Source organism: Sorex fumeus, unplaced genomic scaffold, assembly GCF_029834395.1.
Source record: "Sorex fumeus unplaced genomic scaffold, SorFum_2.1 ptg000028l, whole genome shotgun sequence".
NCBI classification, from domain to species: domain Eukaryota; kingdom Metazoa; phylum Chordata; class Mammalia; order Eulipotyphla; family Soricidae; genus Sorex; species Sorex fumeus.
The window spans coordinates 15,589,145-15,661,233 of NW_026606085.1; the positions used below are offsets into that span (position 1 = coordinate 15,589,145).

General features: G+C 40.7%; 6 protein-coding genes and 1 pseudogene across 7 annotated transcripts in view; 4 read left to right on the forward strand and 3 right to left on the reverse strand.

Moving 5' to 3' along the window:
* The window catches only part of LOC130024293 (olfactory receptor 151-like), a 3,421-nt gene extending 2,065 nt beyond the window's left edge, over positions 1 to 1,356 (forward strand). Inside the window, exon 2 of one of the 2 annotated variants that reach the window (XM_056114997.1) lies at positions 441 to 1,356. In XM_056114997.1, the coding sequence (XP_055970972.1) occupies positions 441 to 1,356 (916 nt within the window). Of the gene's footprint in view, positions 1 to 426 lie in introns of those variants that run through there. The other variant, XM_056114998.1, reaches the window with a different exon arrangement.
* Positions 1,357 to 7,971: 6,615 nt separating this feature from the next.
* Positions 7,972 to 8,898, forward strand: LOC130024348 (olfactory receptor 151-like; annotated as a pseudogene).
* Positions 8,899 to 15,579: 6,681 nt separating this feature from the next.
* On the forward strand, positions 15,580 to 17,579 carry LOC130024289 (olfactory receptor 151-like). Its single transcript, XM_056114992.1, has 2 exons — positions 15,580 to 15,636; positions 16,629 to 17,579. The coding sequence occupies exons 1-2, from the start codon at positions 15,634 to 15,636 to the stop codon at positions 17,577 to 17,579; spliced, it is 954 nt and encodes a 317-aa protein (XP_055970967.1). The 5' UTR covers positions 15,580 to 15,633.
* A 7,814-nt stretch (positions 17,580 to 25,393) lies between these two features.
* On the forward strand, positions 25,394 to 26,320 carry LOC130024336 (olfactory receptor 151-like). The gene has a single exon (XM_056115052.1). The coding sequence runs from the start codon at positions 25,397 to 25,399 to the stop codon at positions 26,318 to 26,320; it is 924 nt and encodes a 307-aa protein (XP_055971027.1). The 5' UTR covers positions 25,394 to 25,396.
* A 10,626-nt stretch (positions 26,321 to 36,946) lies between these two features.
* Positions 36,947 to 37,894, reverse strand: LOC130024187 (olfactory receptor 151-like). Its single transcript, XM_056114825.1, has one exon. It carries the CDS (start codon positions 37,892 to 37,894, stop codon positions 36,947 to 36,949), a length of 948 nt encoding a protein of 315 aa, XP_055970800.1.
* A 7,143-nt stretch (positions 37,895 to 45,037) lies between these two features.
* LOC130024189 (olfactory receptor 8D1-like) lies at positions 45,038 to 45,979 on the reverse strand. Its single transcript, XM_056114826.1, has one exon. The coding sequence runs from the start codon at positions 45,977 to 45,979 to the stop codon at positions 45,038 to 45,040; it is 942 nt and encodes a 313-aa protein (XP_055970801.1).
* A 6,785-nt stretch (positions 45,980 to 52,764) lies between these two features.
* Positions 52,765 to 53,736, reverse strand: LOC130024297 (putative olfactory receptor 8G3). Its single transcript, XM_056115002.1, has one exon. The coding sequence runs from the start codon at positions 53,734 to 53,736 to the stop codon at positions 52,765 to 52,767; it is 972 nt and encodes a 323-aa protein (XP_055970977.1).
* Between the last annotated feature and the right edge of the window lie 18,353 nt (positions 53,737 to 72,089).

Genomic DNA, 72,089 nt, shown 5'->3' on the forward strand with positions numbered 1-72,089 from the left:
TTGTAATAAATCTTTGATGACATGAACAGCGATGTGTCAACAGAATAAGGTGTCAACCTAGACAGTTTTAATTGTTGAGTATCTACTATTTCCCATACCAAAGTAGTCTTTGAGGGCACCCAAACGCCAGCTCTTGTTTGTCAGATATTTTTGGAGAACGTTGGAAATATTGCATTGAGTATTTTTTACTCCTTTGTGTGTCTTTAGATACATGTAGATAATTTAATTGCTGAAGTGAAATATATAACAGAGTTGAATTTGTATTACTTATAATTAAGAAAAATTTAGGTACTGTAAAATACGTTACAACTGCATGGAAATTTTCGTTTTTCTCACAATACTAAATATCATCATCAGTCTTATGAATGTCCCTTTATTAGTTTATATGGTTTCTCTTTTTCCTAGTCACACATCCCCTGTCTCCTGAAGGAAATGGCCAGGTGCAATCACTCCACCGTGACTGAGTTTGTCCTGGAAGGATTAACACACCAGCCAGAACTCCAGCTGCCTCTCTTCTTTCTGTTTCTAGGCATCTATGGGGTCACTGTAGTGGGAAACCTAGGCATGGTCCTCCTGATCGCTTTCAACTCTAAGCTCCAATCTCCCATGTACTTTTTCCTCGGTAACTTGTCATTTTTAGATCTTTTCTATTCCTCAGTAGTTACCCCAAAGCTCCTGGGAAACTTTATTTGGGAGAAAAATGTTATTTCTTATCCTGGATGTATGACTCAGCTCTTTTTCTTTTGTGTTTTTGCTATAGGAGAATGTTTTATGTTAACGGCAATGGCATATGACAGATATGTAGCTATCTGCAATCCTCTGCTATACAGTGTCACCATGTCCCCAAAGGTGTGCAATATGTTGGTGATTGGGGTCTATACCATGGGGCTATGGGGTGCTTTAGCCCACACAATTGCCATGACTAGGGTCTCCTTCTGTGGGGACAATGTCATCCACCATTACTTCTGTGACATTCTCCCTCTCCTAAAGCTTTCCTGCTCCAGCACCCTTGTCAATGAGCTTCTGGTGGTCTATGTGGGTGGATTCAACGTGCTGACTTCAACCTCGACCATTATCATCTCTTATGCTTTCATTATTGCTAGTATTCTTCGGATCTCTTCCGCTGAAGGCAGGTCCAAGGCCTTTGGCACCTGCGGCTCTCACCTGACAGCAGTTGGGGTCTTTTATGGCTCTGTCATCTTTATGTATTTTAAGCCATCCTCCAGCAATATGTCCCAGGAGCAGGTGGCCTCTCTGTTCTATACCACAGTGATCCCCATGCTGAATCCCCTGATCTACAGCTTGAGAAATAAAGATGTAAAGAATGTACTGAGAAACACCTTAGGGAAAAGGTAAAGCCTCACCCACTTTGGCTGCAGTTCAGAACCACTTTGGGTTATGGGGATATTGTGATTATGCTTTGTTTTTTTTTTGAATACATAAAACTAGAATCTCTTACAAATATTTTCTCCCATAGTTTGTTACCTGTATAACATATATCATTTCTATTTAATTGATATGGATTTCACAACAGCTCATACATGTTAGTAAAGCAAGCATTTACCTTTTATTATGATTTTGTGGTCATTGTTTATGTTTAATGGGTTTATTTGAAAATATTTTTCCAAGAACAATTAGGCTGGACCATATTCCATTCCTTTGAGGAAGCTATGGATCAAATTATGTCAGTCCTTGACTGTAGAATCTAAAATTGTTTATCCATTGGTGATTTGATGGTCCTTTCCCAGGCCCTACTTTCCACCTGCATTTACATTTTTTGTACAATAAGCCTTCTTCCCAGAGTATGAAAAAATCACAATTTTTAAAAAATCTTAATATCTTACAGACGGTAAGCCATTAACTCATTTTGTCAGAAATGAAGCCCGTTTCCAGCAAAGCTGGAGGTAGCAGTGAGTTCTGCCTTTTCAGTTTAGCTTTGTAAGTGATAGTTTTTCTTCAGAAACATGGTTATTGTGAACAAGAACATGTTTCTAAGGACAGCCCCAGAATTCCCTGCTATTCCCTTCTCACTCCTGTTTCACTGTATCCAGGGTTTCCCAGAAACCCTTTCCACATGCACCCTGGCTAGGGATGTGGTAGAATCTGTGTTCTTTCCTTACCTCTGACTGTGCCTGCAATATTTTTCTCTCTGTTCATTCTCTGACTTTAACTCTGAGGAGGGCATACCTGTAAGTGGCGCCAAGCATGGAACCCTGTACTCCCGGATGGAAAGCCTCTGCCCTCAGTCTTTGAGACACTGCTCTTGGTCCTGACATTCTTTTGACCTTCTTCCTCAGTTGGCGCAAAAGACAGTGAGCTTTTTTCTTAGTTTATTTCCGTGTTATTCTGGTCCCAAAGATACTCCTTTACTAACACATGGACAGGGATTGAATTTCATGTTCAGCGTAAAGATTGCCTCTCTTGGATCCTTCAGTGTGGCTCTGGTTTGCCTGGATACATAAAATAATCTTTCAGATCATGGGGAGGCACTCTACTCTACAAACAGAGATAAATGTCTTGACAGCTTCACTACTCCTTGGAGGATGCAGTTTTTCACATCTCCATTCTGAAGAAAAGGGAGTAAAACTATGATATGATTTGACAGGCAGAGATATTGGGAGATATTTATTTTACATTTTGCATGTTTCACATTTTGCTTAGAAATGAATTTATGGTTTTATGCTTCTAAAGTATACCTATTAGAGGGATTCCAGAATCTCATCTGAAATTGATGTTTTAGGCTCAACCACATACATTGTATTCAAAAATTCCTTTTTCTGCTCCATATTCTGCATGTCCCCTGAAGTACAGAGAGACCCCTGTACATGTTTTTCCACTGGGCTCGCACAAAAACATCGATAGCAGCAACATCACCTACCAGTAAGAATAAGGGCAGCAAACTTTAACACCTCTCTTGGAAATCACACAAGTTATGTTAGAATTTCTCTTGATTAAGACAGTCTTTATTATTATTATTATTATTGTTGTTGTTGTTATTTTTATTATCATTTGCTTTTGGGTCACACCCGGATATGTACAGGAGTTACTACTGGTTCTGCACTCAGGAATTACTCCTGATGGTGCTCAGGGGACTATATGGGATGCTGGAAATTGAAACTGGGTCTGCCATGTGCAAGGAAAATGCCCAACCTGATGTGCTATCTTTCAGCCCTAGCTGAAATCTCGAATAGCTAGACAGTTTATATGAAAGGGGCATATTTCGATGACTATAAAATAAACATATGTCAAGGTACAGTTTTCCTCAATGGTTCTTATCTGTTTTTTCATTCTTCCACCCACCCACAATCAGGAAATATCTACTATATTCAACTGAGTGGGTGTCTCAGGAAACCCTCTACTTTTTCTCATTTGCTTGTAATATCTCTACCCACTACACCACTGTGTTTGCTGTCACTGGCTATTATTTTCACTTCTACAGATTCCTGCAAATCCAGTGATACATAATGTGTTAGTTTGTGTGGGTTTATTTTCCCCAATGTAATCATTTTGATTTTCATGCATGTCATGTATCATTAGACCATTCTCTTTTCCCCCTTATGTAGTATTCCCATGTACCTATGTACGAATAAACCATAATATGTTTATTTACTGTGTCTGGCATATCGGATACTCTCGGGAGCTTGCCGGGCTGTCCGAGAGGGGCGGAGGAATCGAACTCTGGTCGGCCATGTTGGCTGCGTGCAAGGCAGATGCCCTACCCGCTGTGCTATCGCTCCAGCCCATTTATGCTGTGATCGACATTGGATTATTTCTAGTATGGGTCTATATAAAATACAGTATGAGTGATGTATGCAAGTCTTTTTGTGTAGGTTTGCTCATTTGTTTTAGTTTTTGATTTGCACTTTGCAGTGTTCAGGGGTTACTTCTGTCTCTGCACTCGGGATTACTCCTGGAGGTTTTTGTGGGGAACATATGAGATGCTGGGGATTCAACCTAGGTTGGCAGTATGCAGGCAAATGGCCAACCTGCTATCCTATTGCTCCACTCTCCTTTTGTGGTTTTGTGCATTTATACTTTTATTTCATTTCATATATTCACCTGAGTCAGTATGCGGGTAGTGCTTTTACCTTGCACGTGACCAACCTGTGCGACCCGGGTTTGATTCCTCCACCCCCCTCAGGGATCCGGCAAGTTACCGAGAGTATCTCGCCCTCATGGCAATGCCTGGCAAGCTACTCGTGATGTATTTAATACGCCAAACATAGTAACAAGTCTCACAATTGTGAATTACTGGGCCCGCACGAGAAAATAGATGAACAACGGGAGGGCAGTGCTACAGTGCTACTGTATATAAGAATGGAATTTCTGAATCTTATTTCAGGTATAAATTTATGTTCCTTCAAACTAAAATTATGTGGCCACCCAATTTTACTTTCAGCATACCATTTAAGAGATTGAAATTTCTGTATTGCTTTAGAAGCTTTTGTTTTGATCACTTTTTCTATTTTTAAAAATCATAAAAATTTGATTTAACACACTGTATATTTTAAGAGTAAAACTACATGCATCTTCATATTTCTGATAGCACACCACACACACATCACCAACATTTTAAGTCTGTACTTTTGTTGTATTGTGAGTTAGTGTGATATTAAAAATGTAATCAATGAAATTATATAAATGTATGACGTTTATATGTAACAAATAATAAACTCAATATTCTTAAGGACCTTTTTCACGTTGGTCTATAATCATATGAGTATCTTTGATGAAGAAACTTTTCAACTATGGTTCTCATAATTTGTTGCTGATCAATTTTGAGAATTATTTTTTCTCTTTTGGGTCACACCTGGCAGTATTCAGGGGCCAATCCTAGCTCTGCACTCGGGAATTACCTCAGGTGGTTCACAGGGTACCATATGGGATGTTATGGATCAAAACAAGGTCTACCACATGCAAGGCAAGTTCCCTCTCTGTTGTACTGTTGCTCTGGTTCCATTATTTTTTGTTTGCTTGATCAATTTTGAAAATTCTTTCTATATTCTGGGTATATAATTTCCTAATAGTATGCCAGTGATTCAAAATACCTGATGTGGAAGTATTTTTCCCATGGCAGTATATCATTTAAAAATTTTACGGGGCTGGAGAGATAGCACAGCAGGTAAGGTATTTGCCTTGCATGCAGCTGACCTGAGTTCGATTCTCAGCATCCCATATGGTCTCTCTGAGCACCGCCAGGAGTAATTCCTGAGTGCAGAGCCAGGAGTAACCCCTGTGCATCTTCAGGTGTGACCCAAAAAGCAAATAAATAAACACATAAATAAATACACAAATAAATAAATAATTTTGGGGCTGGAGTGACAGTACAGCGGGTAGGATGTTTGCCTTGCACACAGTCAACCCAGGTTCAATTCCCGGCATCCCATATGATCCCCTGAGCACCGCCAGGAGTAATTTCTGAGTGCAAATTCAGGAGTAGTCCCTGTGCATCGCCAGGTGTGACCAATTAAAAAGGTCCCCAATTTTTTAACATATTTTTTAAGAGCTAGGATTGTTAAATTTTTTGTGAAGTCAATTTATTCAATATATACTAGCGTTATCAGGATACAATGACTATATGACATCACTAAATGTAATGATTTTATATGTATATTGTTAAACATTTACTGTTATTATTTTAACACAATTTTACTTCACATTATTACCACTTTTGGGGGTCATGGTGAGAACATTAAGACTCTCTTCATAATCCAGTGTAGATGCAATAATTTTAAAAAAGTTGAAAATTATGAGGGGAAAAGTCTTTTATTTTAAACCAACTAGAATTGATCTGGAGAATTGTTTTTAGTTTAGAGTCTGTTTTGAAATTTTTTTTTAATAATCTAAATGTCTTCAAAAAACCAAAGCAAAACGGAAAAGCAAACAAACTGCACAAAAGAAGTGGACAGACCTAAAAGCATCTCTTCTCTTTTAGGAGACAGTAGGTCTCAGCAGGTCTCTCCTCTACTTAGCACAGAGCTGACAGTAGGTCCAGCTGACCTCCTCTGTATCACACTGGAAACTCATCTGAAACTTAGCAAGTTCTTCAATTTAAATTTGAGTCATTTTGCTTCTCATGAATATTCTTTTTTGTTTATGAAGGCTTCCTTATGACCCTTCAAATGAAATCATGTCTATCCAAAACCTGTGTTTTTATGTGTTTATTTGACTGTCTCTATATGTGACTGTGTGTTTACATGTGTTTATATGGATGGTGAGATGACTTTCATAATTCTTCATTCAACTTTTTTCTTTTTAAATGTTTTTGTAACCAGCATAAATTAAAAAGTTAAATGACTCTAAGCGGTAGAGTTTTGATGGATAGAGTAAGGCACAGGGCACAGAACAGTCACTGAATCCAGAATCTGCCAGGAGAGGCAGAGAATAGGCAGGTCTCTGTGCTCACCACTGTGGGCTCCTGCAGTTAAATGCCACCACACATGTTGTTTGATGAGATATCTGTTCATGTAGTTCATCATTTTTGTTATATTTAGTTATTGAATCACTGGGTTGGCTGCATTGATTCAATAACTAAATATAACAAAAAATGATGAACTACATGAATAGATATCTCATCAAACAACATGTGTGGTGGCATTTAACTTCCAACTTGGGACAGTATAAAGCAACAAGATTTGCAATGAAGAAGTCTGAGTTTTTGACTAAATCCCAAAATTAACAAATCTTAGATATTTCATGGGTCCAATAATTTGAAGTATCTCAAGGTATTTTATTATACATATACACACAAATATACATACATATATATCCCATAAACGTATATGTATCCCATATTTTAATTTATATTATATATGTGTGTGAATTCTTGTCTTATTAGCTACATAGCATTATTTGTAATAGTTTCTTTTCTCCATTCTTCCACCAGCAGAGACTATTTTTAAGGTATAGTACAAGTACCATGTCTTTAAGAATCCTTTCCTTAATTCTTTCTCCTTTCCTGGAAAAAGGAGATTAATATACTTTTTGCATTCCGCACAAGGGACGGGAGCGATAGCACAGCGGTAGGGCGTTTGCCTTGCACGCAGCCAACATGGCCGGCCCGAGTTCGATTCCACTGCCCCTCTCAGAGAGCCCAGCAAGCTACCGAGAGTATCTCGCCCGATCGGCAGTCCCTTTATTAACAGCGCTCAACCTTGTTGGTTGACCATATTGTCACAAAGCCACAGAAATTGAAGAACTGAGGTTTCAGTTTCCTGTCTGTTGGCAGAGTGGAGCTAAGGAGAAAGCTACCTTTTTCTCATTCTTTGTGGCTTCATCAGATAAAATCACATACAGAATACAGTTAAAGTTCCATCTGAAGAGAAATAGATATAGCCAGCTATTCCCAAGAATCCATGAACTCAGAATGAAGTGAAGAGCACTTAAACTTAGAGTTCGTTATGGCCCGAATTTCCCTGGATATCATCCTTGTCCTGTATATGTGAGTTCCTTGGTCACTTGCTGCTGGAGGAAATGTCCTTGATGACTGGGAACCCGTGTACAGAAACGTCCTATGAAGCCACAGAATTACTTTTTTTGTTGTAATAAATCTTCGATGACGTGAACAGTAATGTGCAAACAGAATAAGATGTCATCCTAGACAGTTTTAATTGTTGAGTACCTACTAGTTCCCATACCAAAGTAATCTTTGAGGGCACCCAAATACCAGCTCTTGTTTGTCAGGTAGTTTTGGAGAATGTTGGAAATATTGCATTGAGTATTTTCTTTATTCCTTTGTGTGTCTTTAGACTCATGTAAATAATTTAATTGTTGATTTGAAAAATATAACAAGTTGAAGTTTTGCATTACTTATAATTAAAATAAATTAAGGTTATATAAAATACATTATAACCGCATGGTAATTTTCATTTCTCTCACAATAAAAAATATCCTCATCAGTCTTATGAATGTCCCTTTTTTAATTTATATGGTTTCTCTTTTTCCTAGTCACACATCCCCTGTCTCCTAAAGGAAATGACCAGGTGCAATCACTCCACCGTGACTGAGTTTGTCCTGGAAGGATTAACACACCGGCCAGAACTCCAGCTGCCTCTCTTCTTCCTATTTCTAGGGATCTATGGGGTCACTGTAGTGGGGAACCTGGGGATGATCTTCCTGATCGCTTTCAACTCTAAGCTCCAATCTCCCATGTACTTTTTCCTCGGAAATTTGTCATTTTTAGATCTCATTTATTCCTCCGTCGTTACTCCCAAACTCCTGGGAAACTTTATTTGAGAGAAAAATATTATTTCCTACTCTGGGTGCATGACCCAGCTCTTTTTCTTTTGTGGTTTTGCTATAGGAGAATGTATTATGTTAACGGCAATGGCATGTGACAGATACATAGCTATCTGCAATCCTCTGCTCTACAGTGTCACCATGTCCCAAAAGGTGTGCAATATGTTGGTGATTGGGGTCTATACCTTGGGGTTATGGGGTGCTTTAGCCAACACAATTGACATGATTAGGGTCTCCTTCTGTGGGGACAATGTCATCCACCATTACTTCTGTGACATTCTCCCTCTCCTAAAGCTTTCCTGCTCCAGCACTCTTGTCAATGAGTGTCTGGTGATCTATGTGGGTGGATTCAACGTGCTGACATCAGCCTCGACCATTATCATCTCTTATGTTTTTATTATTGCTAACATTCTTCGGATGTCTTCCGCTGAGGACAGGTCCAAGGCCTTTGGTACCTGCGGCTCTCACCTGACAGCAGTCGGGGTCTTTTATGGCTCTGTCATCTTTATGTATTTTAAGCCATCCTCTAGCAATATGGCCCAGGAGCAGGTGGCCTCTGTGTTCTATACCACAGTGATCCCTATGCTGAATCCCCTGATCTACAGCTTGAGAAATAAGGATGTAAAGAATGTACTGAAAAACACCTTCGGAAAAAGGTAAAGCTTCACCCCCTTCTGCTGCAGTTCAGTACCCCTTTGGGTTATGGGGATATTGCGATTATACTTTCTTTTTTATTTTTAATACATAAAAGTAGAACCTCTTTCAAGGGTTTGCTCTCTAGTTTTGTTCCTTGTAAAATATATATTAGATCTTAGTAATTGATATGGATTTCACATCTCATACCTGTTAGTAGAGGAAGAATTTACATTGTATTATGATTCTTTAGTCATTGATTATGCTAACTGAAAAATTTTTCCAAGAAAAATTTTTGAAAATTTTTATTTGAAATTCATTTGAAAAATTTTAAGAATTTTTGCAAGAAAAATTAGCGTGGACCATATTCCATTGGAGATTTAATTGAAAAATTTGAAGAAATTTTGCTAGAAAAATTAGCGTGGATCATATTACATTCCCTCTGAGGAAGCTATGGATCGAATTATGCCAGCCCTTTACTATAGGTTCTAAAATAGTTAGTCCCTTGGTGAGTTGATTGTCCTTTCCCAGGTCCTACTTTCCCCTGCAATTAAATTTTTTGTACAATACAGCTTCTCCCAAGTGTATGAAAAGAAATCACAGAGTTTTGAAAATCTTAATATCTAACACAAGGTAAGCCATTAACACATTTTTGTCATAAATGAAGCCCTTTTCCAGCAAAGCTGAGGTAGCAGTGAGGTCTTCCTTTCCAGAGTTTAGCTTTGTAAGTGGTAGTTTTTTCTCAGAAACATAGTTACTGTGAACATGAACATGTTCCTAAGGACAGCCCCATAATTTCCTTCTGGGAAGTCAAGTCACTTCTCCCTCCTGTTTCACTGAAAATGGGGTTTCCCAGAAACCCTTTCCACAGGCACCCTGGTTAGGGATGTGGTAGACTCTTTGTTCTTTCCCCACCTCTGACTGTGCCAGCAATATTTTTCTCTCTGTTCATTCTCTGACTGAAAGTTCACAGTCCTGAGACCAATTCACTCAGAGGAGGACACAGCTGCAAGGGGTGCCATGCATAGTACCCTGTGCACGTGCATGCAAAGCCTCTGCCCTCAGCCTTGGAGACACTGCTCTTGGTCTGACGTCCTTTTGACCTTCTTTCTCAGTTGACACAAAAGAGAGTGAACGTTTTTCCTAGTTTATCTCCATGTTATTCCAGTAAAGGATATACTCCTTTACTAACACATGGACAGGGATTGAATTTCATGTTCAGTTTAAGGATTGTGTCTCTTGGATCCCTCAGTGTACCCTGGTTTGCCTGGATACATAAAATAACCTTCAGACCATGGAGAGGCACTCTACTCTACAAAGAGAGATAAATGTCTTGATAGTTTCACTACTCCTTGGAGGATGCTGTTTTTCACATCTCCATTCAGCAGAAAAGGGAGTAATACTATGTTGTCATTTGAAAGACAGGGATATTGGGAGATATTGCTTTCACGTTTTGCATGTTTCACATTTTGCATAGTAATGGATTTATGGTTTTATGCTTCTAAAGTCTACCTATGAGATGTACTTCTTCAAGGATTCCAGAGTCTCATTTGAAATTGGTGTTTTAGGCTCAACCACATACTTGTATTCAAAAAAATCATTTTTCTGCCTCATATCCTGCATGTCCCCTGAAGCACAGAGAGATCCCTGTACATGTTTTTCCACTGGACTTGACACAAAAACATCGATAGCAGCAACATCACCAACCAGTAGGAATAAGGGCAGCAAACTTTAACATCTCTCTTGGAAATCACAGTTATGTTAGAGTTTTTCTTCGGTAAGACAGTCTTTATATTTTATTTCTTTTTATTTGCTTTTTGGGTCACACCGAGAAATGCACAGAGGTTAGTCCTGGAGGTGCTCAGGGGACTATATGGGATTCTGGGGATTGAACCTGGGTCTGCCGTGTGCACGGAAAATGCCCTACCTGATGTGCTATCTTTCAGCCCTGACAATCTTAAATAGCTCAACAAGCAGTTTATAAGAAAGGGGGATATTTAGATGACTATAAAATAAACATATGTCAAGGTGCAGTTTTCCCCAATGATGTTTCTCATCTGTTTTTCCATTCTTCCACCCACCCAAAATCAGGAAATATCTAAGATATTTCCTGAGTGTCTCAGGAAATAGACAGAGTGAGTGTCTCAGGAAACCCTCTACTTTTCCTCATTTGCTTGTATTAGCTTTTCCGACTACATCACTGTGTTTGCTGTCACTGTCTATTATTTTCACTTCTACAAATTCCTGCAAGTCCAGTGATACATAAGGTGTTACTTTGTGTGAGTTTATTTTCCCCAATGTAATCATTTGATTTTCATGCATGTCATGTATCAGTAGGCATTTCCCCCCCCCCCCCGAGGTAGTATTCCTATGTAGATAAAATAAACCATGAACAAATAAACCATGAACAAATAAACCCATGAACAAATAAACCATGATATATTTGTTTATGCTGTGGTGAACATTGGATTATTTCTAGTATGGGGCTATATAAAATACAATATGAGTGTCTGTGTGCAAGTCTTTTTGTGTAGGTTTGTTCATTTGTTTTAGTTTTTGATTTACACTTGGCAGTGTTCAGGGGTTACTTCTAGCTCTGCACTCGGGATTACTCCTGGAGGTTTTTGTGGGGACCACATGAGATGTTGGGGATCCAACCTAGGTTGGCGGTATGCAAGGTAAATAGCCAACCTGCTATCCTATCGCTCCACCCTCCATTTGTTTTTTTTTTTGTGTGAATTTATGCTTTTATTTTATTTCATGTATTCACCTGAGTCAGTATATAAGAATGGAATTTCTGAATCCTGTTGCAGGTATGAATATAGATTCCTTCAGACTAAAATTATGTGGTCACCCAATTTTACTTTCAGCCTACCATTTAAGTAATTGACATTTCTTCATTGCTTTAAAATCTTTTGTTCTGATCACTTTTTCCATTTTTAAAAATCTTAAAAATTCAATTTAACACACTGTATATTTTAAGAGTAAAACTACATGCATCTTCATTTTTCTGATAGCACACCACACACACACCACCAACGTTTTAAGTCTGTACCTTTGTTGTATTGTGAGTTAATGTGATATTAAAATGTAATCAATGAAATTATATAAACGTATGAAATTTATATGTAACAAATAATATACTCAATATTCTTTTTTTCCCTTTATTTTATTTTATTTTTTTTAAAGTTGTAGATTTACAATTTTTTGTGCTTTAGTTTCAATTATACAATGATCAGATACCCATCCCTCCACCAGTGCCCATTTTCCACCACCATGGATAATATCCCTCCCACCCGCATCCCCCCATCCCCCCTGTCTCTGTGGCAGGGCAATCCCCTGTGTTCTCTCTCTCCTTTTGGGTGTTGTGGTCTGCAAAAGAGGCATTGAGTGGCAAACATGTTCAGTCCATAGTCTACTTTTGACATGCATCTCCCATCCTGGGAGGATCCTCCAAACATCCTTTATTTGGTGCTCCCTTCTCTATCTGAAGAGCCCTTTCCTCTAGGATACCCGGCTGGCCTCTAAGTTATGGAGTAATCCTCCTGGTGCTGATCTCAGCTATTCTTGGGTATTAATCTCATACTTTGTTACTTTATATCCCCCAGATGAATGCAATCTTTCTATGTGTATCCCTCTCTTTCTGACTCATTTCGCTTAGCATGATACTTTCCATATTGTACCACTTGTATGTAAATTTCATGACTTCATCTTTTCTAAGAGCTACATAGTACTCCATTGTGTAGATGTACCAAAGTTTCTTTAACCAGTCATCTGTTCTTGGGCATTCAGGTTTCTTCCAGTTTCTGGCTATTGTAAAGAGTGCTGCAATGAACAAACAAGTGCAGATGTCACTTCGACTATACATTTTTGCCTCTCTGGGATATATTCCCAGGAGTGGTATTGCTGGGTCAAATGGGAGCTCAATTTCTAATTTTTTGAGAATCGTCCATACTGTTTTCCAGAAGGGCTGAACCAGTCGACATTCCCACCAACAGTGAAGGAGTGTCCCTTTCTCGCCACATCCATGCCAGCATCGGTTGCTTTTGTTCTTTTGAATGTGGTCCAGTCTCTGAGGTGTGAGATGGTATCTCATTGTGGTTTTGATCTGCATCTCCCTGATGATTAATGATGTAGAGCATTTTCTCATGTGCTTTTTTGCCATTCGGATTTCTTCTTTGAGAAAGTTTCTGTTCATTTCATTGCCCCATTTTTGGATGGGGTTGGATGTTTTCTTCTTGTGGAGTTTAACCAGTATTTTGTATATCCTGGATATCAACCCCTTGTCAGATGTGTATTCGGCGAATATCCTTTCCCATTCTGTAGACTGTCTTTGTATTTTGGTCACTGTTTCTTTGGAGGTGCAGAAGCTTCTTAGTTTAAGATAGTCCCATTTATCTATCTCTGTTTTCACTTAAACTCAATATTCTTAAGGACCTTTTCCAACTGGGTCTATAATCATAAGTGTATCTTTGATGAAGAATCGTTTCAACTATGGTTCTCATAATTTATTACTGATTAATTTTGAGAAGTTTTTTTCTCTTCTGGGCCACACCTGCCAGCACTCAGAAGTTAGTCTTGGCTCTGCACTCGGGAATTACTCCTGGTGGTGTACAGGGAACCATATGGGATGGTGGAGATTAAAACCAGGTCTACCACATGGGAAGCAAGTTCTCTCTCTGTTGTACTGTTGCTCTGGTTCCATTATTTTTAATTTATTTGTTCAACTTTGAAAATTCTTTCTACATTCTGGGTATATAATTTCCCAATAGTATTCCAATGATTCAAAATACTTGATGTGGAAGTATTTTTCCCGTGGCAGTAAATCATTTAAAATTTTTTTATGGGCTTTAGGGATAGCACAGTTCTATCAATAGAAAACTCATCCATGAAGAAATAACACCTGAACAGTGTTGGCTCTTCTTTCTCATGTTTGTTATAGACTTCTTTTATTTTTTTCTATCATATTCTGTTGCTTAGTATGTGTAGATCATATACATTTTTTTAGTTTTATAGTTAAGAATTTCTTTTGTTTGTTGGTCCTATGGTTACAACAGTGTGTGCTAAACTTCCACTTACTCAGTCCTTAATGTGAGATAAATAGAGTTTTGTATATCAAAATTATATCCTGCAGGATTTCTGTGACCACTTAATTTCAGAAGGATTTTAAATTTTCTACATAGACAGTCATGTCATTTTGGATCAGAAAATGATATTATCCTACCAATTTCATTCCTTCTATTTATTTTTATCACATTATTTCCCACATGTGTTTCCATGTGGCACCAGAAATCCATCTCTGGGCACCATACACTTGGTACATATCCTCTACGCTTGGCCAAAAGTCACCTTCCTCCAGCACCAGTATAATTGTAAAGAAAGTGTAGAGGCAAGGCGTCCTAATATCTTGTTCTTGATCTTATCAGGAAAGCATCTAATTTTATTCTTTAAAGTACTATGGAGCTACATGGGGCTGGAGCAATAGCACAGCAGGTAGGGCGTTTGCCTTGCACGCAGCCAAACCTGGTTCGATTCCCAACATCCCATATGGTCTCCCGAGCATTGCCAGGAGTAATTCCTGGGCACCAGAGCCAGGAGTAGCAACTGAGCATCGCCAGGTGTGACCCAAAAAGTAAAATAAATAAATAAAGTACTATGGAGCTACAGAAGCTACATGTAAATTTGGGAGATAAATTCCTAATACAATAACACAAATCAAGTAAAAATACATAGAGGAGGGAGGAGATATTTTATGTAGATATAATCGTTTTCATTAGGAACCTTACTCATTATCCCAGGAGAATTCATCTGAATTGGTCTTAAAAAGAACATTGTTGCTGTGAAATTACACTGGTGAAGGGATGGGTGTTGGAACATTGTATGATTGAAACCCAATCATAAACAGCTTGGTAATGCTCTCTCTCACGGTGATTCCATAAAAAATAGATTAAAAAACAAAAGGTAAAGGTAAAGGCCCTCCCGTTGATCGTCGATTTGCTCGAGCGGGCCCAGTAACGTCTCCATTGGAGACTTTGTTGTTACTATGTCTGGCATATCGAATACTCTCGGTAGCTTGCCGGGCTCTCCGAGAGGGACGGAGGAATCGAACTCGGGTCGGCCATGTTGGCCGCTTGTAAGGCAAACGCCCTACCCGCTGTGCTATCTCAAAGAACTAGAAATCTAAGAGCAGTTTTGAATGTGCCATGATTCAAGGAACACAGAACAGAGGCTGGGACTATCTATTGAATAGATGGAGAACAGCCTCATAAAAATTTTTCCTGTCTATTTGATCATTTTCCAGTCATTCCAGAAAGAAGTCATTATCATGTTCTGCCCAATATTTTCTCCTTGAAAATATAAATCATGTACATTGGTAATTCTTTTATTCTGAGTGTATTTTTGTTTGAATGCAGACATAACTTGATAATTGCTTTTTATCTTCTGTGGAGAATTTCCCCCCCTGAGAATATTTCTTGGATGTTGAGGTACCTGGAGAATACTGGGATCACTCATCTCCTTGGAGGCCAAAATCCTGCAAATAAAACATCCAAGTATTTCCTTGCTTAGAAAGGGAGGCACAGGATAAAGGAATGGAAGGGGAAGAGATAATCATTCACCTGTTGTCTCTAAACCTTAGTGCTCTAATAGATCTTACAGATTACCCAGGTCCATTCTTTTTAGCTGAAAACACATTGGAAGGGATTTTCCTGAAGAGACACAGTGATTGCATGACACAGCTGAAGCAGAAACACAACTTTGGAGATGGTGAGACGAGGCTTTCTTTTTTCTTCATTTCCAATATCCACCCTTTGATCTCCCTCGCCCTTTCTCTCTCTCTCTTTCTCTCTCTTTCTCTCTCTAACATTCTCTTTCTTTCTCCTCTCTCTCTCCATTGATGATCACACTAGACCAAAACAGCAAGTAAGGAGCAGAGAATGCTGAGAATGATGGGCCGTTTGGCAGATAGTGTGAGGCTATTTTACATTACAAAAAAGAAAAAGCCATAAAATTTAAAAATGTTCAAGCCCATAGATAGAGTTTGAGTCTTCTTTTCCAGTCCTTCCCTGTGATGTGGTACATCTAGGTAATCTTTTTAGCCAATAGTAACCTTCTTGACATCGTTTGTTGACTAAACCCTCACAATGCCACGGACACAGAACTGAAGTTTCAGTTTCCTGTCTGTGTGGAGAGAGTGGAGCAGAGGGGAGAGCTGTCTTTTTCATCACTCCTTGTGGCTTCATCAGATAAAATCATAGAGAGAATATAGTCAAAGTTTTATTTGAAGAGAAATAGATATAGCCAGCTACTCCCAAGAATCCAGGAAGTCAGAATGAAGTGAAGAGCACTTAAACTTAGAGTTAGTAATGACCTGAATTTCCCTAGATGTCAACCTTGTCTTGTATATGTGAATACCTTGGCCACTTGTTGCTTGTGGAAATGTCCTTGCTGCACAGGAACCAACACATAAAAAGGTTCTATGAAGCCACTGAAATGTTTTGTTTTCAATAAATCTTTGATGACATGACCAATGATGTGCCGATGCTTTAAGATATCATTCCAGGCAGTTGTAATAGTTGGGTGCTCCATGGTTCCAATACTAGCAATCTTTGAGGGCACCCAAATGTCAGCTCTTGTTAGTTAGACAATATATGTTTCAATTGCATTATCATGCTTTTCTCTTCTGTACCATTACTTAATATCATCATCAGTCTAAAGAACGTCCCTTTATCAATTTCTGTGGTTTCTCTTTTTCCTAGTCTTACATCCCCTGTCTCCTGAAGGAAATGACCAGGTGCAATCACTCCACCGTGACTGAGTTTGTCCTGGAAGGATTAACACACCGGCCAGAACTCCAGCTGCCTCTCTTCTTCCTGTTTCTAGGCATCTATGGGATCACTGTAGTGGGGAACCTGGGCATGATCCTCCTGATCGTTTTTAACTCCACGCTCCAGTCTCCCATGTACTTTTTCCTTGGTAATTTGTCATTCTTAGATCTCTTTTATTCCTCAGTTGTTACCCCAAAACTTCTAGGAAACTTTATATGGGAGAAAAATGTTATTTCCTACTCTGAGTGTATGACCCAGCTCTTCTTCTTTTGTGTTTTTGGTATTGGAGAGTGTTTTATGTTGACGGCAATGGCATATGACAGATATGTAGCTATCTGCAATCCTCTGCTATACAGTGTCACCATGTCCCCAAAGGTGTGCAATATGTTGGTGATTGGGGTCTATACCATGGGGACATGGGGTGCTTTAGCCCACACAATTGCCATGACTAGGGTCTCCTTCTGTGGGGACAATGTCATCCACCATTACTTCTGTGACATTCTCCCTCTTCTAAAGCTTTCCTGTTCCAGCACCCTTGTCAATGAACTCATGGTAATCTATGTGGGTGGATTCAATGTGTTGGCATCAACCTCGACCATTATCATCTCTTATGCTTTCATTATTGCTAGTATTCTTCGGATCTCTTCTGCTGAGGGCAGGTCCAAAGCCTTTGGTACCTGTGGCTCTCACCTGACAGCAGTTGGGGTCTTTTATGGTTCTGTCATATTTATGTATTTTAAGCCATCCTCCAGCAATATGTCCCAGGAGAAGGTGGCGTCTGTGTTCTACACCACAGTGATCCCTATGCTGAATCCCCTGATCTACAGCTTGAGAAATAAGGATGTAAAGAATGTACTGAGAAACACTTTAGGGAAAAGGTAAAGACCTCACTCCCCCTTTGCTGCGGTTCAGAACTGCTTAAGGTTATGGGGATACTGTGATTATGCTCTTTTTTTGAATACATAAAACTAGAATCTCTTTCAAAGATTTGTTCCCTAGTTTTGTTCCCTCTAACACATATCACAACAATCACGACCATCCTGTTCTTCATCGATTGCCTTGAGTAGTCCCCACTAATGTCTCCTTCATCCTAGCCCTGAGGTTTTTTAAAAAGTGCCATATCAAAGGCTCTTCCAGGGTTAGGAGAATGAGCCCCATCATTGTTAATGGTATTTGGCATATTCGATACACCACGGGGAGTTTGCCAGACTCTGCCGTGTGGGCAGGTTACATTTGGTAGCCTGCCATTTTGTCCAAAGTCACAGTCATGGTCACAGTCCTCCCGTTGTTCATCGATTTGCTCGAGCGGGCCCAGTAACGTCTCCATCATGAGACTTGTTGTTACTGTGTTTGGCATATTGAATACGTCACGGGTAACTTGCCCAGCTCTGCCGTGCGGGCGAGATACACTAGGTAGCTTGCCGGGCTCTCCGAGAGGGGCGGAGGAATCGAATTTGGGTCAGCCATGTTGGCCGCTTGTAAGGCAAACGCCCTACCGCTGTGCTATCAGTAAGAATGAGATAATAAAGCATTTGCGGCCCCGCACTTCTGGGAGCTGCGTTTTATAGTCTCTGGGTCTTGGCAGTTGATGGGATTACACGGCGCCAGGGGGCCAGTTGGTGGGTGTGACCCCTGCCTACTGGAATTTGGAGGATCTGGGTGGAGGATGCTGAGCCCCGATCCGAGCAGGCTTGGAAATCTCAGCCCCGGGACCCGCATGCCTTTGTTCCTCTGCTGGTACCTTCATGCGTGTTTAGAGTGGTCTCAGCATGGTGGTGGCTGGTTCTGGAGGTCTTCGGCTGCCGGAGCCCTGTTCAGGGCGGGGAGGGAAACTCAACCCACTCCCCTCCAAGGGGCCCTGGCGAGGACAGCCAGGTGCGGGGGCAGGAGACTAACACATATATCAGATTCTAATCATTTGTATAGACTGCACAAACACTCATACCTGTTCATAGACAAGCGTTCACATCGTATTATGATTTTGTGGTCAGTGATTATGTAAATTGGGTACATTTGACAATGTATTCCAAGATAAATTAGCATTGAATATATATATTCCTTTCCCTCTAAGGAAGCTATGGATAGAATAGAGTCAAAATGGTTGGCCCCTTGGTGATTTGATGGTCCTTTTCCAGGCCCTACTTTTTCTCTGCATTTATCTTTTCTACAAAAAACTTTCTCCAAAGAATATGAAAAAATCACAGATAATTTCTAATGCAAGCTAAGCCATAAATACATTTTGTCAGAAATAAAGCCCATTTCCAGCAAAGCTTGAGTTAGTTCTGCCTTTTCAGTTTAGCTTTGTAAGTGATAGTTTTTACCCAGAAACATTGATACTGAGAACATGAACCTGTTCCTAAAGACAGCCCCAGAATACCCCTCTAGTAACTTTCCCTCCTGTTTCACCGTAGATGGGGTTTCCCAGAAACCCTTTCCACAGGCACGCTGGTTAGAGATGTTTTAGACTCTATGTTCTTTCCCCACCTCTGACTGTGCCTGCAATACTTTTATCTCTGTTAGCTCTCTGACATTCACACGGAGGGCATAACTTCTCCTGAATGCAAAACCTCTGCCCTGAGCCTTAGAGACACTGCTCTAGGTCCTGACATCTTTTGACCCACTTCGTCAGTTGGCACTAAAGAGAGTGAGCATTTTTCTTAGTTTATCTACATGTTATTCTGGTCCCAAAGATACTTCTTTACTAACACATGGACAGGGATTGAATTTCATGTTCAGCTTAAGGATTTCCTCTTTTGGATCCTTCCGTGTAGCTCTGACTTGCCTGGATACATGAAATACCCTTTCAGACCATGGAGAGTCATTCTACTCTACAAACAGAGATAAATGTCTTCACAGCTTCAGCATCACATCCTTGGAGGGTGCAGTTTCTTGTACCTCCATTCTGAAGAAAAGGGAGTAAAAGTATGGTGTGATTTGACAGAGAGAGATATTGGTAGACATTGCTTTCATGTTTTGCGTAGAAGTGAGCGGATGGATTGATGCATTTATACTCTACCTATTAGAGGCACTTCTTCAAGGAAATCCAGAGTCTCATCTGAAATTGATGTTTTGGGATCAACCACATTCTTTGTATTAAAAAGAATCCTTGTTTTGCCCCATATCCTGCATGTTCCTTCAAGCACAGAGAGACCCATGTAAACATAGTTCCACTGGGTGTGGTACAAAAACATCGAGAGCAGCTACACCAGCAACCAGTAAAAATAAGGACAGAACACTTTAGCATCTCTTTTGAAAATGCAGTTATGTTAGAATCCTTCTTGAGTAATACAGTCCTAAATAACTAGACAAATAATCTATATGATAGGGGGATGGTTAGATTATTATAAAATAAACATAGCTCAAGGTACAGTTTTCACCAATGGTATGTATCATCTGTCTTTCCATCCTTCCATCTAAACCCCACCAGGAAATACTTACTATATTCAGCAGAATGAACCCCTTGGAAACCCCACAAGTTTCCTCGTTTTCTGCCGTTTCTCCACCCATTGCACCATTGTGTTTCCTGTCACCGTATGTTACTTTTGCTTCCCCAAATTCCTGCAAATCAATGAAACATAATGTGTTTCTTTGTGGGTTTATTTCCCCAGTCTTATTGATTTTATTGTCAAGCATGTCATGTGTATAGGCCATTCTTTTTATTCTGAGGTAGTATTCCCACACATCCAGGTATGAATAAACCATAATATGTTTACTTATGCTGTGATGGATGACATTGGGTTAGTTTTGGTATGGGGCTATATAAAATACAGTATGTCTGTGTGCAAGTATTTTTGTGAGTTTATTTTGTTTTGTGAGTTTATTTTAAATTTTTGTAGTTTTGGGATCACATCTTATGGTGCTCTGTGGTTACTCCTGGTTCTGCACTCTAAATTACTGCTGGAGGTGCTCAAGGGGCCATATGTGATGCTGGGGATCAAACCTGGGTTGGCAGTGTGAAAATCAAAAGGCCCACCTGCAGTCTTATTGCTCCAGCCCCCTTCTGTATTTTTATGAATTTATGCTTTTATTTCATTTCATATATTCACCTGAATAAATATATGAGAGTGGAATTTCTGGATCCTGTGGGACAGGAGCGATAGCACGCAGGTAGGGCATTGCCTTGCATGCAATCGACCCAGGTTCGATTTTTCCGTCCCTCTCAGAGATCCTGGCAAGCTACCAAGAGTATCCTGCCTGTACAGCAAAGCCTGGCAAGCTACCTGTGACATATTCAATATGCCAAAGACAGTAACAAGTCTCACAATGGAGATGTTACTGGTGTCCGCTCAAGCAAATCGATGAACAGAGGAGGATAGTACCTCAGTGCTACAGTTCAAGGTGTGAATTTAGATTCCTTTAGACTAAAACTATGTGGCCACCCAGTCTTACTTTTCATCTACCATTTAAGAGATTGACATTTCTGCATTGTTTCAGAGGCTTTTGTTGTGACTGCTTTTTCCATTTCTTAAAAATCTGATAAATTTGATTTAACGCACTGTACATTTTAAGAGTGAAACTTAATGCATCTTCAGTTTTCTGATAGCATACCACATACTCCACCGAAGTTCTAAGTCTGTACTTTTGTTGTATAGTAGAGTCACTTTGGGGGCTGTGGCTGCTCTGGGCATCTCTGAAGCACGGGGGTGCTTGATCAGAGGGGCTCCTGGCCTAGGAGGCAGCCCCTGGCTGGGCCCATAAGGACCTTCCTTGGGATCCAGCAAGGAGTCCTGAATCTCAGGGCTGCAATATCCTTCCCTGTACAGTGAGCCCATCACTCCTATCCTGGCAGACAGCCCAAATCCCAGCCTGCTCTGCATTCCCTGGAGAGGAAGGAGCATCTGGCAGTGTCTCCCCCAGGTGGGGCTTTCCCTGGTACCCCAGAGTGCCTGTCATCAGGACATTTCCCGGTCCAAGGCAGGAGCTTTCCAGGTCAGGGGTAGAGGTTTGTCCTCTCTCTGCTCAACAGCTATGACTTCTCAACCAGGTCTTTGTTTTGGATTCTATTGCTTATCCTGGGACTAGCAGGCAGGAAAAAAATCATGCTGAGGCTTGCTACTGGAGGTTGTTTGCATGGAATATGAGTGAATTTTATTCTTTTCATGAAAACACGTGTGTGGAGAGTGGTCTCAGCATGGTTGTGGCTGGTTCTGGAGGTCTTCAGCTGCCGGAACTCTGCTCAGGGTGGGGAGGGAAACTCAGCCCCCTCCCCTCCAAGGGGCCCCGGTGAGGACAGCCAGGCAGGGGGGACAAGAGTCCTGGGTCCCGGGGCTGAGATCTCCAAGCCTGCTTGGATCGGGGCTGAGCATCCTCCACCGAGATCCTCCATCTTCCAGTAGGCAGGGATCACACCCACCAACTGACCCCCAGTGCTGTGCAATCCCATCAACAGCCAAGACCCAGAGACTATAAAATCCAGCTCCCAGAAGGGTGCGGCCACATTTGCAGCGGGATGACATTTTATAATCTCATTCTTACTTTGGACAATCTGGCAGGCTACCGAATGTAGCCTACCCACACGGCAGAGTCTGGCAAACTCCCTGTGGCATACCCAATATGCCAAATACCAGTAACAATGATAGGTCTCATTCTCCTAAACCTGGTGCATCCTTGAATATGGAACTTTTTTCAATCTCAGTTCTTGGATGATGGAGCCGTTACTGGTGCCTGCTCGAGGCAATCAATGAACAACAGGATGATCGTGATTAAATTTGGTGAATGTGATTTTTATAATTTAATCAATTAAATTGTATGTATATATAAATTACATAATATAATTAATATTTTAAATTAAAATTAAAATTTTATTTTATAAAGTAGTTTATAATATTTGATTACATTTAATATTCAAACACCAATCCCACCACCATTATACCTTCCCACCACCATATTTTGGCTGTTTCTATGCCAAACCCCAATCTCTGCCCCAGGACAGAACCAAAATAATGTAATGTTTCCCTCTATGGTTGGTTTCCTCCCACTTTGAATCATCATCAAATGTGGTGCAGTACTCTTGGAGTATGGTATGTCCTATGAAGTGTTGCATGGCTGTGAATGCGACCGAGTGGTCCAGGAAAAGGTTCACTTGTGGGTGAGGCTTGGCCTGAGTGTGTGGAGAGTGACTTTGAGCATGTCGGCAGTTGAGTTCTAGAGGTTTTTGGCTCCTGGGCCTGGGTCCCTTGGGGCAGAGAAGGGTCTCACCCATTCCTTTCTGGGGCACCCAGAGTGAAACAGCCTGGTGCAGAGTTTGGCAAGATGGTTATGGTGAGCGTCATGACATGATAAATTGACTTTTGTATATTAAAATTATATCCTGTAGGATTGCTGTGATCACTTAGTTCCAGAAGGATTTTAAATTTCCTACATAGACAGTCTTGCCATTTTGGTGGTATTTTCCTATAAATTTTAATCCTTTATTTTTTTCCCACATTATTATTTCCCACATGTGTTTCTTCCATGTGGTACCAGGGATCCATTTCTGGGCTTCACACATTTGGGATGTATCCTCTACCCCTGAGCCACGTGTCAGCTTCCTCCAGCACCAGTATAGTGGTAAGGAAGTGGAGAGGCAAGACATCCTAATGTCTTGTTCTTAATCTTAGCAGGAAAGCATCTAATTTTATTCTATAAAGTACTATGGAACTATAGAAGTTACATGTAAATTTGGGAGATAAATTCCTAATATAATTGCTCAAATCCAATAAGAACATACAAAGGAAAGAGGAGGCTTTTATGTAGATTATAATTGCTCCCATTAGGATCCTTAGTCATTATTCCAGGAGAATTCATGTTAATTGACTCTGATGGTGATAAAAAGAGCTAAAAATCTAAGAGAAGTTGTGAGTGTGTCATGATTCTGGAACACAGAACAGAGGGCTGAGACTATATATTGTCATGACTGAGAACAGCCTCACCAAAATATTGCCTGTCTCTTCGTGATCATCTTCCAGTAATTCCAGTGGGATTCATTACCATATTCTGTCCAACGTTTTCTACGTCCAAGGAGAAATCAAGTACATTAGGAGTTCCAGTTTGCTGTTCTCCTGGGTGCAGAGATAACCTGTGAATTTCTTTTCTTCTTCTTGAAGGAATTTCCCCTCTGAGACTGTATGTTGGATGTTCGGGTCCCTGGAGGATACTGGAATCATTTGTCTCCTTAGAGGTCAAAATCTTGTGAACAAGTCCAAGTATTCCCGTGCTTAGAAAGGAAGGAACAGGATACAGGTAACAAAGGGGATGAGACAACTGTTCACCTGTTGTCTCTAAGCCTTAGTGTGCTCACAGATCCTTCAGATAACCCAGATCCATCCTTTGTAGGAAAGCAGAGTGGAAGGCCTTTTCCTGAAGAGACACAGAGACTTCATGACACAGCTGGAGCAGAAACACAACTTTGACATGGTGAGACGAGGATTTATTTCTTTTTCAGTTTCAATAACTATCCTTTGATTTCTTTATTTAAAATTTTTTATTGATTAGACCCTGTAGCTTGTAATTTATGATGGTTTCTCATAAACATAATTCAATACCATCTTTTTAAAAAATGTTTGGTGTTGATACTTTAAAGCTAGACAGCAATTTACTGAGTAGATAATGTCTGCCCTTCAACTGATGGTGTGAGATGATCTCAAATTCTGTGAAAGAATGCATACACTCCTGATGCCATTCAAGTTAGTAATCTTCCTTTCCAAAAGCTTTCCCTTTGATGTGATATTACTTAGGGAGAATAGTACCACCATAACACTAGAATAGATGTCAGTATATCAATTATTGCTTTGCTTCACCTGATGTCTCTGAATTGGAGGACTGAGTTTTCAGTTGTTTTTGGGTGTGAAGAGAAGGCAGAAGAAAGAAATGTTTTTTTGTCTGGGCTGTAACGAGAATACAATGGGTGAGGCAGTGGTCTTGTTTGTACTGACCTTACATTTGATCTCTGGCATCCCAGAGGGTCCCCCAAGCACCACCAGGAGTAATTAATGAGTGCAGAGCCAAGCATAAACCCTGAGCACTTTGGGGTTTAGCTCAAAACAGAACATAACTAAAAGAAATGTTATCTTTTCTTCTTTCTTATGCATGTGACTTTGTCCATGGAAGCCACAATATACTGGGAAAGAATAAGATAAAGCAGAGTATTGACTCATTTGAATCCAAGAACTCAGAAAAATGTTGAAAACCTCCAAAACAAGGACTTTACTTCCCTCTGATCTACACCTTTCCAGTAAGATAGGGCTTCCCGGCCCCTTTAATGATGGAACTTGTGCGTTTGTCAAACTGCCTATGCATACAGAGGCCCTATGAAATCACAGAATAACTTTTATAGTACTTAACAAAATCTTAATGCAACCACTAATGAGGTACTAGATATATAAGGTATAATCCTGACCTATAGTTGCTGAGTGCCTGCTTGTTCCAGATAGCAATTTAATCTTTGAGAACACATATAGCAGCTTTGCTTCAACAGATACTTTTGGGCACAGTGTATTGATTTTGCTTCTTTATAACCTGAACATATAATTATAAACATAATTGACTTTTATCATAATCGTCTAAGTACCAAATAAATTAGGTAGTACTAAGATACATTCCATTTTCATGATTTTTATTTGTTTCTCAAAACTAAAAATTATTATTTCAAGGAACATAACTTGTGTAATTTCTATGGTTTCTCTTTTTCGTAGGCACACATGCCCTGTCTCCTGAAGGAAATGACCAGGTGCAATTATTCCACCGTGACTGAGTTTATCCTGGAAGGATTAACACACCGGCCAGAACTCCAGCTCCCTCTATTCTTCCTGTTTCTAGGCATCTATGGGGTCACTGTTGTGGGGAACCTGGGCATGATCCTCTTGATCACTCTCAACTCCAAGCTCCAGTCTCCCATGTACTTTTTCCTTGGTAATTTGTCATTCTTAGATCTCTCTTACTCCTCAGTTGTTACCCCCAAACTCCTAGGAAACTTTCTTTGGGAGAAAAATGTTATTTCCTACTCTGGCTGTATGACCCAGCTCTTTTTCTTTTGTGTTTTTATTATTGGAGAATGTTTCATGTTGACAGCAATGGCGTATGACAGGTACGTCGCTATCTGCAATCCTCTGCTGTACAATGTCATCATGTCCCCAAAGGTGTGCAGTATGTTGGTGATTGGGGTCTATTCCATATCTACATTGGGCTCTTTATCCCACACAGTTGCCATGACTAAGGTTTCCTTCTGTGGGGACAATGTCATCCGCCATTACTTCTGTGATGTATTTCCTCTTCTCAAGCTTTCCTGCACCAGCACCCATGTCAATGAGCTTCTGATGATCTTTATAGGTGGATTCAATGTGTTGGCATCTACTCTTCCCATCTTCATTTCTTATGCCTTTATTTTTGCCAAAATTTTTCAAATGCCTTCAACTGAGAGCAGGTCCAAAGCCTTTGGTACCTGTGGCTCTCACTTGACCGCAGTCGGGATCTTTTATGGCTCTACCATATTTATGTATTTTAAGCCATCCTCCAGCAATATGGCCCAGGAGAAGGTGGCCTCTGTGTTCTATGCCACAGTGATCCCCATGCTGAATCCCCTGATCTATAGCTTGAGAAATAAGGATGTAAAGAATGTGCTGAAAAAAGTCCTGGGGAAAATGTAAAGACCCCCATTCTGGCTCACTAGGATAATAGAAGCCCTGGCAGTCAAGCGTGATTATGTTTGCCATTACATAAAAGTAGAACCTATTTCTAAGGGTTACATCCCCTTCTCATTTCCTGCACCATATATATCAGATATTCCCCATTCATGTTTGTGTACGTACACTTCTTTACTGCTGCACACAGTTATACCTGATCATAGAACAAGCATTTAAATAATATTATGATTCACTTGGGTATTGACACTGACCAAGTCTTTTTTAAAAAAATTTTTTTAATTAGTGAAACACCATGAGGTACATTTGTAGGCTTACAAGTTGTTGTGCTTGGGTTTCAGTTACACAATGATTGAGTACCCATCCCACCACCTGTGCCCATTCTCCACCTCCACCATTACCAGTATCCCTCCCACCCACCCACCCCCATCCCCCATCCCACCCTGCCTCTGTGACAGGGCACTCCCTTTTGTTCTCTCTCTCTCTCTTTGGGTGCTGTGGTCTGCAGAAGAGACGTTGGGTGGCAATCATGTTCGGTCCATAGACTGCATTCAGCAGGCATCTCCCATCCTGGGCAGATCTTCCAAGCACCCTTTATTTAGTGCTCCCTTCTCTATCCGAGCTGCCTTTACCCCTAGAGTGTGCAGATGGCCTCTAAGCCATGGAGTGAACAACCTGGTATTTATCACAGCTGTTCTTGGATGTTAGTCTCATATTTTGTTACTTTATGTTACCCAGATGAACGCAATCTGTCCATGTCTCTCCCTCTCTTTCTGACTCATTTCGCTTAGCATAATATTTTCCATGTAGTACCACTTGCATGTAAATTTCATGACTTCATTTTTTCTAACTGCTACATAGTACTCCATTGTGTAGATGTACCAAAGTTTCTTTAACCAGTCATCTGTTCTCGGGCACTCAGGTTTTTTCCATATACTAGCTATTGTAAACAGTTCTGCAATGAACAAACAAGTGCTGATGTCACTTCAACTATACTTTTTAGCCTCTCCGGAGTATATTCCCAGGAGTGATATTGCTGGTCAAATGGGAGCTCAATTTCTAATTTTTTGAGAGTCGTCCATACTGTTTTCCAAAAGGGTTGAACCAGTCGGCATTCCTACCAGCAGTGAAGGAGGGTCCCTTTCTCGCCACATCCGCGCCAACACAGGTTGCTTTTGTTCTTTTGAATGTGGGCCAGTCTCTGTGGTGTGAAATGATATCTCATTGTTGTTTTGATCTGCATCTCCCTGATAATTAATGATGTAGAGCATTTTCTCATATGCCTTTTAGCCAGTCGGATTTCTTCTTTGAGAAAGACTCTGTTCATTTCGTTGCCCCACTTTTTTTTAATTTATTTTTTGATAGTGAGGCACCATGAGGTACAGTTGTAGACTTACACATTTTTGTGCTTGGGTTTCGATTATACAATGATCAAACACCCATCCCTCCACCAGTGCGCATTTCCCACCACCACGGATCCCAGCATCCCCTCCCCCCCCAGCCCCTATCCCACCCTATCTCTGTGGCAGGGCATTTCCCTCTCTCTCCTTTTGAATGCCATGGTCGGCAAAAGAGGCATTGAGTGGCAATCATGCATGGTCGACAGTCTACCCTCAGCATGCTCTCCCATCATGGGCGGATCCTCCCAACCCCCTTTATTTGGTGTTCCCTTCTCTTTCTGAGCTCCCCTTCCCCTAACATGTGTGGTTTCCTCTGGGTCATTGAGTAAAATTCCTGGTACTAATCTCTGCCATACTTGGGTGTTAGTTTCCTATTTTGTTACTTTATGTTCCCCAGATGAATGCAATCTTTCTATGTCTATCCCTTTCTTTCTGAGTCATTTCACTTAACATGATACTTTCCATGTAGTACCACTTGTATGTAAACTTCATGACTTCGTCTTTTCTAACAGCTACATAGTACTCCATTGTGTAAATGTGCCAGAGTTTCTTCAACCAGTCATCTGTTCTCGGGCACTCAGGTTTTTTCCAGATTCTGGCTATTGTAAAGAGTGCTGCAATAACCAGACAATTGCAGATGTCACTTCGGCTATACTTTTTTACCTCTCTGGGATATATTCCCAGGAGTGGTATTGCTGGGTCAAATGGGAGCTCAATTTCTAGTTTTTTGAGAATCATCCATACTGTTTTCCAGAAGGGCTGAAACAGTCGGCATTCCCACCTACAGTGAAGGAGTGTCCCTTTCTCACCACATCCGCACCAGCACCGGTTGCTTTTGTTCTTGTGGATATGGGCCAGTCTCTGTGCTGTGAGGTGATACCTCATTGTGGTTTTGATCTGCATCTCCCTGATGATTAATGATGTGGAACATTTTCTCATGTGTCTTTTAGCCATTCGGATTTCCTCTTTGTCAAAGTTTCTATTCATTTCATCTCCCCATTTTTTGATGGGGTTGAATGTTTTCTTTTTGTGGAGTTGAACCAGTATTTTGTATATCCTTGAAATTAACCCCTTATCAGATGTGTAGTTGGCGAATATCCTTTCCCATTCAGTTCACTGTCTTTGTATTTTGGTCACTGTTTCTTTTGAGGTGCAGAAGCTTCTTAGTTTAAGATAGTCCGATTTATCTATCTCTGTTTTCACTTGCTTGGCCAGCGGTGTGACATCTTTGAAGACACTATTAGCTTCTATGTCATGAAGGGTTTTGCCAACATTTTCCTCAATGTATCTTATAGATTCCGGTCTGATGTTGAGGTCTTTAATCCACTTAGATCTTACTTTTGTACATGGAGTTAGGCAGAGATCTGAGCCCATTTTTTTGCATATAGCCATCCAGTTTTGCCAGCATAATTTGTTAAAGAGGCTTTCCCTGCTCCACTTCACTTTTCTTGCCCCCTTATTGAAGATTAGATGCTCGTATACCTGGGAGGGGGGACGTCATTATATTCAACCCTGTTCCATTGGTCTACAGCTCTGTCTTTGTTCCAGTACCATGCTGTTTTAATTATTACTGCCTTGTAGTAGAGTTTGAAGTTAGGGAGGTTGATTCCTCCCATTTTCTTTTTCCCAAGAATTGCTTTAGCTATTCGTGGGGGCTTATTGTTCCATATGAATTTCAGGAGCGTTTGCTCCAATTCTTTGAAGAATGTCATGGGTATCCTAATAGGGATTGCGTTGAATTTATACAGTGCTTTGTCGTTGCCCCACTTTTTGATGGGGTTGGATGATTTCTTCTTGTGGAGTTCAACCAGTACTTTGTATATCCTTGATATCAACCCCTTGTCAGATGTGTATTTGGAGAATATCCATTCCCATTCTGTTGATTGTCTTTGTATCTTTGAACAAGTCTTTTGCAAAGTACTCTTCTGAGGTGAATTTTGTTTTTATCATTTTTCTTTTCTTTTAAAAATTATTTTTTAAAAATTTATTTTTCAGCTGAATCACCATGAAATACAGTTACAAAGTTGTTCATGATTGGGTTTTGTTGTACAATGTTACAACACCCATTCATTCCTGCAGTGGATTTTCACTGTCTTTATTCCTTTCGCCTTAAGGAGGACATGAACAGGACAATGCAAATCTGGTTCACATTTTGCATGTGAACGGTCAGATGGATCAGTGCAATTACACTGCAGTTCTACTCAGATTTTAGTCACATAAAAGATTTCAGAGTCTCATTATAAATCAACATCTTGTGCTCAAACACATGCTTTGCACTCAGGAAGTCCTGGTTCTGTCCCTACCTGTATGTTCCCTAGACTATCACCAGAAGTGACTTTTGAGTCCAGAGTCCAGAGCATTGCTGACTATGGATCAACAACAATAAGGAAATCATACACTAACATCTTTTGGTGGAGACCGAGCATATATGTCAGAATCAGTCTTGATTGAGGATAATATTAAGTAACCTAGTCAAATATCCTGTGTTAATGGGCTATGCTTATTCTAATAAGATATACAGACTTAAGTGTAGTATTCGGTTAGCAATGACAGATAAATGTGTATCTATCAATCTATGCATCCATTCATCCATCTACTTGGGAAATTTTCACTGTATATTCAACAGAGTGAATATACCCATAACCTTAAATGCTTCCCCATTTCCCTGGATTGTCCTTATCTATTATACTGCTATGTTTTTTGTCACTGTTCAATACTTGCATTTTCAAGAATAGGTGCAAATTGAGTCACTCAATCGTAGTTATTTATCTTCCCTGATGTACTTATTTTGAATTTCATGTTGCTGTGTGTATTGATAGGTTGCTATTTTATTATTGAGATAGCATTTTGATGTGTGAATAAACAATAATAAGCTCATCTATTTACCAGGTGATGGATATTTTTTTCTTATTGGGAGTTCTACGAAATATAGCATGAATATCTGTGTGCAAATATTTTTTGCAACTCTATAGTTTAATTTATTTGAGTAAATAAATGATAATGGAATGTGTGGATCCTACTAGAGATAATGGATTTTGAGTTCTTAAACTAAAATTAGGTGGCCACCCCACCTAATAATGCATTTTGGGTTCTTAGACTAAAATTAGGTGGCCACTCCACACATCACCTTACAGTTTGTCAAGTAGCATTTTCTGGATTGTTTGTTTTGCTTTGTGGTGTTGGTAGGGTTTGGACGACACCTCACGGTGCTCTGGTCTTCTGATTCTGCTTAGGCTTCACTCCTAGCAGTGCTCAGAGATAGAACTAGGGTTGGCTGTCTGCAAGGTAGCTTATCCTCGGTACTATTTGTCCCACCCTTTTATTTTTTAAATTCAGGTCACATTGATTTACCACATTGTGAATTTTAGCAACACAGTTTCGTCCTTCACTAGTTGTATGTTAGTGCACCACACCCATCACCAAAGTTCCAAGTGTGTACTTTCTTTTACAGTGTTCGAACTTCATCTTCCTAATGGATAATATTTTTGAGCTTCTTTCCTTGAATCTTACTGCTGTCTGGGTATCTTCTTGGTGAAAAAGCATATCCAAGTATTAAAACTAATTTTCTACTGATGGATTTGGAAAATTTTTATATAAATTCTGTGTCATTTATCAAATAATTCATTTGTTAACATTTTCTCCTGGCAGTGGCTCATTTCTTTCTTTAGTATCTTTTGAGGAACCGATTTTCTTAATTTCAATGAAACCCAGTTTGTTAATATATTTTACTAGTCTATAGAGATATCATTAATAGCTAATATTGTGTAGTTTAAGGTGTATAGTTATGAGTTGATACCCACATTTATTTCTACATACATATATTGAAACCAATTAGTTAACAAGTCCTTACCTCAAATAATTACTATTTATTTTCATGATTAGAATTGAAGCTCTTCTCTCAGAATAACTTCAAGTATATTTGCACATTTGTTATGCATGCTGAACTTGAGATCTTAAATTATCCCGAAACTGAAAGTGCTCCATTTAATCATCACCTGCCATTTCCCCTAGCCTTTAGCCAACACATTCTGCAGGTTGTACCTTTTCTGCCTAGATCATATCTTCAGTGTTATACCTAAACCAAGATCACAACATTTTTTCCCTCATAATTTTCTTGTAGAAATTTCACAGGTACAAAATGCAGGAAGAATTTAGAAGGAAGTCAGGACTTAGAAGAGACAGTGGCATAGTCTAGGCTTTCCTCACTCTAGCATCTGATCTGAGAGCAGGACAACCTACAGCATACAGAAGAGCTAACACTCCAGTTGAAAACATCAACAGTTGGAAGCTTGCCACAAGTGTGTGGGGACAAAGGACAGTTAGGATAGAAAGGGACTAGTATGGCAATACTAGTTAGAAGTGATGACTCTGGACAATAACTGAGTGTTGAAAGTAGGTAAAGGGATACACATGATAACCTTTCAATATCTGTGTTGCAAACCATTATGTCCAAAAGGAGAGAGAGAGAGATAGAAAGAGAGATAGGTAGGTAGGTAGGTAGGTAGGTAGGTAGGTAGATAGATAGATAGATAGATTGATAGATAGATAGATAGATAGAGATAGAAAGAGATACAGAAATGGAAAGACAGAGAGAAGAGAAGTGCCTGCCACAGAGGCAAGTAGAATGCGGTCGGGAGGGAAACTGGGGACATTGGTGGTAGGAAATGTACACTGGTGAAGGGGTGGGTTGTTGGAACATTATATAATTGAAACCCAATTATGAACAACCTTGTAACTGTGTATCTCATGGTGATTCAATGATTTAAAAACTAAGATAAAATTAGGAGAGTTTGAGAGATCTACAGCAACTAAAAATTTAAGGTAGCACTTCAATTATTAGAAAGCTAGGAACAATGGTTGTGGGAAGGGCAGGTCATATTTTATATGAAAACTATGCTGAAATATCTTAGTCCTAAATTGCACATGCACAGGTCAGAGTCAGAACTCCCTAATAATGATTAAAAAAACAGACAGATATTTGGGCTCCTACCAACATAGATCTGTATCTTCTCTTCCTTTATGAACTTGTCTTCATTTTGATGTCCTCCAAGTTTGTCAGATTTATTTCATGGACACTCTGGAAATAGCCCAGGGTTAAGGTTTATGCCCTACATGCACCATTTTAATCCCTGGCAGACAGAGTTCCCTGAGCATCCTGTGGAGGGCCCTGAGCACTTCTGGGTGTGGGGCCTGGTAGTCCCCAGAATCACAGGACTCAAGAAACACCACATCGAACTGGAGCAATAGCACAGTGGGTTGGACATTTGCCTTGCATGCAGCTGACCAGGGTTCAATTCCTAGCATTCCATATGGTCTCCGTGCACTGCCAGGAGTACAAAGCCAGGAGTAACCCTTGTGCAAAGAAAAAAATTAGAAAAAAGAAACACCACAACCTGGGTTTCCTGCATTGAAGTGCTGTGCCGTTGACCTAGAATCAACCCTGGGAATCCAGTGCCCCACTTGGAAGCCCCCCAAATTATTTCATCATTCGAGTCTGTTTCATTTTTTATTCTTAGAGAAGAATTTACCAGAGGAAAGTTTGTAGGTTAATATGTTTGTTTTGGGGTCAGACCCGGTGATGCACAGGAGTTACTCTTGACACTGAAGTGAGGATTCACTTTTGGCAGTACCCGGGGTACTATATGGGATGCTGGGGATTGAGTCCCGGTCAACAATGTGCAAGGCAAATGCCCTACCTGCTGTACTATTGGTCTGGCTCACATAGATTAATATTTTTAATGGTTTTTGTGTTGGTGTATAAAAAACAGTTGCACGGAGTGAGTGCTTTGTGGCATGGACAATATTGATTTGAGTTAACCTTTCTACTTTGCAAGGTTCTAGATTTTATTTTCCTCCTCTACTAAAGATGATTTGTGTTTGTGGTGTTGGTTTCACGGAGGGAACTAAAGGGTTTTTGGTGCATAGAATCTCATCTTCACCCAACTCTCAGCTGAAATCTGGGACTCTTGTCTCAAATGAAATGAGAGATCCCTGTGGGCCCAGAGGGAGAGAAATGGGGATTGTCAAATGGTGGGACTCCTCCCTCATCTTCTATTCAACTGACAGCACTTTGTCTGAAATTCTCACCACAAAAGAGGCTTTAAGTTTTCTGCCAAATTCCAGTGGCGAGGTTTGGTGAAGTCAAGTAAGGAACCCTCGTTTTTTATCAATATTCTAGAACACATGATGTTGTAGGGGGTTCAGCCTGGTTTTGTTTAAAGAGTGAATGAAGAAACATTTGACAAAAAAATGGCCCCACACAGTCTTTAAACAGCAGCCAAGTTTGACCCACCATGTGAAAACTGCAACATTCCTTCAGCTATGCTGTCCTGTGTCCAGGAATCTGAGTGCTGATGGTGCTGGGGCAGCAGACCTGGATCCCTGCTTTCAGCAGGCTCTCTGCTGCATCGCCCTTGAGCTCCTTCCCCTGCAGCCTGTCCTTCATCCTTCTCTGCGCAATCTCAACCAGTTTCCCCAGTGCTGCTGGACTCCCTAGGAAGATGGCTCTGATCCTTTATTCAGGGACAATGGTACAGTTCTTCCTCATTGGGCATGGGCAGGCGCTGGTGCTCACTCTAACCTTACATTGGATCACGTCCTCTTCCGGCTCCTGTTGGTGGCCTCCTTCTCAGGGGTTCTCTCTGGTGTGGATGAGAGTAAGGGTGAAGCTCTCCTGTAGAGCCCCAGTCGGCCACTATTTCCGAGTTATCCCACCCTCCTCAATCTCACCTACACCTGTGTGCTTCTCCATAGGCTGCTTCTCTTCATGGTAGGATTTCCCATCTTAGTGTCACTCTTGATGTCTTTATATGCCATACCTCTTTGCCTATACCCATCTTTTTATCCCCTTTGCCTCTTTGTCTACACCTGTCTTTGTATCTGGCCCTCAAACGCCTGTCTCACAGATATTTTTTGCCATTGAATGGGCTTTTTATATATATGTATATATATGTATATATATATATTTATTAGTGAAACACCATGAGGTTCAGTTGTAGACTTACAGGTTTTTGTGCTTGGGTTTCAGTTATACAATGATCATGTACCCATCCCACCACCAGTGCCCATTCCCCACCCTCACCAATCCCAGCATCCCTCCCACCCCCCATCTCCCATTACACCCTGCCTCTGTGGCAGTGCACTCCCTTTTGTTCTCTCTCTCCTTTTGGGTGCTGTGGTTTGCAGAAGAGGCATTGGGTGGCAATCATGTTTGGTCTATAGTCTACTTTCAGCATGCATCTCCCATCCGGGTGGATCTTCCCAGCACCCTTTATTTGGTTCTCTCTTCTCTATCTGAGCTGCCTTTACCCCGAGAGTGTACAGCTGGCTTCGAAGCCATGGAGTGAATCTCCTGATATTTATCACAGCTGTTCTTGGGTGCTAGTCTCTTATTTTGTTATTTTATCTTACCCAGATGAATGCAATCTTTCTATGTCTATCCCTCTCTTTCTGGCTCATTTCACTGATTTTGGAACTGGCAGCTCTCTTGTGCTACAGAGTTTCTTTAGGACTGTCACATTCATGCATTTCAAACTCCTTCCCAAACTCTCTGGACAAAGAGAAGAAGGTGGTCTTCGTTGTTCTATACCACCCTAAACCCCAAGTGAAATGTTAAAAGGTGTAGGCAATTTACAGAGCAGATCTCAGATTCTGGTAAACATGTATAGCTACAAGATAACTCAGACATTCAAATTTCATGTATTTCCTCAAGTGAAATGAAGGCAGATGTCACACAAAGACTTGAACATAGTATCTTTATTCTTTACCACCTCAAACTGGAAGCAACCCAATGGTCATCATCAGGTAATTTGACTAACACATTATGGCTGAGTCATCCGTCACATCTGACCTCAACAACGAAAAGGAGTCATCTACGGATCCATACAGATCATAATCACAATACAGAAGAGTATTTTTTGTATGGCTTAATTTTTTAATAAAATTCTTCCACTTAAATTAATCTGAGGTGGCAGCATGACAATGATGGAGGAAGAGGTATTTCAGGGGAATGAGGAAACATTTAGGGGGTGGGGATGCATCTGTCCATGGTACAGATTATGGTGATGGATCCATGATTGTGTGTCCAGCACCAGGTGATAATCGAAAGGAGGTAATTGATGTCTCAGTGAAAGTTGGTGGGGAGCACTTGGGATCTTTCACAGCCTTGCTCTGTAGCTGTGGTGAGGGAGAGTTTCCTAGGAAATTCAGTCTGCATGTCACACGGGGGAAAGCAGTGAACAGAGGAGAATTGAACTCTGAGAAACTTCCCCCTCATCTCAGTTTTTTGAGGTTGCTGAGGAAAATCAATCACTTATGAACTTCAATTTTTTTTCTTTTTGGGTTACACCTGGCAATGCACAGGGGTTACTCTTGGCTCTGAACTTCAATTTTTGAAGGCAAAATGTTGCTTTGGAGTTAAGCTCTGCGAGAATGAAGTTTAATTTCACAGAGGAATTTCATTGCCCTACATGGGACTATTTAGACTTAAAATTTCTATTAGTAAAAGTGCCTTAAATTATTTAAGGGGTATTCTCAGAGAAAGAATAAAAGAAGGATCTAAGAAGCATTCATAAGCAGTCAGATGTCAATGACTTTTCTACTCTTCAAGTATTAAAATGGTGTTTTTTTGTGATAGAGAGGTTTAATATACTACGAGGGGAAAACAACTAGTTAACAGAGGCAAAGTAGATCAATGCTAATTCACCCAGAATAAAAAGTAAAAGATTCTGTTTAGAATTTTCTCAGTTGGGTAGAAGAAAGATAATAAAATTCACCTGAGAAAAATTTTCTGAATAATTGTCTAAAAATCAGCAATACTACTGTATTATTATTTTATATAAACCTCACAGAGGGATGGGTGTGTGTATGTGTATGTGTGGGATTTTGTGTATTTTCCCAAACATGATAAAAGGATTAACTTTTGGGCCAGAGCAATAGTACATTGGTCAGGGCTCTTGCCTTGCAGGCAGGTCTGATTGACTCAGGTTTTATATCTGGCACTTCATATAGTCCCTCATGCACACCAGGAGTGATTTCTGAGCACAGAACTAGGAGTAAGCCCTGAGCATACTGGGTGTGGACCACCCTCCCTCCCGCCACCAATAAAAAAAGAGATTAATTTCTGGAAGGACTAGTCTAAGGAAGAAGATGGGATTTCACTTCTTAGAAACAAATAAATTCTAAGGAATAAGAACACATTCTGCCCTTACCTCTGGGTGTTTATTTCCTCCCTTTACCTCTTCCCAAAGACTTTTCTCAGCACATTCTTTACGTCCTTATTTCGCAAGCTGTAGATCAGGGGATTCAGCATGGGGACGACTGTGGTGTAGAACACAGAAGCTACCTTCTCCTGGGTCATGCTGCTGCTTGCAGATGGCTTAAAATACATAAATGTGATGGATCCATAAAATATCCCAACAGCTGTAAAATGAGATCCACAGGTACCAAAGGCTTTGGATCTGCCCTCGGCAGAGGGGATTCGAAGAATGCTGGCAATAATAAAGGCATAAGAGACGATGATGGTCCCAGTTGTACTTAGCATATCAAATCCACCTACGAATAACACCATAAGCTCATTCAGGTTTGTGCTGGAGCCCGAGATCTTCAGAAGAGGAACTATGTCACAGAAGTAATGGTGGACGACATTGTCCCCACAGAAGGAGACCTTCGCCATGGCCAGTGTATGGGCTAAAGCTCCAGCTATTGCCATGGTATAGACCCCGGTCACCAAGACATTGCAAACCTTCTGGGACATGGTGACATTGTAGAGCAGAGGACTGCAGATAGCTACATATCTGTCATATGCCATGGCAGAGAGCATAAAACACTCTCCAATAGCAAAAACACAAAAGAAAAAGAGCTGAGTCATACATCCAGGATAAGAAATATAATTTTTCTCCCATAAAAAGTTTCCCAGGAGTTTGGGGGTAACAACTGAGGAATAAAAGAGATCTATAAATGACAAATTACCAAGGAAAAAGTACATGGGAGACTGGAGCTTGGAATTGAAAGCAATCAGGAGGATCATGCCCAGGTTCCCTACTATAGTGACCCCGTAGATGCCTAGAAACAGAAAGAAGAGAGGCAGCTGGAGTTCTGGCTGGTGTGTTAATCCTTCCAGGACAAACTCAGTCACAGTGGAGTGATTGCACCTGGTCACTTCCTTCAGGAGACAGAGCATTGATACAAGGAAAAAGAAATAGCACAGCTTGTCAGATACCTATGTTTCTTTCATTCTTAGTTTTTTTTAAATTAATCTTTGTCTAGAGCAAAATGGTACCCACTACTAATCACATATAAAGAGAATTGTTAGTTACATACAGTGCTGTAGTACTCTCTGTAGCACTGTCCTCCTGTTGTTCATCAATTTGCTCGAGCCAGCATGAGTAAAGTTTCCATTGTGAGACTTGTTACTGTTTTTGGCATATCGAATATGCCATGGAGAGCTTGCTAGGCTCTGCCATGCAGGGGGGATACTTTCAGTATCTTGCCCGGTTCTCTGAGAGGGACGGAGGAATTGAACCCAGGTTAGCTGAGTGCAAGGCAAATGCCCGACCCAATGTGCTATTGCTACAGTGCAGTACGATTAATATATTTGTAATTACTATGTTTTTCATCCGGGCTGGAGCGATAGCACAGCAGGTAGGGCGTTTGCCTTGCACATGGCCGACACGACCAACCCAGGTTCGATTCCTCTGCTCCTCTCAGAGAGACTGGCAAGCTACTGAGAGTATCTCGCCCCCCCCCCCCCCCGGCAAAGCCTGGCAAGCTACCCGTGACGTATTTGATATGCCAAACAAAGTAACAAGTGTCACAATGAAAATGTTAAGGGGCCCGCTCGAGCAAATTGATGAATAATGGGAGGACAGTGACAGTGACAGTGATGTTTCATCCAGGGTTGTATTAATCTTCCAATAGATTTGAAATTGATATAAAGGTATATAGCAAAAAATATGATAGCGTGATTTTAAATTTGGTTGGAGAGTATGTGAGTGGGACAGAGATGATTCTTGCGTTCCTCCCATCATTAAACTATCAGGACAAGGAGACACTTAATAACTGTGGCTTGGCTAACACTGCGGAGTTAGCACCCCTGTGTTATCAACATCAAAGTTTTATTGAGAATCTAATTGATCTAGTTAAGGATCTCATCCCAGGGCCAGAGTCAGTACAGGGGCAGGGTGCTCGGCTTGAATATAGCCCATCCTGGTTCCAACTCCAGCGTCAGATACAGTCCCTGATTCAGAGTCAGCAGTACTGAACCCAACCCCCACTGCTTCCCACAAAGGAACCTAATTTCAGTGTTTGTAGCTGGCACTGTATGGACACTGGTTGCCACTGACCATGGTCTCAGTGCTCCTTCAGTAAGCACTGGGCATTCTGCATTATCACCATTATCACAGCATTCCTAGTATAGAGGGAAGTTCCGATCATCGGTGCTACAAGTTAAGGAGCACTTCACCTTAATTCTGCAGCTCTGTGCAGGAGTAAATGGGCACTCAGCTCTGCTCTGTATCTCTAGGAGGAGCTGAAATTCTCTTGTGTGCGCAGGTAGGAAAAGCAGTGAAGGAAGGAGAAAGTTAGAGATCTTTCCCCATGATTACCCCTATGAACTTTCTCATTGTGTGCTCACAGGCAAGAGAAAATTCTTCCTCCAGTTGCTTTGAGTTCAGTAATAGCGACATACGTTTGGGACTACTGTCATTTTCTGGCATTGCAAACATGTAAATTCTAAGTGATCCCATTTTGTGGTGAATGCTTTTGCAAAAGGACACTCAGAAACCGAGTGTCCAAACATAGACTGCCATCAAGTTTGTGGATTTTTGCTTGTAATGTGAAATAAATTCACACATTTTGCTCTATGACAGATTTCATCTTGCATTGCAGATCTTATTTAGAGAGTAGTTTACTAACATCTTAATATATACAAAAAGAAATCAAAGGGCAGCTCCTGGAAATGAAAGAGAAATAAAACCCCATCCTTACCATCTTTAAAGCTCTGTTCCTGTTCCAGTTGAGCTGCTGATTCACTTGTACCTTTTAGAAAAGTAATTCTCCTTTTGTTTTCTAATAAAGAATGAGTTGGGTGGAAGATCTATGCTCTACAGTAACGCCAAAGAGTAAAGCTGCAACTCCCTTCCCTCCCTATATCTGAACCACCATTTTTAAGCAAGGGAATATTTGGACCTGTTTGCAGCTCTCTGACCTCCAAGGGATGAATGAGTGTAGTATTCTCCTAGGACCCCAGATCCAAGGGAGACACTCAAACGTGAAATTGTCCTGAGAAGACAGAAACAAGGAATTAAATTTGCATCCAGAATAATGGTGCATATAGAATATTGATGTCCCCAATGTACAGAATTCAGTGTTTGATCTTAATTCTTTCTTTTTCAGTTTAATTTGTATACTTACTTAAAAAAATTTTTTATTAGTGAAACACCATGAGGTACAGTTGTAGACTTACAAATTTTTGTGCTTGGGTTTCAGTTATACATTGATCGAGGACCCATTCCTCAACCAGTGCCCATTCTCCACCACCACTAATCCCAGTATCCCTCCCACCCCCCCCCCACCCCCCACCCCCCATTCCACCCTGCCTCTGTGGCAGGGCACTCCCTTTTGTTCTCTCTCTCCTTTTGGGTGCTGTGGTTTGCAAAAGAGGAATTGAGTGGCAATTTTGTTTGGTCTATAGTCTACTTTCAGCATGCATCTCCCATCCTGGGCAGATCTTAATTCTTGAGGGGAGAAAACAGTTTTGTAGGACTTGGAAAGGATTCTCATCTCTAATGATTGTAGGATTTTTACAGAGAGATATGATTCAATTTGGTGGACCAACTTCTCCTTTTTTTCAATGGGCAGTTTCAGTTGTGAGTGCTGTACTACAAAAACAGTATAATAACGCTTGCTTTTTTTAACCTTGTGCTATCATCCGGATCAAATTTTATTCTTGAAGATTCAATGGATATTTTAATTGTATCTTATTAAAATGTTGGTGTTTCCTTGCTGATAGATCGATAGATCAACCAAACTAAAGTTCAGCAAGGAAACACCAGCATTTTAATAAGATATAATTTAGCCATCCTCCAGCCCTGAGCGCTGCCAGGTATTACCCCCAAACAAAAAGAAAAACAGTGTTAGTATTTAGGATGCTCACTTCTAGCTCTTTACTGAGTAAGCAAACAGTTGTTACAACTAAAATATCAAAGTTTAAAGTGGGGAAAGGGCAGAAGAACAGGTGCATTCAGTGGTCGCACCCGGCGATCGATGCTCAGGAGTTACTCCTGGCTCTGTATTCAGGAACCACTCCTGACAGTGCTTAGGGGACCATATAGGATGCTGGGGATTGAATCCAGGTCGGCCGTGTGCAAGGCAAATGTTCTGCTCACTGTACTATCACTCTGGCCCCAACTTAAAGACTTTTAATATTTTCTCACCATTTCTGATAACTCAGTTTACTCAATTCTATGTTTTAGGGAACAATTTCACACCTCTTCAAAAATTATATTATCCTATTCTGACCTCACTCTCAATGTCCCACTCTCCCTCTCTTCCCTCCTTTGCTCCCTATCCTGTGGGTAACCCAGTTCTGTGGTCTGAATCCACCTGTTCTTCTGCTGTTTCCTTTGTTCCTGGGCTTTGCTTCTCTAGGCCCCTCCATACTCAGAATGGCATCCCTATTTGTCTCTCATTTGCTTGGCCCCCCTCCAGTTTCATCCAAGATTTTTCAAAATAAAAGATTTCATTTTTTTCCTTAGGCTGTTCAGTATTACATTGTGTTTATAGTTCTCTTATCCATTTTTCTATTACTGTTCACTTGGGTTGCTTGCACTCCACTCTTGTAAATGATGTTTTGTTAAGCATAGATATGCATGTTTCTTTTTGAATAAGAGCTTTTGTGTTGTTATTTTTGATGTATACCTAGCAATAGGATTTCTGAATCAGGTGGTAGATAAATTTTAATAGTTTAGAAGTTCTATACACTGTAGTTCATAGACCTCAGACCATTTATATTTCTTCCAGTGGTGCAAGAGTGTTCTTTTGTTACCCTCCACACCCCTTCCAATACTTGTTGTTGGGGCCTTTTCTTTCTAAGCCATTCTCATTGACATGGGGTGGAACTTCAATGCTTTGATTTGCATTTCCTAATACAAAGTGATAACACACAGTTATTCATACTTGACACTTGTGTGTTTCCATTTGATAAATGTATGTTCAGTTGTGCCTTTGTGTTTTTAAGCTTTAGGAGTTCTTTATCATGAGATCTTGGCTCTCAGCTCTTTGTCAGGTGTATTGCACTCAGATATCTTCTCCCATACTGTAGGAAGTGTTTTTCATTTTGATTATTGTGCTTTTAGCTTGATTTAAACTCATTTAATTTTGGTTTTATTTTTCTTATTGTTGCAGTTAGTTTCCAAAGATATCCCACTGCAGTGTATTGCTGTGGTCTTATAACATTACTGTGGTTTATAAAATGCTTTCTGGTCTTATGTCCAAGTCTTTATTTGATTAATTTAATTTAATTTTTTTCAAATCATGCATAAAAGTTAACTCAAAATAAAGACTTGGACATAAGACCAGAAACCATTTTATAAACCACAGTAATGTTATAAGACCACAGCAATACACAGGTTAGTGGAGATTCTGGACTTGTCTGCAGAAGTTATGGGTTTACATCTAGATTACTTTTGCACACACCTATTCCATTTTTTCCAGATGTCATATTGAAAACACTGTCTTTTCCCCACTTTAAACTTCGAATCCTTTATCATAAAACTAACTTCCCATGTACCTGAGGATTTGATTCTTGCCTCTTAATTGCATTCCATTGTCCATGTGCCTGTTTTGATTATGACACCTCACTTTTTTTTTATTACTATAACCCTGTGGAGCAATAGCACAGCGGTAGGGCATTTGCCTTGCACACAGCCAACATGGAAGACCCGAGTTCGATTCCTCCGCCCCTCTTGGAGAGCCCGGCAAGCTACAGAGAGTATCCCGCCCGCACGGCAAAAGCCTGACAAGCTCCCCATGATGTATTCGATATGCCAAACACAGTAACAAGTGTCACAATGGAGACGTTACTGGGCCCGCTCGAGCAAATCGATGAACAACGGGAGGACCGTGACCGTGACTATAACCCTGTAGTATCGTATGAAGTCAGAAACACAATGTTGCCATTCTGCTATTCTTAGGATTGTTTTGGCTATTAGGGTCTTTTAGTTTCATATGAATTTCAGTAATATTAGAAAGCTTTTGATGGGTCAGAGGTTCAAGTATATATTTTCAGACACTTGTGACTGAATAGGAGTGTCGAGTAAGAATACAAAAATAGGCAGTGTCAGACCAGGGGTGTTTAAGGTAAAATGAGTTAATAGTCAGAACATTTGTTTGAAGGTGTTTCAAGCAACTAGCTCAGCAGGAAGGTGATGGTTTTGAGGTCTATGTGTACAGATTAGTGGAGATTCTGGACTTGTCTGCAGAAATTATGGGTTTACACCTAGATTTACTCTTTTCCGGAAGTGTGGCTTTGGTAAATTGTCTTTATTTCTAATTTCTAGGGCAATGAATGTCACATGTTGCTCCACCAATAGTTATAGAAGAAAGAAATTGCTACGAATAAGCATAATTGGCAAATATAAAAATAACAATATCACTGTATCACTGCCATCCCGTTGTCCATCAGTTTACTTGAGCAGGAGCCAGTAACGTTCTTATTCCTCCCAGCCCCGAGATTTTAGCAGCCTCTTCTTACTCATCTTTTCCCAACGATTGGAGTCTCTTTCAGGGTCAAGGGAATGAGACCTGTTGTCGTTACTGTTTTTGGCATATAGAATACGCCATGGGGAGCTTGCCAGGCTCTGCCTCTGTGGGCAAGATAACTCTCGGTAGCTTGCCGAACTCTCCGAAAAATAATAATATAGAATAGAGAAATGTTATACCTGTTCCCTCCTGAGGAACACCTCCTGCCCTCTAATCCCTGTAATTTGGGCACCACCTCAAAGGATTCCCCACCCTCCACCGACACAAGATGTGTTCATGGTCCTAAGGAGGCAGCTGTCTGGACAAATTCTTACTTTATAATTAATTAGACATCATTTGCATAGAAGCCGTCTCATCACCAAAGCCCTGTGACCAAGGCTAACTTGTTTTTCATGTAATGAAACTGGATTATTTAGGTTTAGGGAGAAAAGGGGCTTGTCCAAGATGTTATCTGATAAATCACTGAACAGGATGGAGTCCAAATGGTTCCTTGGATTCTAAAGCCAAAATTTCATTATTAAGTTGATTAAAACTGTTATCTTTGTATTAGAAAAGAATTGCAGGAATTCATATATTTTGTTTTCCTCACGTAGACAAAGATGTGGGTAAAGTAAGTAAAAAGTAAAGGCCCTCCCATTGATCATCGATTTGCTTGAGCGGGCCCAGTAACGTCTCCATTGGAGACTTTGTTGTTACTGTGTTTGGCATATCGAATACGTCATGGGGAGCTTGTCAGGCTCTGCTGTGCGGGCAAGATACTCTCAGTAGCTTGCCGGGCTCTCCGAGAGGGGCGGAGGAATCGAACTCGGTTGGCCATGTTGGCTGCGTGCAAGGCAAACGCCCTACCACTGTGCTATCGCTCCAGCCCAAAGATGTGGGTTAAGAATATGAAAGTGTTATAGGATGTTTTTTCTCTATGTCCCTGAATTTTAGACTTTTTATCTAGTAAATTTTAGAAATTTCATATTCTCAAAAAGCCATAAAATTCTAGAAAAATAACAAGTTTCTAATAGTAATAAAGAAGTATTATTCGGCTTAATGATAAAATTTGATAATGAAAAAGTTTTTTCCTTCTGTAAACTGTTACTAATTAATATGAACATGTTAGAGGGGATTTGTATATTCAGCCTTTATTAGATATGGCAATTTAAAATTTGACCAGAAACTTTTAGTTTAGCAAGAACAATTGTACAGTGGGTTTTATGTACATGTATATACAGTATTCACACATACATTTGTGCATACACACATACATTTGTGTTTATTTATTTAGACTTTGCAACTTTAAATATATGGTAATGCACATTGAAAATACACATGCATATGTAGATTTGACCAGTAGTTGAATATGCAGACTGAGAAATGTATTTTTTATGTAATTATGAGACTACAATACATAGTATATATACATTGAAAATTAGAACATTTAAAGAGGATCAATAAATCATCCCAATGTTTTAAATTGTCTTTGGCTTGAAACTAACTTGTTACCTATAAGAATAAGGAGATATAATATGTAAGACAAAATCTGTGTCTAAAAGAACTTTTTTCAAAGTACTGTTTTCTATACAGACCTGGAAAGAATTCCACTATTAAGAACCTTCTTCAGAGATTCTTTGACATCCTTGTTCCTGAGGCTATAGATTATGGGGTTCAGCATGGGAATCACTGTAGTATAAAATACAGAGGCCACCTTCTCCTGGGTTGTGTCACCAGTAGATGGTTTAAAATACATGAAGATGATGGAACCGTAGAAGACCCCAACTGCTGCCAGGTGGGAGCTGCAGGTACTGAAAGCTTTGGACCTGCCTTCTGCTGAACGGATGCGCAAAATGCTGGCAAGGATGAAGGCATAGGAGATGAAGATGGCCAGTGCACATGCAAACACATTGAATGAAACCAGCATCATGACCAGAAGTTCTTTGGTGTAGTCTCTTGAGCAAGATATATTCAGAAGAGGCAGGATGTCACAGAAGTAATGGTGGATGACATTAGTTCCACAGAACGAGCGACTAGATATGTAGCTGGTATGAACCAAGGCACCAAAAGCCCCCATTATGTACACACCAGTGACCAACAAGAAACAGACTCTGTGGGACATGGTGACATTATAGAGCAAAGGGCTACATATGGCAACATAACGATCATATGCCATGGCTGTCAGCATGTAGGAGTCATCAATCCCAAAGAAGGCAAAGAAAAAGAGCTGGGTCATGCACTCAGGAAAGATGGTAACATTCTTCTCTGATATGAAGTTCACCAGCATCTTGGGAATTATGACAGAGGAGTAGCAAAGATCTATGAAGGACAAGTTACTCAGAAAATAATACATGGGGGTGTGAAGCTGAGAACTGATCCTGATTAAAAACACCAGACCCAAGTTTCCTGTCATGGAGATGGTGTAGATCAATATAAAGAGGATGAAGAGAGGAATCTGGAGTCCTGGTTGGTCTGTCAACCCTTCAAGGATAAACGCAGTCACCAAAGACTGATTTCCTATATCCATTCTCCTAGTTGGGGCGGGCTGAGTGGTTCAGAAAAGAGATTCTCATTCGAGACATATGACCCTCCAACAGGACTGTGTGATGCAAGATCTGATGAATGACATAATTTTGAGCTTACACAGAGTCCAGAAAACCAAGTGACTGAAATTCACCTTTAATGGAAACCATCGCTTCATGTGGCCTGGGCTCTTGCTCTACTCCAGTGATATTTGGAAGTGGAAATTATTTTTGTCTCCATAAGTTGAATTTTAGATTCTCCTCAAAGTGAAAAGTAACCCTACCGTGACTTAGTCTTCTTGCGAGAAACCATTCAGTTTTGTTGCCCTTGTCTTGCTTTCCAATTCTGCACACCTGTTCTCTCCTCAGGTGACATGGAGTTCTACCTTATCTTGATTGTTATTCCTTGAGTTTCCCTTTAGACTTGGACCTTATCAGAAGTCTTGGTTTCCTCACAGCTTTTCACTTGGATACTGGTTTTGACTTTGGCTTTTCATTCTTTTGTCACATTATACACAAACAAGAGAGAAACCGACATGCTGGAGCTAATGGTAGGAGGGCCATGGTAGACAGGAAGCTCTCCAGAGGTGAGGGAAACTGAGGGAGAAGAACAACAAGGTACTAGCCTATGTTAGGGACATTTTATTTGTAATATCATTTAATCTTTGTAACAACCCCATGAAATGGGTCATATTGTAGTTTCTAAGGATTTATTAGAGTGGGGGAAGGCAAATAAATGAATCATATGAATCACAAAACTTGAAATAATGTTATTTTTAAAATTTTGATTTTTTTGTTTTGTTTTGGGGGCCACATCTGGCTGTGCTGAGGACTTATTCCTGGTTCTGCACTCAGCAATCACTCCTGGTTTGATTGGGAACCATATGGGGTGCCAGGGATTGATGAACCTGGTCAGCTACATGCAAGGCAAAAGCTCTACCTGCTGTTCTATTCCACAGCCTCAAACAATATTATTTTATAGATGAGTTTCTTGAACATTTCAGAGTCACAGCTAGTGTAGGAATCAGAACTAATGTTTTTAATTTTTTAACTTTATCCTTTTTCATTTGGGGCCAGTAAAATGTGTGAGGTGGAGGGCAGAGAACCTAGGAATAAATGACATGTAGTTTCTACTAGACTATTTCATGAACAGACAGTTTCTCTACATTTTACCAAACCAAAATGTTGTGCTTTCTTGGAAAATCAGATTTTTTAGTATCCCACAGATTTCCTCTCTTTAATTTTTAATTCTCATTTTCCTATGAATAAGTCAGGTGGAAGTCTATTTTTTTCAAAAACAATTTTTAAATATCATCTCCCACAAAATATATGGTTTCATGTAGCTTCTATAGATTCATTTTTTCCTTCTCATGCACTTTATAACTTTAAGAGCCCATGATATTTCTTAAAACTGTGTTTCAATCATTGTGGGGTGGTTAAAAAGTTGAGTTTCAGAAGGCAGATCAAATCAATCTTAGACATGATTACATTCTAGCTGTGCGATCCTGAACGAATTTCAGAAAGCTATCAATTTTGGCTGGAGAATTTTTATTGTCATTGCCATCTACTGTCCTAGACATTTAGAGCCTTGCCTTTATACTTCTTTCTGACCTTTGCTGCTTGACTACTGTCCACTGGGGCCCAGAGCTGTGGTACAGTAGCCCATCTGTCTCCTGAGGGGATGTGTTTGGAGTAGAGTCTGGAGAGACCCTGACATATCGCTTCTCTTTTGTCTCATCCCTCATGTTCCTCCTTCAGGGGGCATCTGTAAGTCCCATTCCCAATTTGTCCCATTTTTGATAAAGCAACACTTTCAGACATGCATAAGCACCCATTGTTTTTCTTTTGATGATTTGTCTTTGCCTGGATTGCATTTCCCTTCTTTATGTTTTGTACTTTTCTTAGACACAGTTTAAAGTGAGTAAACCATACACAGCGATATGAATTAATTCAGGGGCTGGAGAAACAGAGCAGAGGTTGTTAAGGCATTTGCGTTGGGCTGATTCCTTGAAATCCATCAGCATGCATGGTTCCCTGAGCACTGGCAGGAGTGATCCCGAGCAAAAGAACCAGGAGTATGCCCTGGGCACAGCCCATGTGCTTCCCTTCCCCACACAACCCCCCTGAATATTTAGTGTTGGGTTCCATATCAGACACAATTCCTGTCATTAAAAATGCATTCCTGAGTGGATGAAGTGAATAAAATTGACTTGTCTCTCTCCCATTTGCTACCTTCTCCTCATACACTAGAAATCTTGACTGATCAATATCTGAGGAGTGCAGTTATTCAAACTTCCTATTTGAAGAAGTTTGAGGACTGGAATGCTTTAAGTCCCATTTTTACATATTTGTATCAGGAACATCTAATTTAATTGCAGTCTCAGAATGAATTTCTCATTTCTAGAATTATAACCAGGAGAGAAAAACAGATCAGGAAACCAATGACCTGGAATAAAAATGTCAGAGACAAGCCAAAGTGCCTTCCTTCTTTCAAGCTGAGTTTTGGGGGCTCCTGGATTCTCTAGTGGAAAGCATGTTCAGAAAGACATCGTTTTTTGACCCTGGGTACGGCAATTTATGAAGTGAGTCAGGAATCTGGAGCAAGTTTGGCTCCTAGGGTTGACACATTGCTAATCAGACGGGCTAGAGAATAGGGGGATGGTAATATCCTACCCCGAGCATGATATTACAATATTAATAAAAAAGTTTTATTGAAGTACCATTGGTTTGTAACATGGCATAAGTTTCGGGGTGCTGCACTATACCAACACCTGCACTATAGTGGTCAGTCCCCAAACTCTAACTTCTCTCTCCCACCAAAACACTCCAGTTTCATTGCCTCCTGCCCTCCCCCTCTGAGTACGGCCAATTTGATTTTTGTTTTTTTTTAATCTTTAACATATGAATGAAATCATAGGGATTTGTCTTTTCCTTAAATTGTTTCACTTGGCATAAAACCATGTTGTTATGTTGCAAATGAAAGAAAGGTTAGAAATATAAAACACTATTTCAAAGGCTCTGTGCACTCCTCTTGTCATTGAAGCACTTCTTTGCAAGTAATTGAGCTATGGAAATAACCCGAGTTCCTTGGTGGATGGATAGAGTAAGATGGATTACATATACATTTTATGCAAACAATACATATTTTATACATATATATGCATACATATACAACATTATGTATACATATATATTTTATAATATATACATAAATATACAATGGAATATTTAGTCATAAATATAAAATTTGGGGGCCAGAGTGATAGTACATTTGCCTTGCACACAGCTGACCGGGTTTGATCTCTGGCATCCCATATGGTCCCCCAAGTACCTCAGGAGTAATTCCTTAGTGCAGAGCCAGGAGTAACACCTGAATATCACTGGGCGTGCCCCCGAAAGTCAATCAATCAATAAAATTTTGCCATTTGCAATAACGTGGCAATATTATGTTATTACTGCATATGAAAATGCTCTATAAATTTTAAATTCAGTGTAAATGAGAACTGTTCTTGTGAATAATCTTGCTTTGTGGAAAGAGCTGAGATTTTGCTGTCAAAGAATAGCTCTAGGAGTGGACAGAGAAAGGGTCGGCCTGCATTGTGTTCTGTGTTTGCCCTGCCAGGAGGGTGCGGCAGACACTGCCTGCTTACTGCCTTCCACTGGTGGGAAAACTTCGATCTGTTCAGGAGAGGTTTTCATTGCTTCCCTCAAATTAATTTCAAATAGAGTAGCAACAGGAGATAAGCAATTTTATTACTCACCTGAGCCCAATGACCAGTAAGGTGCTGAATAGCTTCTATCGATTTTTATCTAAGGTTTCACACACAGATAGTTTTATCATCAAATGCAGAGAACTCAGAAAAGTTCTGATTCTGGCAAAATGAAGGAGTGGATTCTGCATAAAAACTCACAGAGTGTTGATGCGGAGCAGAGTTTCAGGCTGGCTCTGCAGGACAAGAAAGGTAATTCGTCTGACCCTTAGCCCTCTATTACTGAAGGAAATTGTATTTGGATCTATTTGAACCTGAAGGAGATGAATGTAAGCCAGGGTCCCCAGAGGGGCTCGTGGTCCCAATAGTTGGACTCTACAGGGATGAAACAATTACAAAGTATGTGTTTATGGCAACAGAGTGGCATTCTTGTTGTTCCCTGGAGCATTTCAAACAAACTCAAAAGTTTTCTTTTTCCCAAGGACTCTTAGGAGTTTTTCAACAGAGAAAATCCCTTTTGTAAATTTCAATTATTGACCATTTTCCAGTTTTTAAAATTAAACTTAAATGCAGTAATATAACTAAATCTTGCCTATAAAATACAGGTAAGATAATGGTAGTGTGAGTCACAGCCCATCATAATGTAGATTGTTGCTGTTTCTTCAGAAGTTTCCCTCATGTTCTCCCTCAGGGAGTCCCTCTCTACCCCAAAGGAACTGTTGTTTAATTGAATTGTTTCATAGTCAATTGGGCTGGAGCAATAGCACAGTGGTAGGGCGTTTGCCTTACACGCAGCCAACATGGCCGACCTGAGTTTGATTCCTCCGCCCCTCTCGGAGAGCCCGGCAAGCTACCGAGAGTATCTCGCCTGCACAGCAGAGCCTGGCAAGCTACCCGTGATGTATTCAATATGCCAAAAACAGTAACAACAAAAGTCTCCAATGGAGACGTTACTGGGCCCGCTCGAGCAAATCAATCAACAATGGGAGGACAGTGACAGTGACAGTTTCATATTCAATTAATATTGCCAACTTGGGCACACCAGAATAGGTGAATTCACCTGGTCTGAATAGTCACCAGCATTTCATGCTCAGCAACATTTTCATGAGATTTTTGTGTTGCCTTGCTGTCAGTGACATGGAAGTAGACAGGGCAGGGTAGGGTGTAATCCAACCGTGTGACCCAGGGATTGGATTAAGCACAAAAGACCCACCCTACCAGTACCAGATAAATACCTCACCTGCAGACCTCCACTACCTCCACTACCTCCACTACCCAGCTGCTGCCATGCTCCAGGATGCTTTCTGGATGTTCGGGCTGAGACTCACGCACAAGTGAAGCCCCACAGAACAAGATAAGTGGAACTCTGAGACCTTGGCCTCCAGGCTCAACAAAGATCCTCTGCCTGCTCCCACCAACCACAGGCGACGAAGGGAATAAAAACCAGGAACCCCTGTCTGCTTCCACCAACCACGGGCGACCCAGGGATTGGATTATGCAAGAATACCCACCCTACAGGTACCAGATAAATACCTCACTGGTAGACCTGCACTAACTCCTCTACCTCCACTACCCAGCCACCGCCACACTCCAAGATGCTTTTCGGACACATCATAAGACACTTAATACCCATCTTCCAGGATTGCCACACCATATTTGATAGGGTTCAAATATGGTTTGATCCAGGGGAACACTTACAAGGATGATTAGAGGCCGCCCAAAAAGGCTCTATCCCTCTCAGAGAGCCTGGCAAGCTACCGAGAATATCCCGCCCGCATGGCAGTGCCTGGCAAGTTATCCGTGGCATATTTGATATGCCAAAACCAGTAAATACAATAGGTCTCATTCCCCTGACCCTGAAGGAGCAACCAATACGGCAGCATTGAGAAGGATGTGAAGGAGAGGCTGATAAAATGTCAAGGCCTTGTACTCAGCTGACCTGGATTGATTCCCAGCATCCCATATGTCTCCCTGAGCACCACCAGGAGTGATTTCTGAGTGCAGAGCCATGGGTAACCTCTAAGCATCACCAGGTGTGCTCCCAAAAACAAAAACAAAAAACACCCAAAAAACCACAAGACTAATAATTTGAGTCTATAAAAACCTCTATACTTAATCTCCATTTTTACTATTTTTTTTTATCAGCACGGATATGGAGCGATAGCACAGCAGGTAGGGCGTTCGCCTTACAAGCGGCCAACATGGCCGACCCGAGTTCGATTCCTCCGCCCCTCTCGGAGAGCCCGGCAAGCTACCGAGAGTATTCGATATGCCAGACACAGTAACAACAAAGTCTCCAATGGAGACGTTACTGGGCCCGCTCGAGCAAATCGACGATCAACGGGAGGGCCTTTCTTTTCTTTTCTTTCTTTCACGGATATGGAAGATTTTGATCATTTTCACTATAGCACATGATATAAAATGAAAATAGCATTGATGATATCTGGAACAAAATAATAGAATCATATAAGGAGACAATTCTTGGGAAGTACATAGACTTTCATAAAATTACCCGGAGTCCAACTGTCCCTCTAAATTAAATTGTTACTCTTAGAGTCAGACTCTTACATTAACTTCTTGATCAATTTTTAATTATATTTAAGACCTTGGGTGTCTGAAAAAAAAACTTGGATTTCTATACAAACTAAATGAACTTAATTTAATCTTGATTAACTAGATAATAATATAGATCTTTCCCTGAGGAAATACTGGAAATATTCAATTATTCACTTCACAGGCTGGGAACAGAGTCTGGTAACTGATAAAAACTTTATAATGTGGGTTATTATCATCAAAACCAGGCAATATCACCATCATCACCACTGCTGCTCTTATTTGTGCTAATACTAGACATGAAACTGTCATCATTTACTCGCAAAAGTGTGGAAATTTATTCTTAGCATTTATCCATAAATAATCAATATAATAAAGAGTCAAGGAAAAGTGTCCTTGAGGGGAATTTGAAAGTGTGCTCTCCAGGAAAGAAGCACTAAGATTCTCAAATTCAACAGTAAATGAAATAGTTCACATATATCATCAAGCAAACTACTTCTGGCATAAGTTTAGTAAACATACTCTAATCATGAATGTTTTCTATTCTCCAGGATTTTTTTAAGGGCTAAATTGACATCCTTATTTCTTAAACTATAAATCAAGGGGTTCAGCATGGGCACAATGATGGTGTAAAACACAGAGGAGATTTTCCCTTGGCCCATAGAGTTTGCAGATGACGGCTGCAGGTATATGACGGTTAAGGAACCAAAGAAAATAGTAACAGCTGAGATGTGGGAGCTGCAGGTGCTGAAGGCTTTGGACCTGCCCTCTGTGGAGCGAATGCGGAGAATGCTGGAGAGGATAAAGGTGTAGGAGGCAAGGATGGTTAAGGAAGGGACCATAATGTTAAATGCACTCAAGATTAGAAGTATCAATTCATTGATGGAGGTGCTGGAACAGGATATTCCAAAGAGTGGAAGAAGATCACAGAAATAATGGTTGACCACATTGGTCTTACAGAAAGATAGTCTTAACATAAAACCTATATGGATTGAAGATCCAACGATACCCCATGTGTAAACTCCCATGGTGAGCAGGAAGCAGATGTGAGGGGACATGATGACATTATAGAGCAAGGGGCTACAGATAGCAACATAGCGGTCATATGCCATGGCAGACAACATATGACACTCTGCAATAGCAAAAACAAGGAAGCCGTAGAGCTGAGTCATGCATTCTGGGTAGGAGATGATGTTTTTTTGAGCCACAAAATTCACCAGCATTTTTGGGGTGATAACAGTGGATTGACAGAAATCAATAAAGGACAAGCTGCAGAGGAAATAGTACATGGGGGTGTGGAGGTGAGAACTGAAGCCTACGAGGATGATCATGCCCAGGTTCCCCACTGCAGTGAACACATAGATTCCGAGGAAGAGGAGGAAGAGCGGGAGTTGTAGCTCTGGCCGGTCTGTCAGCCCAGTGAGGATGAACTCAGTCACTGTGGAATCATTTCCAGAGCCCATTGTCCTCTTAGTGAATTCCAAAGGGAAAAAAAGCATAGTGAATATTCATGTGCATGTGAACATATAAACGTGGCGGAGGAGTTTCTCTGGGGAAGTTCATCTGGGCACCTTCATAGTTTGGGTATCACCTAAGTTTCTCCAGATCTAGAAAAGTAGAATTGAACAATGGAAAAAATTGTGGACTTCAAAACCCTCCAATTAGGAGTCCTTTTAAATTTAAAGAGAAAAAACCTATGTATAGATTTTTATATCTCACATATATCTATACATATATATAAAAGTCAGCATGATAATGGTATATTTTCACTTTACTCAGCATAATATTATGTGATGTCTATAATAACACTATATTTACTTATTTATGAGTCTGGGAAAAGTAGTGGTATCAGTTTTGCTTTTAAAATATTTTTGCTGGGACCAGAGTGATAGTCCAGTGGGTAGGTAATTTGTGTTGTACGTGGCTGACCTCTGGGTTTTACATTTCATCTGGCTCCCTGAATACTGCCAGGAGTGATTCCTGAGTGCAGAGCCAGGAGTTACCCCTGAGTACCGCCAGGTGTGACCCCCAAGAACAAATAAAAATTAAGTGTTTTTACTGAGGTAACATTGGTGATTGTCATATAGTTTTATCTGTACAGAATTGGAACTTGGCATCTTAGAATAATATAGTGGTAAATATGTCTTATTTACCACTATATTATTGTGAGCAGTTTTCCTCCCTAGAATCTCAACTAAAATAGTCAGTGGGATGGTAACCACCAGAATCTTCACCTGAACTTTTGTTGTCCTCCTGTTTAGCATCCTTTCCCAAGACCTGTGCCCCCCCCCCAAAGAAATGGTACTGCTGAGTGAACTTTGTGCCTTTCTCCCAATAGATTGCCCAGCACCCAAGGGCCAGTTTTCCAGCTTCTAATTTGATTAATCCTGGGTCCTGACCAAGCTATATTGTGTGTTTTAAAACTGGCCAGGAAGCCAGGGACTATGATTGTTTGTGGTATTTGGACTTTGTAGTAAAAGAGTTGCTTCCCAGACAACTACTCTTTTTTTTTTACAAAATAAAAGATTTTTTGGAGACAAATTCAATGTAAAGATTATGCTACTTTTAAACTAATAAAAACATGTGCTTTCCGGAGGCTGAAATATTTTAAGGAGATATTGATTAGTTGAATACATGCAAAATATAATTAGAAAGTTTCCTTTGTATTTAAGACCAGTAGGCAATGTGATTATATTTTTACAAGCCTCAATGTCTTTAGATTTGTAAAGAGAATGAACTCAAGAAAATAGATATTCATGTGTTCATACTCTAGAATGCTTGGGTAATTGTTTTAAGTCTAGATGAACAGTTGGAGAGGTAGTACAGGGGGTAGAACAGTTGCCTTGCATACAGCTGATCCTGATTTCATTCCTGGCACTGCACATGGTAACTTGAGCACTTCCAGGTGTGATTTCTGGGCACAGAGGCAGTAGTAGTTCAAAGCACTTCTGGATCTGGTTCCCAAGATCAAACAAAAAAAAGATACAATATTTTATGTGATGTAGAAAAAAATGTAGTACTTCTGAAACATGATCCAGAAATCCTTTCCTTGAAGAGTGGCTAGAATTGGGACCAGAGTCCAGTGTGTAGGGCATTTGCCTTGCATATGGTGAACCAGAATTCGATCCCCAGCATTATGTATGGTTCCCGGAGCACTGCCAGGAGTAATTCCTGAGTGTAGAATGATTCCTGAGTGCAGAGCCAGAAGCAATTTCTGAGTGCAGAGCCAGGAGTAACCCCTAACCATCGCCAGATGTGACCCAAAACAAAAAACAAAACAAAACAAAAGGCTAGAATAAATGATGCTATTTTGTGAATTGAGTTAAGGTCTATAAGACATGATAGTTTTCTCAGTGTCCAGCATACTGCTTTATTTCAGAGGTATCAGATTCATTCTGTGCTCTCTTATTTCAAGAGCAAAATCAAACTACTGGTTTGAGATTATGGGAAGAAATACTTGGGTTTCACAACATAGATAAACATGTCGGCTTTCAGAAAGGTGAGAGCAGAGAAGCTACTATTGTTGATGGACCCAGCACCCTGTGAATAGGAGGGAACATGTTGTAACTTCCCTTAAAGGTTCACTGTTCCATGATTCCATTGTACTAATTGGGTCTGGTATTACGTTAGAAAGAAATGGACTGAATTCTCAATTCCGTACTGTTAGGGGTTTATTTTTAGTTTGGGGTCACTCCCGGCAGTGCTCAGGACTTACTCCTGCCTCTGGACTCAGGGATTATTCCTCACAGGCTCGATTGACCACAAATGTCTTGCTGGGAATTGAACCTGGGTCGGCCACATACAAGGCAAGCACCCTACCCACTGTACTATTGCTCTAGCCTCCTATATTGTTTTTCTTGAAAATATTTATTTTTAGAGTTTAATTCATTTCAGTCACCATGGTTTTACAATACAGTCAATGGTAGCTTTCATGTATATAATATAATACCACCACACTCTCCATCAGAGTATCCACTTCCCTACACCACTGTCTCTGTGACCCCCAAATCCTCTACTATCCCCTCCTCCATCGTGGTAAGCTTTCTAGGGAACCTGTTCTCAGTTTCTGTGGGCATTTATTACCCCCACTATGTTTCTTGAACTCCGTGCCAGGCTGTGGGGCTGTTGAGAGCCCTCCTCACTCCAAGGGACCAAGCCCCGGTGGCCAACCTCCACTTCCCAACCATTGCCACGTTCCAGGCCGCTTTCTGGACCATGAAGTGGCTGTGCAAGACATTTTAAGAAACTTCCTACCCATTTATGCCTCTCAGAGAGCCCAGCAAGCTACCAAGAGTATCCGCCCGCATGGGCAGAGCCTGGCAAGCTTCCCATGGTGTATTCGATATGCCTAATACAGTAACAACAATAGGTCTCATTCCCCTGACCCTAAAAGAGACTATAGCCTCATTCATCAGGTACCCACCGGTGGCAGGGCCCCTTCCCGGGCCTGCGCGGCTAACCAGATGCCCTGAGAACGGCCGGTTTTCACCCTTGGTCTGAGGGGGACGGGAATTGAGGCACACCACACGAAAACAAAGCTGAACCATTCTGGGCACTCTTTCCTTATTCATCAGGTACCCGCCCGGAGACAGGGCACCTTCCCAGAGCTGCAGCCACTAACGCAGCAACGAGTTATTCTTCCACTACATATCCCATAGGAACCATAAGTTACCCTCTTACATAGAATTTCACTAGGTTAGCTTAACCACCAGAACACACATTAGCCAATAATTCATTAAGCCCATCTCAATTCATTCTGCACCTCAAGCAGAATAGTAACAGTGAGTGTGAAGGACTAAACCACACTGGTCACAATGGTAAAGCAAAGCAGAAGCCCACAAAGCTTTCTTATTGAAGAGGCTAGCCCAGAAGACACCAACAGTAATGAAGGGCTAGACAATCTCTCTGACAAGGAATTTAGAAGGGAGCTACTGAGGATGATAAGGAGCTAAAAGAAACAATGGAAAGCAATGCCAATAAAAGACAAGAGGATTTGAAGGTAGAAATGAGGAAAATGCAAACGGAAATGTCAGACCTGAAAAATCTGGTAGGCGAATTGAAAAACTCAGTGGAAGGCTTAAGCAGCAGAGTAACAGCTGCTGAGGACAGAATCAGTGAGCTCGAAGATGAAGTTCAGAGACTCTCCAGAAAAGAGCAGAAAATGGAAAAGAGACTCACAATTCAGGAACAGATGGCAAGAGAATATCGTGATGAAGCCAAGAGGGATAACATAAGAATTATTGGCGTCCCAGAGGGACAGGAAGAAAACCCTGATGAAGAAGAAACCGTCAAAGACATCATTGCTACGATGTTTCCAGAGCTGAAGAAAATATGTGACCACATTCAGGAGGCCCGAAGGGTACAGCTAGAAGAAATCCGAATTAAAATACCCCAAGACACATCCTGATCAAAATGACCAAAGACTTACATAGAGACAAAATTCTGAAAGCAGCAAGATCAAAGAAAGAAATTTCCTACAAAGGAGCATCCTTAAGATTCACAGCTGATTTGTCCGATGAAACCCTCATGGCCTGAAAACAGTGGTGGGATATAGTGAAAAAACTCAATGAAATAAATGCCTCAACAAAAATACTTTACTCAGCGAGACTCTCATTCATAACAGAAGGAACAACACACAGTTTCACAGACAAACAACAGCTCAGGAACTTCTTAGACTCAAAACCATGGTTACAAGAACAACTAAATGGGCTATTTTAAGACAAGACAGGCCCCTAAAATACACCAAATTTCAACAGAAAAAAATGAAACAACGATAATCTCTCTCAACATCAATGGGTTAAATGCACCAATTAAAAGACACAGATTGGCAGAATAGATTAGGAAATTGAACCCAACATTCTTCTGCCTGCAAGAAACACATCTCAATAGTCAAAGCAAACACAGACTCAGAGTCAAAAACTGGAAAACAATCCTACAGGCAAACAGCTCCCGTAAAAAAGCTGGGGTAGCCATCCTCGTTTCAGACCACACTGATTTCAGACTGAAGAAGGTCACAAGAGACAGTGAAGGCCATTTCTTATTGATCAAGGAATCTGTACAACAGGAAGAACTTACAATACTAAATGTATATGCACCCAATGAGGGACCAACAAAGTACTTAAAACAACTATTCATAGACTTGGAGAAAGACATTGGTAGCAACAAAATACTAGTGGGAGACTTCAACACCACTTTATAACTTCTTGATAGATCAACCAGACTCAAGCTTAGCAAGGACATATTTCATCTGAGGGAAAAAATGGAAAAAAGGGACTTAGTAGATATGTACAGGACACTTCATCCTCAAAAAGCTGAATACACATTCTTCTCAAGCATGCATAGAACATTCTCTAAGATAAACCAAATTCTGAGCCACAAAACATACCTCCATAAAATTAAGAAGATAGAGATTGTATCAACAATCTTCAGACCATAATGCGCTGAAATTAGAAGTAAATCACACACACAAACAGAAAATTAAATTAAACCCCTGGAAATTAAACAGTTCACTATTGGACAACAAGTGGCTTAGAAAGGAAATCAAAGAGGAAATCAAAAGATTCCTGGAAAAGAACAAAAATGAGGACATGAGTTTCCAAAACTTATGGGACACAGCTAAAGCTGTGTTAAGAGGAAAGTTTATAGCTGTACAAGCATTGCTCAGGAAGGAGGAGCGAACCCACATAAGTAACCTAACCTCACAGCTTAAGAGCTTGGAGAATGACTAACAAAAGGAGCCCAATCTGAACAGGAGGAAGGAAATAATAAAGCTCAGAGCAGAGATTAACGAGATGGAACACCAAAAAACAATCCAGAAGATCAATGAAACCAAGAGCTGGTTCTTCAAGAAAATAAACAAGATCGATAAGCCTCTAGCAAAACTCACAAAGAAAGGGAGAGAGAAAACCCTAATAAACCGAATCAGAAATGAAAAGGGGGTCATTACAACAGAAACTACAGAAATTCAAAGGATCCTCAGGGAGTACTTTGAGAAGCTTTATGCCACAGAACATGAAACCTCGAGGAAATGGATAAATTCCTAGACTCCTACAGACTCCCAAGGCTGAACCAAGAAGACCTTAAATACCTGAACAGACCTATCACCATCAAGGAAATTGAAATGGTAATAAAAAGTCTCCCCAAGCACAAAAGTCCTGGCCCAGATGGATTCACTAGTGAATTCTTCCAAATCTTTAAAGCGGACTTACTCCCAATCCTCTTTAAGCTTTTCCACGAAATTGAAATAGCAAAAATACTTCCAAACAGTTTCTGCGAAGCAAATATCACCCTGATACCAAAAGCAGACAGAGATACCACAAAGAAGGAGAATTACAGACCAATATCCCTGATGAACACAGACGCAAAGATCCTCAACAAACTATTAGCAAATAGAATCCAACGACGCATCAAAAAGATGATACACCATGACCAAGTAGGATTCATCCCAGGGATGCAAGGATGGTATAACATTCAGAAATCGATCAACATAATCCATCATATCAACAAAAGAAAAGATAAAAACACATGATCATATCAATAGATGCAGAGAAAGCATTTGACAAGATCCAGCACCCATTTATGATGAAAGCCCTCTCCAAAATAGGGATAGAGGGGACTTTCTTCAATATAATTAAAGCCATCTACCACAAGCCTACAGCAAGGATCATCCTCAATGGGGAAAAACAGAGCATTCCCTAAAGATCAGAGACGAGACAAGGATGCCCACTCTCTCCACTGCTGTTCAGTATAGTACTGGAAGTACTTGCAATAGCGGTTAGGCAAGAAAAAGATATTAAGGGCATTCAGGTAGGAAAGGAAGAAATCAAACTCTCACTATTCGCAGATGATATGATACTATACTTAGAGAACCCTAAAACCTCTACCAAGAAACTCCTAGAAACAATAGACTTGTATAGTAAAGTTGCAGGCTATAAAATCAATACCCAAAATTCCATGGCTTTCCTATATGAAAGCAGTGAGAGGGAAGAAAGTGACATGAAAAAAACAATCCTGTTCACAATTGTGCCCCAGAAAATCAAGTAGCTAGGAATCAGCTTAACTAAGGAAGTAAAGGACCTATACAAAGAAAACTACAAAACGCTACTTCAGGAAATAAAAGAGGACATGAGAAAACGGAAAGATATCCCCTGCTCATGAATCAGGAGAATTAACATCGTCAAAATGGCAATACCCCCCAAAGCATTGTACAAGTTCAATGCAATCCCTATAATGATACCCATGACGTTCTTCAAAGAAATGGAGCAAACACTCCTGAAATTCATATGGAACAATAAGCCCCCAAGACTAGCTAAAGCAATTCTTGGGAAAAAGAAAATGGGAGGAATCAACTTCCCTAACTTCAAACTCTACTGCAAAGCAGTAGTAACTAAAACATCATGGAACTGGAACAAGAGCAGAGCTGCAGACCAATGGAACAGGGTTGAATATACTGACATCAGCCCTCAAATATGTGCTCATCTAATCTTTGATAAAGAAGCAAGAAATGTGAAGGAATGTAAGGAATGTAAGGAAAACCTCTTTAACAAATTGTGCTGGCAAAACTGGCAAAACTGGATGGGTACATGCAAAAAAAAATGGGCTCAGATATCTGCCTAACACCATGTACAAAAGTAAGATCAAAATGGATTAAAGACCTCAACATCAGACGGTCTCCATAAGGTACATTGAAGACAAAGTTGGCAAAACCCTCCATGACATTGAAACTAATGTTATCTTCAAAGATGTCATGCCACTGGCCAAGCAAGTGAGAACAGAGAGAGACAAATGGGATTATCTTAAACTAAGAAGCTTCTGCACCTCAAAAGAAACAATGACCAAAATACAAAGACAGTCTACAGAATGGGAAAGAATATTCGCCGAATACACGTCTGGCAAGAGGTTGATATCAATGATATACAAAGTACTGGTTGAACTTCACAAGAAGAAAACATCCAACCCCATCAAAAAATGGGGCGACGAAAAGAACAGAAACTTTCTCAAAGAAGAAATCTGAATGTCTCAAAGGCACATGAGAAAATGCTCTACATCATTAATCATCAGGGAGATGCAGATCAAAACAACAATGAGATATCATCTCACACCACAGAGAATGGCTCACATCCAAAAGAACAAAAGCAACCAATGCAGGTGCGGATGTTGCACGAAAGGGATCCTCCTTCACTGCTGGTGGGAATGCCAACTAACTTCACCCCTTTTGGAAAACAGTATCGACGATTCTCCAAAAATTAGAAATTGAGCTCCCATTTGACCTGGCAATACCACTCCTGGGAATATATCCCAGAGAGGTAAAAATGTATAGTCGAAGTCACATCTGCACTTATTTGTTCATTGCAGCACTGTTTACAATAGCCAGAATCTGGAAAAAACCCGAGTGCCCAAGAACAGATGACTGTTTAAAGAAACTCTGGTACACAGTGGAGTATTATGTAGCTGTTAGGAAAGATGAAGTCATGAAATTTACATACAAGTGGTACTACATGGAAAGTATCATGCTAAGTGAAATGAGTCAGCAAGAGAGGGACAGACATAGAAAGATTGCATTCATCTGGGGACCATAAAGTAACAAAATATGAGACTAATACCCAAGAATAGCCAAGATAAGTTCCAGGAGGTTTACTCCATCGCTTGGAGGCCAGCCACACATGCTAGGGGAAAAGGCAGCTCAGATAGAGAAAGGAGCACCAAATAAAGGGTTTTGGAAGATCCTCCCAGGATGGGAGAAGCATGCTGAAAGTTGACTATAGACAAAACATGATTGCCACTCAATGCCTCTTTTGCAAACCACAGCACCCAAAAGGAGAGAGAGAACAAAAGGGAATGCCCTGCCACCCAGGCAGGGTGGGATGGGGGGTATGGGGGTAGGAGGGATACTGGGATCCATGGTGGTCGAAAATGGGCACTGGTGGAGGGATGGGTACTTGATCATTGTGTAATTGAAACCCAAGCACAAAAATTTATAAGTCTACAATTGTACCTCATGGTGTTTCACTATTAAAAATTTAAAAAAAAATAAAAGAGAGTCCAATCAATGGGAAAAGACGAGTAAGAAGAGGCTGCTAAAATTTCTTTGCTGGGAGGAATAGAGACATTACTGGTGCCCGCTCATGTATTTTGATGAACAATGGTATGATAGTGATACAGTGATACTATGTTTCCTTATATTCTACGTGTAAGAGAGATGATTCTGTGTCCTTCTCCTTCTGTCTCAACCCCATACTTTCTTGGACCATAAGCAATAATTATGGCTATTCTCCAACCTACTGTAAAATTTTAAAAGATTTTTTCTGTCCCCTGTTTAAATTAAGTGATTCTTCAAAGTGCTAGAACAGTTTTAAGATCTGTGTTTAATGGAAATTAAAACTTCATCCTTTTCATGTTAGTTTTAATCTTTTATCTTATTTCTTACAATTTTTTTAAGTGACCAACATTTTCCATTCCTATGATAGATGAAATTATGTTTTTTCCTGAGCACATTCTAATGCTAATCCTTTCTACATTAATACATAACTTCATACAGAGATATGAAAACTTTCTAAATTATATTTTTATGATTTCTCAATAAAATGCGAATCAAAATTTTGCATTTAAGGATTTACATAAGGCATAAAGGATGCTCCACTCGAAGAGCCTGGCAAGCTGCTGAGAGAATCTAGCCTGCATGGCAAAGCCAAACACAGTAACAAGTTTCAAAATGGAAACGTTACTGGGCCCACCTGAGCAAATTGATGAACAACAGGAGGACAGTGGACAGTGCAGTGCTAAGGATTTACATCATCTGGCAACCGGATTTTTTATGTTTGCTCAAATGTCACACTATTTGGATATTTTATTAAAGAGTGCTGAGTCGATTTTTTGTTTTGTTTTTGTTTGGGGCCATGTCTCATGGTACTTGAGTCTTGCTCCTGACTTCATACTCTTGACTAACTACACTCTTGGCAGTATACAGGGAACATATGTGGTGCCTGGGACAAAATCAGGATGGACAGTGTGCAAGGCAAAAGCCTTAACTTTTATTAATCTTTGAACTATCTTCTTGTCCCAGAGTTTTTTTTCTTTTTGAGTCACACCCAGAAATGCTCAGCGATTACTTCTGGCTCTGCACTCAGGAATTACTCTTGGCGGTTCTTGGGGGACCATATGAGTTATGGATTGCTGGGATCGAACCTGGGTCAGCTGCGTACAAGGCAAATGCTCTATCCACTGTGCTATCGCTCCAGCCCCTCTGGACTTTTATTATTATTATTTTTGCACATCCTTAAGCAAGTTTCTCATTTCACTCTTCTAATTATTAAATCTATTTCACTGGATCCTTTAAAGGCCTTAATTGTGAGTCACCCAGTAATCGACGATGTTCTGTGCCCATGGAAACAATTCTCTTTTGGTGAGGGAGAGAAGTGTGCTTCCCCATGCAACATTGTGGGCCAACTCCAGTCCAGTGCAGAGGAGCACACGTTTATTGGAATTAAACCCAAGCCACCAGAATGAAAAGCATGCACCCAAACCCTTTGAGCCATCTCTCAGGTCCCCATAATTTTTATATTTACTCTTGGCATGTGTACATGAAATAATGTCGCAAGTACTTCTCTTTAGTTTTCATTTCTTCTGGACTAAGATTGTAAACTAAACACAGTGCTTGGCATTGTGTCTTAGGTACAGCCAGTCTCAATAAATGCTGTTAATAAAACAATAAAAAGTCTGTTGCAAGCTACTGTAGGCTTAATACAACAAATAAATCCATCACACGTGTGAGTTTAAATATCTGACTAAAATCATGTTTGTCTTCATGTCATTCAGCTGGGACGGGGAGACAATGGGAGCTTTTGCTCACCAAGAGAGTGAGGCTAAGAGTGAGGAGACCAGTCAGAGCCCATGTGCATCCCTGGTGCCTGGAGGGAGCTGGAGGAGAGGAATCAGCTGGAAAAATCAGGGCTACGATTCAGGCAGATCCCCCTAGAGACTCAGTTCTGTGCACTTGTCATCTGTTTCTCTAAAGGAAACATTCCTTTGTTGATGCAGGGGTAGTTTTAAGTACTAACCTTCAGAACTCTTTGGTGCCCAGGGCTCATCATAGCCCAACAGTCTTCATGGTAAGAGCAGAGAGTCACTGGTGCTGATCTCTGTGAAGTGGGTGGCCCTCTGCACGGGGCAGTTTAGATGATGTGATAGTTTTATACTCTGGGTGCTGAAGTTAAGAGCCCGGAAAGGAGTGAGCGATGATAATGACCTCCCTCTAGATTCTCATCCCACAAGTGCCCTCTCTTGGGGAAAGAAACAATTAGAATTTCCCTTTCCCCCATTGATTCTCCAGGGTTCAGTGGTGTCACATAATAGTGATTCTTTGTTACTGTTGAGTACAAACTGGAAACCTGGATACACTACATACTCTTAGAGTTTCAGTGGATATAACACCAGGATGTTTAAAATTTCAGGAAACTTTAAAAATATGCACTATATAAGATCATTCTAAAGGGATTTTCCATAGGAGCAAAATGTCTTATCATGGGGAAATAACGTGATGCAGTATTTGAATGATTTTATTTCTATTGCTCTCTTCTACACCTATTTATCATGAAGTGCTTATAAAATAGTAATACTTGGAATATTAAGTAGGAGTCTGCATGAAATCGCCTGTTGGATATTGTCCTAACAAGAAAAGTTCTTAGCTGATCTTGCAAGGAAATAAGGTCTCTCTCAGATTTAAATAGAAATGTTTGAGGAGCAATGTAGAGACACGTTATACATATTATGTTGACTTGTGTAAATTACCAAATTATTAAATAACCAAAACCAAATTAGAATCTGATAGATGATAGATTCTTTTATTCAGAACATTGACATAACAATTTTTCCTCCTTCCCTATCTTTCTGATCACTTTATGGTGGACATTAATGATAAAATGGAGTTCTTATTTGGTGCAAAAGGTTGCAAATTCTGTGTTGTAGTTAAAGGACAATTTGAATTAAGCTTTGTCTGTTATAAGCTGCTATCCAACCCTTTTATCACGTTCTGGCTTGACCACCATAGTTCAGGGGGCTGGAGAGATAGCACAGCAGATAGGGCATTGGTCTTGCACCCAGCCCACCTGGGTTCAATCCCCAGCATCCCTGATAGTTCTCCAGCACTCTCAGGAGTAATTCCTGAGTGCAAAGCGAGGAGTAATCTCTGAGCATTGCCAACATGACCCCCAAACCAAACGATTAAAAATAGTATGGTACATATGTATATTTGTGAGGTTTATGTGTATGTGTGTGAGAGAGAAACCGTCAAATCCAGAATTAATATAAAACAAAAAATGATTTTGTCTGAAGTTCATTGTAAAACATACTGATAATTCAGAGCTGAATAGATAGTATAGCAAATAGGGAGTTTGCTTTGTATGTGGCCAATCTGGGTTCAATTCTGGCACCCCAAATTGTCCCTCAAATACCACCGAATATGATCCCTTAGCACAGAACCAGGAGTCTGCCCTGAGAACCACTGTGTGTAGCCCCAAAATAAAACAAAATTTGCTGATGATTCTTAAAAATTTTAAATAATATGCATTATTTTATTTTCAAAATTAATTCCTCATTGCATAAGAGTTAATTAAGACAAACTGTATGAAAACATGATCTGAATTTATCATGCTACTTAGTATTAAAACTAGGCACATTGGTTTGCTCTTCTGTATTATTGACATACTTTCATAGCTTCTATCTCTGGAGCAGTACTGGCTAAAGCATAGGTATTTGTTATTTTCCCCTCGGTAATTTTTAGTTTTTTTCCCATGATATATGTATACTTATGTAAATATATGCATATTTATATATTGTTGTTACTGTGTTTGGCATATCGAATACATCCCGGGTAGCTTGCCAGGCTCTGCCGTGCGGGCGAGATAATCTCGGTAGCTTGCCGGGCTCTCCGAGAGGGGCGGAGGAATCGAACTCGGGTCAGCCATGTTGGCTGCATGCAAGGCAAATGCCCTGGCCGACCCGAGTTCGATTCCTCCGCCCCTCTCGGAGAGCCCGGCAAGCTACCGAGATTATCTCGCCCGCACGGCAGAGCCTGCCAAGCTATCTGTGATGTATTCGATATATCAAACACAGTAACAACAAGTCTCATGATGGAGACGTTACTGGGCCCACTAGAGCAAATCGATGAACAACAGGAGGACCGTGACTGTGACCATGAATTTTTAGTTTGCTTCTTAAAATTGCTTCATCTCACTTTTTCATAATAAGAGTGTGTCTCTTTTTTAAAAATCTAATATCTATTCCAGTACTTTTAAACTTTCTTTTTATCCAGTTTGGGGTATAATTTATATTCTGGATTGTGTAATTATAACATAGAGCATGAAGAATTGATTTGTGTAGTGTATTGCCACAGTAAGTTAACTTACCATTTATCTTTATACCTGTAAACCAGCAGGGGATAGTGTTTACAAATTGGAATTAGAATTCTTAGTATTTATTTATAATTTAAGATAATGGTTTATGTGATTATATATGCTTTATTAAAACAATTTCATACTTCTTTAAAGTAGCTGGTTCTGTACCTAGTCACTACCAAAATACTAGGAGTACTTCACTGCAGATCATTCGCTCCCCTGCCTACCTCTATTCCTCCTCTGGCAACTGCAACTTTTTTGGCCTAAGTCCAGAGGTTTCTATCATTTTTTTCCTTTTCCCTTGTTTTTCTTCTCAGTGTTCCCCATGTGAGAGTATCACCAACGTTTATCTCTCTTCTTCTGACTTCAATTCACTTCAATTCACTTTCAATTCATTCATTACCCCTTCCAGTTCTATCCATGTTGTTGAAAGGGGCAAGGTTTTATTTTCTTTCCCCCCTCAGAGCTTAGTAGTATTCCATTGTGTAGATATATAAAACAATATCTATATCCACTCATCTGGTGTTGGGGTGGGGGTTGATCCGTGAATACTCTAAATAGAACTGCAGTGACCTGATAGTCTCAAATCACACCTGTTCAAGGAATACACTCATTTTCTTCTTCCTGAAAACTCAGCATCAACTTTTGGTTGCTACATATTCTCTGACTCAGAGGCTGGATGAGTGCTTTAAGAGGATTTTATATATATATACACATATACATATATATATTTTATATATATATATATATCACTGTCACTGTCCTCCCATTGATCATCGATTTGCTCGAGCGGGCCCAGTAACATCTCCATTTTGAGACTTGTTGTTACTGTGTTTGGCATATTGAACACATCATGCTTAGCTTGCCAGGCTTTGCCATGCGGGCAAGATACTCTCAGAAGCTTGCTGGGCTCTCTGAGAGGGGTGGAGGAATCAAACCCAGCTCAGCAGGGCTGGCTGCATGCAAGGCAAACACCCTACCCCTGTGCTATCGCTCCAGCCCCATATATATATATAGATATAGATATAGATATAGATATAGATATATGGGGAATAAAATGGACTACTGCTCTTCTCTTTAAAAAAGAGTGAAATCTTAAAAATATGTAGTATCTTAGGGGAACTTCGAGAGGATTGAAATAAGGAAGACAAAACTTCATCATTTAACTCATGTGGAATATAATTGTACAGAACACACACGTGAAATAAAACAAACTTGTGAAACATGAGAACAAAATAGTGCTTGCAGAAGGAAGTGGGGTGGGAGCATTAGGTAAAAGGGATCAATTGTACGGTGCACAGTAGGACCTAAATTTTCGTTGTGACCACATATAAAGGATATGGAATATATAATTATATATATTATTATCCCGGCTCTGCGGATCCGGGAGCAGATGTCCTCTGCCTTCTTCCAGCAGCCCAGAAGACCTCCACTACCTCCACTACCCAGCCAATGCCACGCTCCAGGACGATTTCTGGACCCTCAGTCCGAGACTCATGCACGGGTGAAGCCCCACAGAGCCGGGAAAGCAGAACACTCTGACCTTGGACTCCAGGCTCAGAGGACCCGAGAGCAGAGATCCTCTGCAAGCTTCCAGCAGCCCGGCAGACCTCCACTACCTCCACTACCTCCACTACCCAGCCGACGCCACGCCTCAGGATGCTTTCCGGACTGTGCAGCCGCTTTACAAGTTTACCGCACCATATTTGATGGGGTTCAAATATAGTTTGAACCATGGGAACATCTGAAAGGATGATTAGAGTCCACCCTAAAAGCCTCTATCCCTCTCGGAGAGCCTGGCAAGCTACTGAGAGTGTTCTGCCTGTACGGCAGAGCCTGGCAAGCTATCCGTGACATATTCAATATTCCAAAACCAGTAAATACAACGAGTTTCATTCCCCTGACCTTGAAAGAGCCACAATACGGCAGCGGTAAGAAGGATGAGGAAGGAGAGGCTGATAAAATCTCAGGGCCAAACTATGCTGCCAAAACGAAGAAGGACAGAAATGACTGTCTGTACTTTCAAAGCACGTATGCTGGCATCAGAAGTATCCATTAAGGACCTGATGATACAAGCGCGAAAGATCAAGTACGACATCATTGGTCTGACCGAGACGAGAAGGCATCAATCATGTCACGCTGTTTTCAACACTGGAGAAGAACTGTTCCTCGGAACATGCGACAAAAGAGGCATCAATGGTGTTAGTGTCCCTGTCAACACGAATTTGGCCATGAGCATTGATTCATTCGAATGCCTAACAGCCTGAATCAGATGATTACACTTGAATAGATGTGGCTCACTGCTGGCAGTTTCTATCTTCGTTGTCTATGCACCAACGTCCAATTATGATGAAGGAGAAATTGAGAAGTTCTACATGGAGCTGGAGAAATTCTATAAAGAAGACCACACCTTCTACAAGATCATTGTCAGTGATTTTTTCTTTTTTTTTTGCTTTTTGGGCCACACCTGGCGATGCTCAGGGGTTGCTCCTGGCTCATGCACTCAGGAATTACTCCTGGCTGTGCTCGGGGGACCATATGGGATGCTGGGAATTGAACCAGGGTTGGCCATGTTGGCTGCGTGCAAGGCAAACGCCCTACCCACTGTGCTATTGCTCCAGCCCCTCATTGTCAGTGATTTTAATGCCAAGATAGGACTGAGAAGATCAGCTGAAGAACTCCACATTGAGACCCATGGCCTAGAATGGAACAAACAGGGTGAGAGACTGTCTGAGTTCACCATGTCTACCAAGACCATCCATGGTTACTCACAGTTCCAGAAGGCTGAATCTAAACGTTGGACATGAGAGTCTCCTGGTGGATGGTTCTACAATGAAATTAACCGCATCATATTCAATCGACGGTTTTTCCTGACCGATGTCACTGTTGTTCCAACATTCCAAACAGGATTGGACGACAGTCCCCTTCATGCAAAATTCTACTTCACAGAGCGGGGAGAAAGGGCTACAAATTTTAAGAAGAGAACTCCCAGAATGATCACCAACTGGGAGCTCTTTGGCACTATTGCTGCAACATGGGAAAATGTCGTTGTTGACAAAATTGAAGAGAAATACGATTACTGGTTCAGCACCTCCATGTTTGTGTGAGGAACGCCAAGAGAGAGATAACCACAAAAAAATGCCAGTCTTCGAAAATTCTTGAGCTTATTCACCAACATGGCTTGGTGTATGCCTCTGGCAACCACAAGTGAATGTCCAAGCTCGAAAAGCAGTGCATAGAAGCGACCAAGGAAGACCTCAAAGAGAGAAGAGCAGCAGTGCTGGTAGATGGAGCAGAAGTTGGGAAAAGCATTTGTAATGCCCACCTGTCCTTCACTAACTATAAGACCAAGATGACTACCCTCCGATGTCCTGATGGATCTATCACATCTTCCAGAAGGGCAATGGAGAAGATTATCCATGACTTTTATTCAGATCTCTTTGATAGCTACGTCCACCTTCCCACATACCAAATTCCACAGGATGATATGCCATTCCCAATGTTCTGCCTTCTAAAATCTGACACACCATTTCGTTGGTAAAGAAACGAACAGCACCCAGCCCAGACAAGGTCAGACCGGAACACCTGAAGATCCTTCCATCAGTACTCATCAACACACTGGCTTGGCTCTTCACACACTACCTGTTTGAATGCAAGGTTCCATCCCAATGGAAAACCAGTAGGATTGTACTACCATACAAGAAGGGACACATCCATGAGACTGACAACTATCACCCGATCTGCCTATTGTCTGTCATCTACAAGGTGTTAACTCAAGTCATACTGAATAGGATTGGCAGAACGCTAGATGAAGGACAACCATGCAAGCAAGCCGGGTTCCGCAAAGGATTCAGCACCATTGACCATATTCACACGATAACCAAGCTCATTGAGGTTTCTCGGGAGTTCAAGATGCTGCTCTGTCTAATGTTCATTGATTTAAAGGTCTTTGTTTCTGTTGAGATGGAAGTGGTAATCAATGTCCTAGACAATCAGGGCATTCAAATTCAATACATTAGGATCCTCTGTGAGCTGTATTACTGATCACTACTAGGATCTCACCATTCTACAAAGAAGTGATCGTCTATGTCAAGACAGGGGTTTGTCAGGGTGATAACTATTTCACCGAAACTCATCAGTTCCACCCTTGAGAACGTCATGCGACGACTGGAATGTGAAGGATTGGGAGTGAAGATAGATAGTTGACAACTACACCACCTCCGCTTTGCTGATGACATCTTTCTAATAACACCAAACGTTAGACAAGCAGCACAAATGCTGGCCAACTTCAACCGGACCGTAAGTGTGGAACGGTCGGATTACAGCTGAATCTCATGAAGACAATCTTTATGAGAAACATTCTCCTTCCTGACGTTCCATTCGCTCTCAATGGAAGGAACATCTCTGAATGCAACAGTTATGTGTAGCTAGGTTGAGAAGTCAACATGACGAATGACTTGGCACCTGAGTTGCATAGGAGGAAGGAGCAGTTTGGAACGCCTTCAAGAGCATCAAAGAAATAGCTAAGAGGATGAAGAAACTCTGGCTCGAGGCATATCTCTTCAATTCCACTGTTCTTCCTGCATTAACATACGCCTCAGAGACCTGGGCCCTATGAAAACAGAATGAGAACACTATTCAGATCTCCCAAAGAGGAATGGAAAGAGCTATGCTTGGAGTATCACATTTCATTCAAATGCGAGAAAGAATCCGAGTTCCAACCTCCTTCGACAGTCAAGAATCAGGGACACTGTCTCATTTGCCAAGGCATCGAAAATCAGATGGGCTGGACATGTAATGAGATTTGGAGATGACCGCTGGACTAGAGCCATTACCGACTGGATTCTACGGGACGTCTAAAGACCGCATGGCTTCCCACCTAGGAGATGGTCAGACTTCTTCGTCAATACCCTGAACGATTGGTTTGAGACTCTTCGTGTTCCAAGAACGAACAGATGCCATTGGGCTACTCTAGCACGTGATAGGGATGAATGGCGCCTGCTAAGCAAATTGATGAGTAACGGGATGTCAAGTGATCAAGTGATCAAGTCTGTGACATGAACGACTGAATTCTTTCTGTTTCACACATTTATGAATTTTCATGTATAATTAGCATATTTATGTACTTTCAATCATTCCAATATTTTATGTCTCTGGATTTACAGTGATAGGGCGTTTGCCTTGCAAGCCACCGGCCCGGCCAAGCTGGGTTCGATTCCTCTGCCCCTCTCAGAGAACTCGGCAAGCTACTGAGAGTATTTCCCCTGCATGGCAAAGCCTGGCAAGCTACCCATGATGTATTCAATAGGCCAAACACAATAACAACAAGTATCACAATGGAGATGTTACTGAGCCCGCTTGAGCAAATTAATGAACAATGGGAGGACAGTGCTACAGTGCTATGATGATAGTTATAATAGTATAAGTAATAAAATTACATGTAGTGTAAATTCTAATTGCAA

What these genes read in the sequence shown, in the direction of transcription:
- LOC130024187 (XM_056114825.1), bottom strand. Translation starts at nt 37,894, where the DNA reads ATGCTCTGTCTCCTGAAGGAAGTGACCAGGTGCAATCACTCCACTGTG.
- LOC130024336 (XM_056115052.1), top strand. Translation starts at nt 25,397, where the DNA reads ATGACCAGGTGCAATTATTCCACCGTGACTGAGTTTATCCTGGAAGGA.
- LOC130024297 (XM_056115002.1), bottom strand. Translation starts at nt 53,736, where the DNA reads ATGCTTTTTTTCCCTTTGGAATTCACTAAGAGGACAATGGGCTCTGGA.
- LOC130024189 (XM_056114826.1), bottom strand. Translation starts at nt 45,979, where the DNA reads ATGGATATAGGAAATCAGTCTTTGGTGACTGCGTTTATCCTTGAAGGG.